Raw genomic sequence first — 71,751 nt, forward strand, 5'->3', positions numbered from 1 at the left:
GTGAGCTATATGAAAAAGTAACACAAAAGAACAAAAAACAGTACTTGGATTCAATATTATAGTATCTAAGTATACTGTACGTTATCATGGAAATAACATAAACAATTACTCACATCAGCTAGAATGAACAGGGCGTCCTCTTTTTCATGAATCAATACGACAGCAAGGCAGGGGTCAACTTCTGGCTCTTTTGCCAAGTTGGCGAGGACTGTCCTTACTTCTTTTCCCCAACGAAGCAGCTGTGACTGGAAAAATGTCATTACCCTCTTCCCCTTGCTTTCCATGGACTCCCTGAGTCTTGCATCCAGCTCGATCCCTGTCAGCTGGTTGAAGTGATCAAGGAGGAATCTCTTCTGGAAGAGGAATGGCCATTCTTTAATCAGTTCTGCTACTCTTGCCCTGTCCGCTCCTCTTTGGCCCTCGTGGCTGAAAATGAGCTTGAGCTCCTCTTTTTTATGAAGAAGAGACTCCTTCGTTTCTCCCTCTGGGAGAACGATTGGCTGCCAGTTAATGCAGCCATATGAGTCTGTTTTGGCACATTTTCTGGCTGGCTCACTGTTGCCAGCAGTGGCAGCAGGAGTCACAGCAGGCCTTCTCTCTTTTCTCAATCGAGCTAGAGTGTTGTTTCTGTTGAGATTGTCGACTCTGGACTTCAGCTGCTGACAGAGCGTGTAGTGGCCACTCCCCATCTTTTCTCCCTCTTCTGTCCTGTCTTGAAGGCTATTAGGATATTTTTCTATGATGCCTTTTGCAATAAATGCACACTGGCTGAGGGTGGGGTTTAGGCAATGCTGTCTCATTTCATCCACCATCATTCTAACCATATGTCTCCTGTCCGAGATATCGGGCTTCTCCTTCTCATTCAGCATTCTCCGGAGGCTGGCTCTACACTTCTCTAGGGGTACTCTAAATCATGTGGTCCAGTTGCTGTTTCCAGCTGGAATCATGGGGGACTGCACTGTTGTTTCCAGTTCTGAGACTGGTGTCAGGGTCAGTATTTGTGAGAGGTCTTGATGGCTCATAGTCGTCATTTGTTGGCTGCCTTTATGTACAGATATAGTTTAATGTTTCTCTGCATACCAACATTTAAGATATACAATTTCTATATAAAATATTTACATTTAAAATCTAATTTTTTTTCAATTAATTTATTAATTTAGTTGGTAGCCATCTAGTAAGTGGGATAATGTATAGCAAACGGGTCACAATTCGAGGCGAACAAGATATCTCTGCATACAGATCCTGTCAGTATTATTGTGTTGTTTTTCTCATATTTATTTTTTTAATAATGAATACATTTGATTCATTCCCTTTTCCTCCTTAGTGGGGACAAGGGGTCTGCCAGCGACGTGGCCAGACAGCAGACCCACTGGATTTCTCAAGAGTGACCCTTTTGCTATAAATGATGCCTTACCTCTGTTGCTGAATTTGTGAAGAAGTTTCCTGCAATCAACAATTGACAGCAGGTCTTTTATGTCATCTTATCTGATTTACATCATGTCGTCTGCCTCCCTCAGACCCATTGCAGAGAGACTTTCTACAAGTCTCCCGTGAGTCTCGTCATCAATATGGGGGAGGGTGCCACATATGATGTCCTCCATCACTCGTGACCTAAACAGACTGGTAAGATCAGTCTGTTGTGGCTGGAGAACAGCAAGATCGAGATCAAACCTCCTATATACAGGCACCGGGTAATAGTCAGCAAGACTGTCAGCACCTACACAAACATACTGAGTCTCACAGCTATGCTGTAGACTAGAGCTGGGTTTCGATTCACATTTCAAGAATCGATTCGATTCCGATTTTTAAGTTTCAGAATCGATTTTTTTCCGATTTTCTCAGATTCCATCCGATTCTGATCTGATTTCCGATTCGATCCGATTTCGATCCGATCCGGGGGTTAATGTTATTAAAAATGAAAAATGTATTTGAACCGTTTCCTTCACTTCATGACTGTGTAGAGAAGCAACATATTAAAACTAGTATTATATCAATATTAAACAGCAAATCTTACAAGTATTGGTAGTTACTGATGGCTGGAAGACTGATGAAAAGGTTAAGGGTCAATCTACCTTCAAGAAAGATAATTCAGGACAATAAATGGAGGACATCATTGAGGTGACTATATCTGCAACAGTGGATTCCCACTGGGACACTAACCAGTGCATTATTATTACGCTTGAAAATAATTAAGAATTCACCCAAAAGCGGTTGCTACCAAAAGCATTTTTATTTTAAAACTGCTCACACTTAATAAACTGAGAAGTACTGAAACTGGAAGTATAAAATGTAAACGTTGAGCATTTTTCTTTAAAGTGCGAACATAAGAACAGAACATTTTAAACTGTAAAAGCACTGAATGGCGTCTATATGAGCATGTTCAAATCTGTTCTAAAACCACACTCAAGATTTGTTTTCAAGAATATGCAGCACCCTAAGTGTTCAGGGGAATCCCATGAATATTTTCCATGAATATATAAAATATTATTTTTTTTAATTCTTTATTATTTATTTTATTAAAGAAAATCGATCTTTGGACGTACGAATCGATAATCGGTCATTAATATGCGAATCGATTAAAAATCGGAAAATCGATTTTTTTCAACACAGCTCTACTGTAGACAGTGCACAGTCCAAAACTGGAACTGACTGATATTTTTCCGAAACAAAATACACCTTTTCCTGTTTGACTATTATTCGAGCAATCTTACCCAGCACATTGCCACTGTCATTGAGATTAAGAACAACAGTCATGCCCTTTTTGTGTGTGGTGCCTATGTATGTGGCACTTGCTGCTTCCATTGTGGTGTCTTTTGTTAACCCCCTGCACGTCACTGCTTGCTGAATCGCTGCATTGTAGATTTGACTATCAAATGCATTTGCCTGATCAATTTGGAGAACGGGAGCAAAATGTTCCCACTGTGCAGGTAGGCCTGTAGTAACTGGTGCCTTTCTGCCAGAGTGCTACCGAGACTCTTAAAGTTGCGGAGCTTTCGTGCACACTGCTTAAAATATGTGTGCTTACTTTCAAAGCGCAATGTCCAGAGGCGAATGAGAGGACCAAATTTTAAGATAAGGTCTGGATAGTGGAGAAGGTAGTGGTGTTTTGGTTTTGCAGATTTGTCTGGAAAAAGAGACACTCTAGAGTCCAGATATTCCCTGATTAGAATGTTAAGATAGGCCACCTGGTTGGCATGGATTTTGGGTGCACAAATAAGCTCCACTATCTCCCTAAGTTTAAGGCACAACAACCAGACTTGGTCTTCCAGGGGATTCTTTATTCGATCACCAATAAGAATTGGGAGAAGCCGCAATAGGCACCAGTTCTGAGCAGCACTCCCACCCAACTTTTGCCCTTTTGGCCTTACATCACATGGCCGGTTACTGGCATCACTTCCTTGTAATTTCAGATTAGATATACTTCTGTTCAACTGAGTATACGAAAAGTGTTTTCCCACAGACACCAGGTTCTCAATGTACAACGCGAGATCATTGGAAACAATCCCCTCAAAAAGATCGTGCCCTAGGCATGGTGGAAGGCCTGGTTGGCACACATGAAAATGTTTAAGTTAGTTGAAAACTGAGTCAAACTTCACACCCTCAATCATGAATTCCTGACCCCTGGACAACTCCTCAACACAGTTTTCATAGGTTTCTTTTGTCCTTACTGGGCCAAGCTTTGTGGGCTCTCTTTCAAAACTTTCTGTATCTATACTGCAGTATCGACAAAAGTTTTTGCTTCTGCTGAAATTTTCTGTGAATCCCCCAATAGAATGTGATCCCAGGTTATCACCTACGATTGCTATCACTGCCCCCTGCAAGGTCACACCACTGTTTAAAGTAATGCCAGACTCCTCAATCTCCTTAAGCTCATCTACTAGGGTAGAAAATACTTTTTCTTGGCCAAAATGGCGAATATCAACTTCCCTGCAAAGAAGCACCAACTGCACAGGGTCTATAGCGGATCTATTATGTGGCAGTATTTCACCCAGTGTCATGTAAACAGCAAGGAGCTTGTGCTTCTTCTTGCCTGATCCAAGTGGGTTTGCAACCTCAAAAGCATCCTGATATAGTATGATTGACACAGAGGATGGTGCTTGCTGTAACAGGGGGTTTTCTCTACAGTTCTTACCATCGTGCACATCCTCTAACACATGTGCGGCTCCCGCAGAGTGCATCTTTGTAGCATTGTACTGTTACCAAACTTTAGGGTTGCTCAGAAGTGCTTTTAAAGTGTCTTTAACTGGCACATACTGGCAGAAACGTTCTTTACCATTAGGATCAATTCCAAGATAAACCTGAGTTGGCTCAACGTAACTGAAATTACTCTTGAAAAATGTCTTTCTAGTTTGATCTGAGCGAAAAACACCCTCATTGTGCATCTTCAGTAGATTTTCTTTTGATAGGCCATCCAGTATTTCATTGATTCTATCTCTGGGTATCCCAAGTTTTTCTAGTTCTTGACTTATTATAGTCAGTATGTGTGCCATTCCATTTGAATTGATTTCTTGGAACTCTTCAATTAGAGCTGAGATTGTTGTGGCTGGCAAAAGCATCTTAGCTTGCATTCTAAGATAGAAGAGCGCTAAGTTTGTCAGGAATACATCTCCATCTTCTTTGTTTGAGAAACTCTCCCCAATTTCAGCAAATTCTGCATGGTCTGTGCCATAATCATTCCCATTTCCATCATCAGGATTGTCGGTATTATCACCAGACACTCCGCCGGCAGAAGCTGCTTGCTCAGCTGAATGCTTTCTGCTCATTTGTGAGAGGAAAGAAGACCTCACCCTGAAATTATTTTTGCAACTTTCAAAAGGGCATTCAATTTTCTTGCCATCTCTAATGTGCCATTTCAAATGTTCACATAAGCTGGAAAAGTTTGTTGAGGTGAAGGCACATCCCTCAATATGGCAGGTCAGATCAATACATCTTGGAGACCTGCTGACAGCTGGTTTGGGCTTTGAGTGGTTGCGATCCATGTGAATCTGAAGGGCAGTGGCAGTCCTAAAACTACAAGGACACCCAACAAGCCCACAAGAAAATCTAAAGTTAGCAAGATTCCTGTGTTCCTTGACATGCCTAATAAACACAGAGATAGTCTCTGCAGAGTAACAACATTGTTTGCAAGAGAAACCCATTTCTAAAGATCCCCAATGTATTTATTATTTATTCACATCTTTAGTGCTCACCTTAAATCTACATTGTTTCCTCACTTCCTTTTTTTATATCTCTTGTTTAAATGTTTCTAATTAATCCATGTTTTTACTTTTATTTACTCTGTGCCTATCAAGTAGTCCTGTATGAAATGAATTTAATTTCTGAATTGAATGTGTTGATTGGTGATTTGTAGAGAGGGGTTGGGGGGTATTATACTGTTTCCTTTTATGCTACTTTTGTGTGTGTGTGTGTGTGTGCTGGTCTTTATCACGTCATGGGGACATCAATCTGTAAACACAGTCACGTCATGGGGACCTCTTGCAGTGTGGGGACAAAAAAGCAGGTCCCCATAAGGATAACCCATTACAATGAATACAGGAACTTTTTCTAAAGGTGCCTGTGTGGTTTTTAGCCATGGCCCATAACACGTTGTTACCGGTAGGTGTGTGAGTGTTTGGGAGGGTGCCAAGATGCGCCCCTAAAGGTTTGCGGCTGTAAGTGCACTCACTGCGCCAAACACGGATTCCAAATATGGTTGGGTACCGCCCACTTCCAGGTAGGTACCCGCTAGCAGTAACTGTGCCTGACTGTTCGCTGGTCTGGTAAATTGCTTGGAGCTCATTAAGGATTGATACGGCGATTTAAGGAGATAATGACAGAAGAGCTTTTTCTAAGGAGCAAAGGGGAAACACACGGGAGGTACTTTGGCATGACAAACCAGTATTACCAGTATTCATCCCTCAAATGAACTCTAATTAGTTAGCCGTTAAATAGCATCCAGCTGCAGCCCTGGAGCCGGAGCCGGGGCCTGTGGTGGGGAAACGGGACCTGTTGTGTGGGACTGGGAGGTCGTTTTTTCCGGCGATTTTTGCGTCACAGTCGGCCCCTTGGTTGCCCCAGTCGAGTTTTTCAACATTCATTTTTGGTGTTTTATGCTAAAAATGGATAAACTCTTAATTCCTCGAGCTGCTACACCACGTGCCCCGGCCCGGATACCTCCGGGTCTACAGCTGGATGCTACTCCGCTAGTTGGCTGGATTACAAACGTTACCTATCAGAACTATTTCACAGTTTTTTCCAACCAGCGAGGGACATTCACATTGTCATGCAATGCATTGTGAAGGAGTTACACATAATACAAACTAAAAACGTTTGAATGTTTAACAGTGTTAAAAGAGTTATCTCTTTGCGTATCTCATTATGCAGTTTAAAGACTGCGTTGGGTTCTCGGGCGTCCCTGGTACTTCCACTTCCACATAAACCCTGAAGCCAGATTGAACTGTACATGGAGGAGAAAGTGATTGTTGCATTTTGCGACTCCCGGATCTCCTGCGGGGGGATTCCGGTGAGTTCAGCTCCGGGGGCGACGGGAGTCTGCATACGGCAACAATCACTTTCTCCTCCATGTCGCAGTTTCACCTGGACTTCAGGGCGTCAAATCCAAAGTTCCTTTTCCCCAATTCCTTCCCAACCATGGCAGAGAAGCACCACTACGAGTCTTTACTTGTTGTGGAAGTACCAGAGACGTAGGAGTACCCGACCCGTGATATTATATAGATATCTCCTCCATGCTGGGTTCATTCTGGCATGCAGGGAGTGAAAGATTTCAACTTGAGTGAAGTGCCGCGTAGTGTACTGCGAGTTGGGGTATAGAGGATCTCCACTACTAAACGAATTTAAATTAACTTATGTATTTAAATGTTCCTGTAGTTGAAAATGGCTCCACGCATCAGTCCCCTTAAAGATGCCAGGAATCATGTGATTGCAAAGACGGACAAAACTTGCATGTTGGATGTGCAGTAGGCTACATCAATGCATTGAAAGGAAAGATATTAAATGTGGGGATTTCTCAGTTAATAATTGCTATCATATACAATATTAATGACATGCAATCGGTTATGTCAAATCAGCTGCAATCTATTGTCAGTTTTTGTGTTATCAATCCTTTTTAGACAATATTTGCATTTGTAAAACATTACGGTTAACTTATTTTTAAACCAAAATGGACATGCATGCTTTCTTTTTATGGTGCAAATGTTTTTTTTACAGGTCGTGGTGTATTTGCAAAGGGTTCCATTTCTCAAGGAGATTTCGTTCTCGAATACAGGGGAGAATTCCTGTTGTTGAAGCCCAGAGAAGGAGGCTGATATACCACGAATCATGTACTGCATTCATGTTTAGGTGGAGAGGGAAAACATGGTGGTAAGTATTTATGTTGCGCCTAAACTATACTCTATACTCTATTTTAGGTGAGGCTCTGATTTTGTGGAATACATTGTCTGTTAAATATGACTGACAATGTATTCCAGAAAGTTAACTGATTGAGCCATGTGATCCTGCATTGTAACTATAACAATTATTTTTCCATGAACTTGTCATGACATTTATGTTCCCCTTTCCTCATGTTTCATCTTTTTAGTATCGATGCCGCCAGAGATGACGGTTCACTTGGGCGCCTCGTTAACGACGAACACAGGCGTCCAAACTGTAAAATGAAAAATATTGATGTCAATGGAAGCCCACATCTTTGTTTGTTTGCCCTTATGGACATAAAACAAGGAGAAGAAATTTCATACGATTATGGAGGTGAAGACTGCCCATGGAGAACAGAAGTATGTGGCGCAATTACAGTTTGTTAAACAGTGACTTCAAATTACTACTTACTAATTTAAGTTCTACTTCTGCTTTCTTGTAAATGATTTTCATTGTTAAATGTATGTCTTACAGACGACCACAGTTGGACCAAATGCACTGCTGGTAGAAGATTTGCATACTGTTGTCCTGGCAAATACCGAAGTGGGTGATGCTACTCATCCAAACATCGCTCAACAGGTACATTCTTGTTTACTTCAAATGTTATTAATCTCTCTATAGCCTTTCTTTTTCAGTTTTTATGTTTAAAGCTAGCCAAAATAGGAAACTTAAAGGTCCCATGACATGCAAATCTCACTATGAGGTTTTCTAACATAAATATGAGTTCCCCTAGCCTGCCTATGGTCCCCCAGTTGCGTTTGGTGTAAAACGAGCACTAGCTGTTCTGCTCGCCTTTGAAAAAACGGGGCTCAAGCGCGCTGAGGCTCAAGCCGCTTATGTGGTCATAAAGCATCTAAGCTCCTCCCCTTACTCTGCCTGGCCCCCCAGAGACGTTGGCCCGCCAATGAGACACGACCGTGCGAGCGCCACATGTGCGTGTGTGAATACACACACTGTAACGCAAATGTTTCTTGTCGGTTCTTTGACGTCTCTTGTATTTCCACAACGAGACAGTGGGGGCTATCTGAGCCATGGTTGAGAAGGAATTGGGGGAAAGGATCTTTGGCTTTGACTCGCTGAAGTACATGAACTGCGACATGCCGCCGTTGCCGCGAGGCCCATCGCCCGCCAGCGCTCAGCAGGCAGCGCGCGTTTCGTCGATTCAGTTGATGTGAAGTTGAAGAACCAGAGACTGGTGCAGAACCCGACAAAAGTCGTTTGTGATTCATACTATCGTCTGGAGGCGGCACACAATATGTTATATGATATAGATATCTATGTATTATATGATATTATTTAGATATAGAGCTCCAGGACTGTAACGCAAGTGTTGTACACTTCCTTGTTATTTGGATAACCGTTCTGCTGTTGGTGTGATGGCGCATAACACGTCGGACTCTCGTCTCTGGTATTTCTACAACGAGACTCGTATTGGGGGTTATCTCAGCCAAGGTTGAGAATGGATTGGGGGGAAGGAACTTTGGCTTTGACTCCCTCTTCTTTCTAGGTTAATTATCACTCTATTCTGGACACTCACGACGTCCCCACAACACACCTTTTAGTCAGTGTTTGGCTAGAAGCTTTGGGTGAAACATTGGAGACAACTGGTCCCCACAAGGAACATTAACATTGTGTTTGAAATGTCACCACAAAGCATGTTATTAAAGTGATCTCAGAAAGAGTTCGGCTGGGCAGGAACAGATATTTTGACTATGAATGTATCGTTTATTTTCTCTACGGCCTGGTGTATATCGGCATGCATCTCATCCAAGATTTGTCGGAATTTGTCGTTAATCTTAATCATGTTTTACAGTGGACATCAAATTGGCATGTTATGTTTTCAGAATGTAAAATAGTCATTGTGAAATGTTTTTTGTTTTTGTTTTTTTACAGATGACCACAGTTGGAGACGATGCCCTGCTAGATGGGGGCTCGAAACCTGTCCTTTCAAATACCGAAGGGGATGATGATGCTACTCGTCCAAAATCACTCAACAGGTACATTCATGTTTATCCCTTCAAATGTAATTATAGTCTCTCTCATAAGCTTGCTTTTTCAGTTTTGTGTTTTTAAAGCTAGCCAAAATAGGAAAGGAAGTATATTTTGGTGTGTTCTGGTTTAAATGAATACAGCCAAAAGTTTAATGTAATGCAACTATAAGATGTATTGTAGTGGGATATTTAAAATATATTTTAACCTTCAGAGGGACTTCTTTCTAGGTCAATTATCACTCTATTCTGGACACTCACGACGTCCCCACAACACACCTTTTAGTCAGTGTTTGGCTAGAAGCTTTGGGTGAAACATTGGAGACAACTGGTCCCCACGAGGAACATTAACATTGTGTTTGAAATGTCCCCACAAAGCATGTTATTAAAGAGTGATCTCAGAAAGAGCTGGGCTGGGCAGGAACAGATATTTTGACTATGAATGTATAGTTTATTTTATCTACGGCCTGGTGTATATCGGCATGCATGTCATCCAAGAGATTTGTCGGAATCTGTCGTTAATCTTATTCATGTTTTACAGTGGACATCAAATCGACACGTTATGTTTTCAGAATGTAAAATAGTCTTTGTGAAATGTTTTTTGTTTTTGTTTTTTTTACAGATGACCACAGTTGGAGACGATGCCCTGCTAGATGGGGCTTGAAACCTGTCCTTTCAAATACCGAAGGGGATGATGATGCTACTCGTCCAAAAATCACTCAACAGGTACATTCATGTTTATCACTTCAAATGTATTTGTAGTCTCTCTCATAAGCTTGCTTTTTCAGTTTTTGTGTTTTTAAAGCTAGCCAAAATGGGAAAGGAAGTATATTTTGGTTGTGTTCTGGTTTAAATAAATACAGCCAAAAAGTTTAATGTAATGCAACTATAAGATGTATGGTAGTGGGATATTTAAAATATATTTTAACCTTCAGAGGGACTTTCTTTCTAGGTCAATTATCACTCTATTCTGGACACTCACGACGTCCCCACAACACACCTTTTAGTCAGTGTTTGGCTAGAAGCTTTGGGTGAAACATTGGAGACAACTGGTCCCCACGAGGAACATTAACATTGTGTTTGAAATGTCCCCACAAAGCATGTTATTAAAGAGTGATCTCAGAAAGAGCTGGGCTGGGCAGGAACAGATATTTGACAATGAATGTATCGTTTATTTTCTCTACGGCCTGGTGTATATCGGCATGCATGTCATACAAGGATTTTTCGGAATCTGTCGTTAATCTTAATCATGTTTTACAGTGGACATCAAATTGACATGTTTTGTTTTCAGAATGTAAAATAGTCATTGTGAAATGTTTTTTGTTTTTGTTTTTTTTACAGATGACCACAGTTGGAGACGATGCCCTGCTAGATGGGGGCTCGAAACCTGTCCTTTCAAATACCGAAGGGGATGATGATGCTACTCGTCCAAAAATCACTAAACAGGTACATTCATGTTTATCACTTCAAATGTAATTATAGTCTCTCTGATAGCCTTGCTTTTTCAGTTTTTGTGTTTTTAAAGCTAGCCAAAATAGGAAAGGAAGTATATTTTGGTTGTGTTCTGGTTTAAATAAATACAGCCAAAAAGTTTGATGTAATGCAACTATAAGATGTATGGTCGTGGGATATTTAAAATATATTTTAACCTTCAGAGGGACTTTCTTTCTAGGTTAATTATCACTCTATTCTGGACACTCACGACGTCCCCACAACACCTTTTAGTCAGTGTTTGGCTAGAAGCTTTGGGTGAAACGTTGGAGACAACTGGTCCCCACAAGGAACATTAACATTGTGTTTGAAATGTCCCACAAAGCATGTTATTAAAGTGTGATCTCAGAAAGAGCTGGGCTGGGCAGGAACAGATATTGTGTTTTGATATCAATTATTGATAACTGGTATGAATGATAACTTGTATGAATTCCACAGAAAAGGTTCTTGAAAGTGAAGACGAAAGCACACAGGGGGCACACTGTTCATCTACTGTTGATGGTATGTAATGTCAATTGTAAGTGTCATTTGGGGACATATGGAATAACTATTAGGAATTTAAAGCTAAAATTATGCAAAGAATCTAACATAATCCATGGCATACTTCAATCAAACTTAAGTCCTTAAAAAAACACTTTACTGTATTGCCTGCTCAGGTAAAGTTGACCTCAAGAGTTGGTTGGCACTTGGTTATTTCTAACCATCAACAACTTTAATGATTGAATACACTTGTTTTCACTAAATACAACAAACACATCCCTGCAAAAAAGGACATAAATTGGGTTTTGTCTTCAAGCTATAGTACATGTAAAGTATGTGTCTTACTGGTAATGTTGAATTTTGATTATTTTCCATAAAACCATCAGTAGAAGAGACTCTTCCTCACATCGAGAGCCCTGAAATTCCACCAACCAAGAAGCGAAGACAACGGCCGTTGGTTGAAATGCCGGAAGAAGTCGGCGCTATGAGGCCTTCCTCCCAAGGTGAACTCTTTACACATGTCTTTTGTACGTCAGTAAAGATTGTCTGTTCCTCTTTGGAAATGGATTTTATTCAGTGTACCAATTTCAAGTTGTATCAGTTATAACAGCCCTATCAGAATATACGAAGGTTGGGGGATGAATTGTCATTAGTTTATTTTCAATGCATATGCCTATAATGGGTGGATTTATGCAATATCTGTTTGGAAATTGAAAGCTAAGATGATGCATATTAGCTTTCAATTGGCTCACGTGGCATACTTAATCAACATGCATCCTTAAAGAGCCCATGCCATTAAAATCACATTTTTCCTATTGTTTGTTAAATAACATAGGTCTGAATAAGTTTGTGAGCTGTGGTAAGTTTGAAATCTATGCAGTTTGTCTGCTGAATGCAATAGGCAATGTCTGTGTTGATAGAATAATGTTAGAAATAAAACTAACCAAAATTCCGTTTCATTATTATTATCCCCATGGCAATAGCTGTCAAACATCAGATACTCGACTAAAGTATGCTACAACTTGTCACCTTATGCCTTATGACCTCACAAATTTTAAAGGACAATTTCTAAAAACTTACCACAAAATAAAGCAAGGTCCATCATCAGAGTTGTTTGGACCATGGTTCAATGATGTGATGTGATTAAAATGGAGACTTGAAGTTCTTTTTACCGGTTTTTATTATTACTGTATTAAAATTGACAGTAGTGTAATATTTCCCAGAATGCATTTGCAAATCAAACAGTAATTTACTGTCGAACGCAAACACAGTAAGATACATTTGTTATAACAGTAATAGTACTGTGAAAACAACGAAATCGACAGTACTTTATTGCATAACGCAAATACAGTAAGAAACGACATGACATTACAGTAATATTAATGTGAAAACAACAGAAATCGTTTACAGTGTAAGCACAGTTAATTAAGGTAAGCACAGTTAAGTAAGGTAAGCACAGTTAATTAAGGTAAGCACAGTTAAGTAAGGTAGATAGATAGATAGATAGATAGATAGATAGATAGATACTTTAATAATCCCAGAGGGAAATTATTTAATTATTTATACAGGGCTGGTGTGAGTTGAGGATATGTATAAAGTGGTTGAATTCAACTTCGGATTTGTCCCAGAGGCCAAAGATGTCATCTAGATAATGGAAGTGAATGAAGGGGCGTGACGGGCATTTAAGAAACGCAGATTCCTCCCAGTCGGTTAGATAAATGTCCGTGTAGGCCGGTGAATATTTCCTCCCCATAGCGCAGCCGCATATCTGTAAAAAGAACGATTTGTCAAATAAAAACTCGTTACGGGTGAGAGTGATTTCTAAAAACTTTAAAATAAATGTATCAGGACGAGATGGATCAGGTGACAAACCCAATGCTCTTTCACAGCCTCAAGGCCCAGGACAGTGTCGATTTTAGGGTTAGGGTTAGGTTTAACCTAAGGTTCGTATGGGTTAGTATGTGAGAAATTAATGAGGTGGACATCGATTGTGGCCTGCGGGTATTTTTCTACGGTTTTACGGTGCAGTGCCTGGAGAAAGCCCGTTGTCGACTCAAACAGGTTCTCCCTATGGTTTATGCCCAGAGATAGCACCACAACCTTTGTGTGTGAATTGGGGGGATTTTTATCTAAGATCCGTGTGATGTGTTGGTATTTGGCACTGGGGTAGCTGTCAATTTGGACGTCTATGTGTGTGTGTGGGAAGAGATCCGACTCAGGTTTGAGTCACCGATGATCACTACGGGCTTGATGGAATGAATAGTCCAATCCCTAACTTTATGCCCCGTAGGATCATGTCTGGTCATTTCGAATATCGTCTTGTTCGGTCAAGGCTTGGGGTCGGTAGTTACACTCGGCCGTCTGCTCTCGGGATTGATGGTGCGGGGACTTAACGTGGCCGAATTAAGGGTGTGGTGGAGTCTAAGCTGCACAGTGCGCTGTGAAGGTGTAGATAAAGGTGGTCTGGGCTGCTGCGAGGTGGAATCTACAGGAGGGGGAGGAGGAGCAGAGTGAGTGGGGGATGGATCTAATTCTATTAAGGGGGAGGCTAAGGTGACTATGTGGCTGAGATTATGTGTGTCAATGTATAAGTGTGAAGGTGCCGGTGGTGCTGTCGCTGGGCTGGTGGTGGGCGAATGCTGTGAGGACAACGGGCTGCGCAGTGAGTGTGTGACCGTATTGAGGACCCGGAATGTAAGGAACAACAGTTGATTAAGGTAGCCGGAACGGGAGTCAACGTCTTCAATGTTATCTCTAACAAAGGTGTTAAAGGTCTTAACGCAACGTGATTGCTTACGGCTCAAAAGCTGTTTGATACATTTGTTCAGCTTGGTCTGAAGATCATATATGCCAAGTTCCATGAAGATTGGACATAATTTGATATGTCAAAGGGCTGCAGAGATATTGGCGTGTTTCCGGTTTGGCGGCTTCGGGGTCTATCGTTGGCTGTCGCGGATATTTCTGCAAGAAATAATATACTAGCTATACGGGAGGTCTGATAGTATCACCAGACATTGAAAATAAGCTTTAAATGTACTCATGTGAAGAGAGAGGAGTCAAAAGATATCGACATTAATAACAGCGCCACCCCTTTGCTTATTATGCTAATTATGCAAATTGCCCAAAGTGCAAATTTAAGCAACCAAGTTCAATTCCATCCATTTGGCCTATAAATGACATTTCTGCAACAAAACTTTAGGGTACTCAACATTTCTGGGTTCAAGAAATTACAACTAGACTAGAAGATGTGTTGGTGGTTCAGCCTTTGGACCTAAACCTGGGCCGTGTTCCAATACCCGTACTGTCCGTACTTTGAGTACGCAGTACGTTCCAATCAGATTCCGGCGAAAAAGAAAGGTAGTATACTCAAGGACCCGGATGCCGTACTCAAAACGGGCTAACGTGAAGTGTGACGAAAGGGGACACTCCCCGTACTCAACGGCGCCATCTTAGCTACGTAGCGGAAAGAGGCGGAAGCCAGGCAGGCTGAGCCAAAGTCGGCGCATTTCCCCAACATAGTCTGCATTAATAGTCATTTTTGTAGTGTTCTAAGTTTTTATAGCTTTTATAGCTGCTAGGCTTAAAGAGTTTCACGTTCAAGCGGGATGTTATTGGCGGGTGGAGAAAGCCACGGCGGCAAACGTGATCGTAATTTCCGGTTAGTGCACCACGGAGTACTCGATTTGGAACAGCACTCACATCTGAAAAATGACCGTACTCAAGTGAGTACGGATAGTGCAGATAGTGTACTTCCTTTAAGTATACTCATGGAAGTACGGTAATGGAACACGGCACTGGCCTTCCAAGAGTCCCTCACAGATGCCCCGTCAGGTGACAATTCATTAACATCTATGATCCCCCTCTGCCCCACAACATATGTATGTGGATCTCCCAAAATATTAACTAATTCATGAAGTGGTTCATGTTCCATTCAATAACAACATAACTTGTGGGTTGCAAAACCTGCTAGTGTGCCAAGCGCACGGGCATATCCGCCTTCCAGCTTCCTAGGTTTGATTCCTACTAGGGATGGGCAAAATGATTCTTTTCCGGGAACTAGTTCTTTCAGTTCAGTTCACTATAACGATTCGTTTTGTTTGATTCGTTCGTTTTGATTCGTTCGTTACGTCATTTGGTGTCTGCATTACAGAACTTTCATGGTCATAAATAAAAAATACGAACTGCAGTTTAATTTCTTTGTTTGTTCTTAAATTGACGTAGAATTGGGGATTGGGAAATGCCCTCCAATAGCAGATGGAGGGCAAGTCTATTTTCGAAAAAATGTAGGGGGATATATGAGTGGCCCCACGTCGAATGGTATGACCCAAGATATGTCAGACAGAAAGCGAGCATATTCGACGGTACCGCCTTGTCATTTGTTTACCCAGGTGCCATTGCAACACCATTGCTACCTCTCATTGGCTGAATCTTTGAGAACGTTGTAGACTCAATCAATATAAGTCGCGGGGATACGAAGCTCTGTTCGTTTGTATATTTTATTTACGTGGCCATATTTTTGGTTTATGTTAAAAGAAAAGAATCAAAGAACCAGTTCTTCTTGTTTTGGGGAACCATTTTATGTCGTTCACGTTCGGGATCGTTCGTTGTGAACGAATAGGTCGCGACCGACTCATCCCTAATTCCTACCGTCCTGCGGTCCTATGCATTACGTCTTTCCCTCGCTCCTTCAACCAACCCAACTGTCCATTTGAACTTCCTTCCAGTCCAAGTAAAAAGCAATACTTTGTGTCAACCAATCGACCCTGACGCTGACATGCCAACACACCCATAGTGTCGGACTCACAGCTTGTTATGTGTTGGAATTCTTGAAGTTGGCGTGCCAACCAGAGCCCTCTGAGCTCCTGGTCACTCCCCCATGCTGATGCCAAAGCGTATGCCTGCCACAGGTGGTGCTGCTGCAGCAGAGCCCGGGGCCCCCACCCTTGGAAGACCCTCAGGCCCCCCAGAGGAGCCCCCACAAGCCCAGCTAGAAGGACCTGGACCTGGACCTGAACCAGAGAGCGCTGTCGACTAGGGTTGGGTATCGTTTGGGTTCTATCCGATACCGGTGCCTACTCGGTACTTTTCAAACGGTTCCGGTGCTAAAACGGTTCTCGAACCGGTAGCCTACTTAAAAAAAAGAAACCGCACACACTTGCATACATGCACGAATTTTTATGAGTTTCACATTAAGCAGAAAGTCAGCGGACACTGAGTTGAATGACAACGGTGTTTGCTAGCCTACTTGATATGCAAGATTTACGGTTGGTATTAATTTACTCGACTTACACGAAGAGGCTGCTGTGAGTGCTGTGACTGATAAATATCTTTTTAAAAATAATTACAAATAATATTAATTACTGCATGCACCGTTATGAGGAACCGAAATGTGCGTTCTTATTCGATTTCGTTAGAACCGTTTACGTTTAAACCGGTTCCCAACTGGAACCGAGTTTCGGTGCTCAACCCTACTGTCGACGCCCCGGCCAGCTCCGACGCGCCAATAAAAAAGGTACCACATTGTCCCGCAAGTACAACTGTAGTCTCCTCTCTGCCGCCATTTCTATCCTGCCCGTTGAAAGCTTTTTATTTATCTCAACAAGACTTACTTTCAACCATTTGATATTGGTCGTGTTATTTTTTCTCATATTTTATTAAGGGTTAGATAGATAGATAGATAGATAGATAGATAGATATAGATGTATAGATATATATATAATGTATATTTTAATATTTAATTAATGAAATAAAATAAAGGCTTTAAACATGTGACATGCCTACGTTTTTTTGCCACGTGACAAAAAACGCGTCACGTGACTCTTACGTTCGCTAAGGTTGTTGTTAGCCCCCTCTGCTCGACATGGCTCCAAACCACGTAGGCGGCAAAGGAGCTGCCTCAATTGTTTTGTTTTTGTCGTAAACTAGGGTCCGCTGGTTAGGAAATATTCCAAGGAGTCCTTCAAAAGGGCACCTTGGAATATGTTTATTTTCCGCATTTTAGACCTAGAGATTTTATTGATACAGCTTTAACCTATTTGTGAAAGCAAAACACAAAGCTCATTGATTTAACGAGGCAGGGTTATTTGAAACAATTAATTAAGTATCACATGTGTGAGGTCATTCCTCCTCCTGAGTGTGCTTCCTATTTATGTCTGTAGTGTACCCCAGTGTCCAGTATAGGGTGACGCAATGCAGCCCGTGTAGGTGATAAACAGGACGTAGGTAGGCCGTCATGAAAAGTTATTTAGTGCGCTGGCAAAACTGCAATGTAACCCAATTTTCAGCAGATCAAAACGATATAGTTTGTTTTTATATAAAGTATATAAAAATAGTCGGCTAGCCTTTATGGGTTTTACTCAGCCCGCTCTCATGTGGCACAGGAAGTACTCCTTGGCTTTTAACTGTCCTGACGGAATAGCGACAACATGCGTGTCTACATTGACATTACATCTTCATTCTAGAAAGCCTAATTAGCTAATTGCACTGTAAGGGTTTTATTCAATTCTCTATTGATCATACAATTCAGCAGTATGCAATTTCAACAGTGTTGGAGCACTTCATTAGGCCTGAGAATAAGATTCACATAGGGTTTGAATGCAGTTGGCTCTTCTGAAGGGTTCGGTGATAACTTCCCTCTTAACAAATTTGGTACTAAACATGAGCCACTCAATACAGCACACCTGTGTACTCTCAAACATTAAATAGGCTATGTAAAACTATCACCACACTTTTGCTGAGACATTACAGATTGCAACAAGATCACAAGCTCAACACAACATTTTGAACAGTTTGTTTTTATAGATTTTATTATGCGATGAGGCCAGTTAAACATTTTTACAACATATCGTGTCAAATTATCCCTCCTTCCGCTCAATCTGCTCCTGCAGAGATCCTGGAATGCTGTACATAAAAGCATAAGTTATTGTCATTGTGTGCATCCAGTCTTGCCTTCTGACAGCATTGACATTTTTACATCAGACAAATATTTTTTTATAACTACCTACAAGGTAATATTACAGAATGCCAGAGTAAACAGTCAAGGAAAGGCTGCCAAATTTGTTTAAACTTCTTTGCTTTCCCTGAAATCTCATATCGGATATGTCAAAACTGGGTTACATACTTCGTAATAATGACTTTTGTCCCTACATCTGGAGGATTTATTGTTCAAGATATTTATTTGACTTATTCATATTAATTTACCTCAGTTGCTGACCCAGGAGCAGCAACGTAAGAGAGGGGCTCCCAGGTGTTCTTCCACTTTATACCACTGTTTCAAAAGAGAGGGGGATAAGACACACATAATACAGTCAGGATCTGCCCAATCACGTACTGTGTTGACAAAATGAATGGGCTGTGAAAATCTGCCCCTATAAAAACAGAGCATCATATCTAATACCACATGTCTCAGATGGAATAATTTATTTAATCCCAATCATTTTAAATTTGTCCTTGGTCTTATCTAATAATCGTTTTGTTCTTTCACAGCCAACAAATAAATGACAAATAAACTACAAATAAAACTAAAAATACGCCACTGAAAGTAAACTGCTCTGCAATGAAATTTGAATCCAACCGTAGGTATTCATTCTTGAAGTTATAAACCTATACAAGGTAGAAAGACATCAGCCTATTCGATCTAAATGGTAGCTTGTCCAACACCATTCATTATGGGTTCCCAAAGTTGACTCACAAATCATACCTGTTAACACACATGTAAGTAGAACATTATTGGACAATAATCCTACCATGTCTTGCAGGGAAGCCACTGAAGAAGAACCTGTAAAAAACAAGAAAATGTATCGGTGATTTTTTTACCATTTGAATGACATTTTCTTTCCAACACTTTCCACACATTTTAAACACGTTCCCCATAAAATACTTTTAGTCAAATCTAAGACTTAAATCGACATTATATGACACCTTTCTTTAGAATATGAGAAGCCATTTGCTGAAACTTACCTGGTCTTGTGTCCTTTTAATAACTTTGGAATAAAGATAGGACCCAGAAGCGGCTCTGTCAGCACAATCTTCACACCTTCCACCTATGTCGAATTGTGACACTGTTTGTTAGTGAAATGGCTACATCCTTGATCTGCTGGAGAGAACAGTTATATTAATTTATATACAGGGAATTGCATTATCACTGTAATAGTCACTTGTCACTTGACAAACAGGCCACAGGCGGTCAGAATGGGCCCGCCCCTTTCCCCCACTCTGACACTCAGCACAGAGGCCCCACAGGGTTGCATGCTGAGCCCTTTGCTCTACTCTCTGTACATGACTGCGCTCCATCTCACACTACCAACACCATAGTGAATTTCGCATATGATACAACACTGCTTTGGGTTCCTGCATAGGAAGAGCCACAAGAGAAAACTAAATGTGACCACCAGTTCTTCTTTTATATTGCATTGTGCATTTAATGTACTGATGTAATGTGATCATAGGTTTGTGACAACATATATTGCCTGTAATGCATAATGCTTAGACATGCGTAGTTCTGATGTTACCTCTTGCTCAGAGGGTCTAGCGCTGCAGTGCACTCTGGATATGAATAGGATTGGGTATCGTTTGGGTTTTATCAATACCGGTGCCTTCTCTGTACCTTTTAAACGGTTCCGGTGCTAAAACGGTTCTCGAACCGGTACTTTAAAAAAAAAAAACCCACACACTTGCATGCATGCACGACTTGTTATGAGTTTCACATTGAGCAGAAAGTCAGGGGAAACTGAGTTGAAGTTTAGGACATAGCACACGTTGTCACACACGCTGTTGAATGGCAACGGTGTTTGCTAGCCTACTTTATATGCAAGATTTACGGTTGGCATTAAATCACTCTACTTACACAAAGAGGAAGGCTGCTGTGAGTGCTGTGACTGATAAACATATATTTTTCTTTTTTTTAAATAATAAAAATTACTTGCTGAAAGCAGGCAGCTATACTGCTCGCGTTTGGCGCAACATTACTGCCAAAGTCATATAACGCAGGTGCGTAAGGCAGCCACAGGAGACGCCAACATTGTTTTCAACTGCTCGTACCGCACCGTATTAAGTCATACGTTTTGAAAAGTATTTGAAGCGAATAAGCGACTGTTTTTGATTTGTTTATATGGTTTTGAACATATAGTTTTTGATGCATGCATCGGCTTTGAGTTAGTTTGTTTGTTACTTTGAAATCACATAAGCTCGCAACACGCACAAACACACTCACACACACGTTCATCATTCACGCACGCACCCACTACAACCTGCCGATCTTCAATCAAAACAACATCAAGTAAGTGATGCCGCAGCACGTTGACAAGTCTATCCCGAGGCACCCATAGGCTATGGTTTATATGTTTGAAAGCCGTGACTCTTTTACCAGTTGGCCTGAAATACCACGCCTCGCAGTCATGGACTTATAAAGAAAGTCGCATTCGTAGTCGCACCATGTGTGTTTAGAAGCGTAATATAGAAAAGGGTCCCGTCAGTGTCGTGAGGCCCAGCGTTCCGAACATTGTGGAATCAAATACACGGTATATAAAGAAAATCATATCATAATGAAAATACTAACCGTTATTCGGTGTGAACCAGTAAAGTGCCCAGCACTAACGCAGGTTGACGCCGCAACACCATGGAGGCGGGGCAGGGGGCGTTAAAAAAGTCAGGCACCGTTATGAGGCAACGAAATGTGTGTTCTTATTCGATCTCGGTGCTACCGCTTACGTCTGAGTTTCGGTGCTCAACCCTAGATATGAAGTCAATTTGGGAGTTTTCTTTTCATAAAATTGCAAATTGTATGCCGATACAAATAAGCTATATGCCACCAAAACATGTAGATTATTTAGACATGATCTAAAGATCATTGACTGATCCTGAAGACATACCTGTCTGATGTTTTCTTTTTCTCCTACTTTTCACCATCTTTTCATCCTTGTTTTCCTTTCTCCCTTCCTGCTCCTCTCCATCCCTACCACATCACTGCTTTGGGTTCCTGTATGCGGTTAGAGCCACAAGAGATAACCTAATTTGACCAGTTATTTCTTAATGTAGCCAAGTCCAAAGAGGATGCACCATGCTGTACCTAAACACTCCCCATAGCTAGGTAGCAGAATTCAATTATAGTTCAAGTGTCACAAGGTATGTTAAATCAATCATAACAAAGAATACAGATAATAATAATAAACAATCAAGACATGTTCATTTAGGATTTTGACACATTTTTCCTATGTACTCAATCAAATATTGTGTAAGAATACATATCAAATATTAGTTATTAGTTTGAGTTACAAACCTGCTCCTTCTTCAGGAACCATTCCCTGCTCCCTCTCCATCCCTACTCCATCACCACTTTGGGTTCCTGTATAGGAAGAGCCACAAGAGAAAACTAAATGTGACCATTTATTTATTAACATGGCATTATAATTAAAAAAAACTTAAGTTCTGCAATTATAGTTTAAGTGCTAAAGACACAAAGTACCTTGGTCATCCTGTCCCACTACATCGTAATTCCCGTCCTCATACGGGATGTCAGGCACCACAAACTCTGTTGGGGCAGAAGAGAAAATAGAACTGAAATTACAGAGAAACAGACGATTTCTTACGCAATAAGTCCAAAAGCGATGCGCCAAGCTGTGCCTAAAAACACCCCATAGCTGTAATAAAATCAATGCATGCCACGATCTTGCCTCCTACAAATTAGAGAGCAGTCAGGAATCTATTTCAATAAAAGAGAGGCTTTCAATGTAATTTGTGACCCATATCTAGTGTATGATTCAATCACAGTTCAAGTATCACAATGTATGATAAATCAATCATAACAAGGAATACAGATAAACATACAAATTAAGACATGTTAATTAAGAATTTTTAATCAGACTTTTCTAATGTACTTAATCAAATATTGTGAAGAATACATATCAATATTAGTTATTAGTTTGAGTTACAACCTGCTCCTTCTTCAGGAACCATTCCCTGCTCCCCTCCATCCTACTCCATCACCACTTTGGGTTCCTGTATAGGAAGAGCCACAAGGGAAAACTGAATGTGACCATTTATTTACTCACTTTTTGAATTGCTATCTTTAAATGTAAAATGTAAATACTTGACACCACTCAATTGAGGTAAACAACAATCACTGGTCAAATTTGCCAGGTCACCTAAACTGTCCCAATAAAACAAATAAGGGGATAAATGTAAACATCTTACCATTTTCAGTTGGCTGGGGAAACCTTTTAAAGTGCACTGTTGGAAAAATAAATTAACAATTCAAGACTATTTTGGTTGTCTCTAGGTGTGGATACAACATAAGCTCCAGTAGAAGTTTTTTGAACAAATAAAGACATTATTGTGTAATCATCAATACAGTTAGTGAAATACTCACATTTTAGGATTTTGGCATAGACAGACTGCAAGTCCTCTTGTAAGGATGGATCCAGCTGCATCTGCATGCTGCCGAACACTTGGGCTGTGTAGCTTCTTTTGTTTTTCTTCCCTAAAAGCAGCAGAGGAAAGTAGCCCAGTGCAGCAAGCCGGTCCAACTGAAATAATCATTAGCAAATGACAGTGATGAAGTCGGAATATCACAATAGAAAAGTATGGAGATCCATTTTTTTAACATATTGAAACATTATTTTGGGTTGATCTGTGGGCTGTACGGAAAAAAACTGTTGTGCTCAGTCTTATTACTTATTACACACAGAGGGGAGACCAATAGAAAAACCTTAATAAATGTCTGGAATGCTTGATCCCTACTTTGAGTACATCAAGGGGCCCTGTTATAGGTGGGCATTTTTTTCTTGCATGGTTTGGGTTCACTTGCCCCCTTACAGGTAAGAGTCAATGCAAATCAATACAAACTTATAATTCAATCAGAGAGGTACATTGGAGTTGGATATTTGGCCTCATGTCAACACCAAATCGGTGAAAACAGACTTAATATTACTGAAAACAGAGCTTTTAAAGTAGGCTAAGCCCTCCTCTGAGGCGATCTTTTAAAACTCAGTTTTAGGTCTAACAAATTGGCTGGAGATTCAAGCCAATTTGTTAGACCTATGTCGTGTTCACAACAAATAGTCTGCTTCCTTGGTGGGCACCAAGGAATATGTGTTAATTATTTCATTAAATGCATGTGTTATTACGTTATTTAGCGCACATTGTCCGAGCATACACCCTGCAACAGTCTGCTGCTATTGTAACGTGGGCTGACAGGAGGAAAGTAGCACTACACTTAATAGATTATGGCTGTTCAGCTTAGACTGCATGGTATTCCATTTGTATGAAACCTTTTACTAATACTAGGAGGGAACACACAGGCTAAATACTCTCTCTTTAGAATTTCAAGATGGAACATCGATTGTATGCTACTTACCATTTTTAAGCTGGAGTCCATAACATGACTGCTGTTGCAGTGTTTTTTAACCCGAGCCTTATATGCTTTTCCGTGTTCAACAAATAGTTTTCTCTCTCTGACAAGCCGATCTTTATAGGGCTGTTTCGCCTTGCATATTGGGCAGGTCTTGCAGGCCACATACATGGTTTTGCTGCAAGCCACACATGGCTTGATGTTTCGGGCCTTCCCGCTCATTTCTGCAAGAATAGGATGAAGCTATAGTTCTTGATCAAACGAAAGCATTAGACTGTCAAATTTAATGGTTCAGCATGGTGCTATTCAGGTATTAGCAGAGTTATTTCTTTCTTTAAGCCTATTGTATGTTGTTTAAAGGTTTTAAAACTTTTCTTTCAAGTTAAAGGATCATTAGGCCTATAAGTTTATATTTATGTTCGCATTATTCATTTCATTATTTTAAATCACAATAAAACTGTATGCCTAACTCATAAATTCTGCTCTTGTATGATCTGATACCATCTAAGTAATACATTATATAAATGTCTTACCGTTCAAGGTTTAAGTTCGGGAATTATGTCGTTCTTTCAGCATAAAAATAAGTGAACACGCGCTCCTTCAACACCCGCCCCAGCCTCTGCTTCTGATTGGCTCTGACCCATGTAATCTGACATTCGACCAATCACAGCACAGTAGTGCAAGTGCAGTATGGCGTATGTGTTTTTAAACGTTTCTATCATAATTTATTTATTTAAATAAATGAATAAACTTTAAATGTATCCATGAAATATAGTTGTTTCTGTCACACAAACTAATTAAATGCTGACTCATCTATCTAACATTTTATTATTACGCAGTGCATTACGGAACGCACAGCTTTTATTGGCCGGTAATAGGGCATTTGTAAGCTGGTCAACAACGTTTCGTATCGATGCATTGAAAAAGCATATGTCTAAATAACCCAACATGACATGACAAGTGTGTAGAGAAAGTGGCCCCTCTCCCACCTGCATTTCAGCGACAGGCAGTAACAATAAGGTTCTCTAAGGAATCGGAAATGATCAAATTTAATGTTGCATAGCCTACATTGCCAAAGAGGAGTTGCCATTCACCAAATTTAAATCCGAAATGATTCTCATGAAGAAAAATGGATTAAACGTCAACCCGACGTATTGCAATGAGATGGCATCTGCACAATTCATTGCGGTAATAGGCGACCCCTTAAAGCAAAAGACAGCTGCGGACGTCGGAAACGCCACATAGCCTACATGTCCTTCACGATTCACGGCGAGACAGACGTATCATTCTCCAAAGAGTGTGTGATCGTCTACAGCCACATTTCTGCGCATAGGGAGACCGGTCAACATTTTAATTGTTAAATACTTTAAGCACGAAAAAAGTTTTATTTTGCTTAATGGTTAATTCGAAATGTTCAATATCAGCTCAGTGAATCACTTTAAACACCTTATTGTTCTTTTTATTTATAATTGTGGTTCAAATAAAGACACCCATTTCTCTTAACCTTATTCTTGTTTAAAAATCATTCACATTATATGAAAGTTATGAACGGAGATATAAAGGTGAACTCATGGCGTCTGGCCCTGTGAAATATTGATAAATGTTAGCCCACCCACCCAAAAGCACCACCAGCGGTCACTGGTCATAATATTTAAATATAATTAACCTACACACAAAGAGTGTGTACGGTATGTTTTCTATTTTGTTCCAATGGGCCTGCGTTCACGTCACTTGACTGCCATGGTTGCAATGGTTGCTTACGACCGCCCCCTCTAATCCTTGCATGGCTCTAAAAACCATAGACATTTTATATGCTAAAAACCACGCGGCAAAGGAGCTGCCGTCAATTGGGTTTTTTGTCGTAAACTAGGGTCCGATGTTTAAAAAATTGACAGATATTCCAAGGTATCCTTAAAAGGCACGTTGGATGTTTTTATTTTCTGCAGTTTAGTCTTCGCCTATCACCTATTTCTGAAAGCAAAACAACAAGCTCATTGATTTAATGAGGCAGGGTTATTTGAAACAATTAATTAAATATGTGTGAGAGGTCAGTCCTCCTTCTGAGTTTGCTTATGTCTAGTGTACACCCCTACTGTCCACAAGCACCCCCGCCCCCCCCATATGGATTTAGAGAATTGTTGCCACGTCCCAGTGGGGGTGGTATCATATATATGAAAGAGGGCATTCAATTATACTACAATGATCAATTAGGAGGCCGAAGCCCTAAAGGAAGTGATGCAATAGCCAATAGGTTTGAGTAAGCTATACCTTAGGGTCTCTTATATATCAAAGGGAGTCTCAAAGGACGTATACGCATCAACCTGTGGCTCCAGCCCTACAGGAAATGACTCAGCAAGTGTTCCATCTCGTTGCACCTCACCCAGCGGCTCGCTTGCAAGATTTTGGCCTGAAGTTCTTCCCAGACCTACACCCTAGCCATCCAACATGCATATCTGAGAATCAGGCCTCTCTTTAATAATGACAAAAAGTTATGAGAGAAACACACATTAACTTTTGGTTATCTCATAAGCGGCGTGGTGCCGGCTCCTTTTGACCTTTTGACCCCCGACTTCAAAAACGTGGCCACAGGCCAGCTGTGTCTACACACCTTTAGCCACAAATGTACACCTCCATCCCACAAAAAATGGGGACTAGAAACTAACCTCTGTCTTATGTACATTTACTGTACTGTTGGAGGTCACGCCCCTTTGCCGACCTTTTCGAGATAGCTAGGGATGCTAAAATTTTTACACACATTTCCCGGGGCCCCGTGTACGACATATCCGAGATTTGGAGTTTTAGAGAAAAAAAGTTTTCCCAAATGGAGTGTCATTTGGACAAAGCCCCTCAGAAGTGTAGCCTGCAAGACCTAATGGTTCAGAATGTGGTGGAAAAACAGTTTTTGAGATAGGAAGGTCCTACCGCCCTGAAATTTTAATACCTTATTCTAGGGCCTAACTGGGACCTCCGCACCGAAACTTGGCCCGGTCGGACCCCGAGGGGAGGAAGGGGGGGCCCTTCCTGCCCGAGACTTGGCCCGGTCAGACCCCGAGGGCAGGCCCCCCCTTCCTGCCCTCGGGGTCCGACCGGGCCAAGTTACGGTGCGGGGGTCCCAGTTAGGCCCTAGAATATGGTATTCAAATTTCAGGGCGGTAGGACCTTCCTATCTCAAAAACTTTTTTTCCACCACATTCTGAACCATTAGGTCTCGCAGGCAACACTTCTGAAGGGGCTTTGTCCAAATGACAGTCCATTTGGGAAAACTTTTTTTCTCTATGGGCTAGAACTACAAATCTTGCATATGTCGTTCTCGGGGCCCGGGAAATGTGTGTCAACATTTTAGCATCCCTAGCTATCTCGAAAAGGCTGGAAAAGGGGTGTGACCTCCAACAGTACAGTCAATGTACATAAGACAGAGGTTAGTTTCTAGGCCCCATTTTTTGCGGGATGGAGGTGTACATTTGTGGCTTAATGTGTGTAGACCCGCTGGCCTGTGGCCACGTCTTTGAAGTCTGGGGTCAAAAGGTCAAAAGGAGCCGGCACCACGCCGCTTATGAGATAACAAAAGTGAATCTGTATTTCTCTCATTACATTTTGTCATTATTGAAGAGAGGCCTGATTCTCAGATATGCATATTGGACTGTTAGGGTATAGGTCTGGGAAGAACTTCAGGCCAAAATCTTGCAAGCGAGCCGCTGGGTGCAGGTGCAACGAGATGGAGCACTTGCTGAGCCTGGACTTTCATAATCTTCGCTCTGTGAATGTAAAGGATGTTTGGTCGGATGTTACGACAAAGAATCATAATGTGAATGGGAATATTCTATAAATCTCTTGATATCATCTTTCGTCTCAACACTTCTGCTGCAGCCACTTAAAGTCTCACTCCGAGAACCTTAAAATATGAATCAATCCATTAGAAGTATGAAAATATGTTCCCGGTGGTGCAACAAAGCAAACAAGGTGTCCTTTGACATCTACGTTTCGAGACGATTGCAACAGTGCCACACATGATCATATTTGAATATGTTTCGGGGTAGTAATTAGCTGTCGATTTTGGAGGCCTTTATCAATAATGACCAGCTATAGATTTGCTTCCCGATGGAGATTTTTGACAAATTACATGTTAATTAGCATCTACACGTTAAGCTGAGTCCAATGAGATCAAGCTCGGCCTCTTGCTACACCGAGATCATGTCCTAGACCTAGGTGTACCATGTAAAATACATGTTACCATTAGCTAGAGTGTCGTTCTTGGTGTCATTGGACTCAGCTCAACGTGTAGATGCTAAATAACATGTCATTTGTGACAAATCTTTATCGGGAAGCAAATCAATAGCTGCTCAGTATTGATTAAGGCCTCCAATTTCGACAGCTAATTACTACCATTAAACATGTTCGAATATGCTCATGTGTGGCACCGTTGCAATCGCCTGGAAGCGTAGATGTTGAAGGACATCTTGTTCGTCCTCTTACCCCCCCGGAAAGATATTTACATGCTTCTGATTGACTAATGAATTGATTCAGCTATTCCCCCAGAAGTCTGGGGTCAAAAGGTCAAAAGGAGACAGCACCACGCCGGGGTGGAACCAGATCTCGGGCAACATGTTTAGGGAAAATATATTTTCCTAAACATGTTGCCCGAGATCTGGTTTCCACCCCGGCGTGGTGCTGTCTCCTTTTGACCTTTTGACCCCAGACTTCTGGGGGAATAGCTGAATCAATTCATTAGTCAATCAGAAGCATGTAAATATCTTTCCGGTGGGGTAAGAGGACGAACAAGATGTCCTTCAACATCTACGCTTCCAGGCGATTGCAACGGTGCCACACATGAGCATATTCGAACATGTTTAATGGTAGTAATTAGCTGTCGAAATTGGAGGCCTTAATCAATACTGAGCAGCTATTGATTTGCTTCCCGATAAAGATTTGTCACAAATGACATGTTATTTAGCATCTACACGTTGAGCTGAGTCCAATGACACCAAGAACGACACTCTAGCTAATGGTAACATGTATTTTACATGGTACACCTAGGTCTAGGACATGATCTCGGTGTAGCAAGAGGCCGAGCTTGATCTCATTGGACTCAGCTTAACGTGTAGATGCTAATTAACATGTAATTTGTCAAAAATCTCCATCGGGAAGCAAATCTATAGCTGGTCATTATTGATAAAGGCCTCCAAAATCGACAGCTAATTACTACCCCGAAACATATTCAAATATGATCATGTGTGGCACTGTTGCAATCGTCTCGAAACGTAGATGTCAAAGGACACCTTGTTTGCTTTGTTGCACCACCGGGAACATATTTTCATACTTCTAATGGATTGATTCATATTTTAAGGTTCTCGGAGTGAGACTTTAAGTGGCTGCAGCAGAAGTGTTGAGACGAAAGATGATATCAAGAGATTTATAGAATATTCCCATTCACATTATGATTCTTTGTCGTAACATCCGACCAAACATCCTTTACATTCACAGAGCGAAGATTATGAAAGTCCAGGCTCAGCAAGTGCTCCATCTCGTTGCACCTGCACCCAGCGGCTCGCTTGCAAGATTTTGGCCTGAAGTTCTTCCCAGACCTATACCCTAACAGTCCAATATGCATATCTGAGAATCAGGCCTCTCTTCAATAATGACAAAATGTAATGAGAGAAATACAGATTCACTTTTTGTTATCTCATAAGCGGCGTGGTGCCGGCTCCTTTTGACCTTTTGACCCCAGACTTCAAAGACGTGGCCACAGGCCAGCGGTGTCTACACACATTAAGCCACAAATGTACACCTCCATCCCGCAAAAAATGGGGCCTAGAAACTAACCTCTGTCTTATGTACATTGACTGTACTGTTGGAGGTCACGCCCCTTTTCCAGCCTTTTCGAGATAGCTAGGGATGCTAAAATGTTGACACACATTTCCCGGGGCCCCGAGAACGACATATGCAAGATTTGTAGTTCTAGCCCATAGAGAAAAAAAGTTTTCCCAAATGGAGTGTCATTTGGACAAAGCCCTTCAGAAGTGTTGCCTGCGAGACCTAATGGTTCAGAATGTGGTGGAAAAAAAGTTTTTGAGATAGGAAGGTCCTACCGCCCTGAAATTTGAATACCATATTCTAGGGCCTAACTGGGACCCCCCACCGTAACTTGGCCCGGTCGGACCCCGAGGGCAGGAAGGGGGGGCCTGCCCTCGGGGTCTGACCGGGCCAAGTCTCGGGCAGGAAGGGCCCCCCCTTCCTCCCCTCGGGGTCCGACCGGGCCAAGTTTCGGTGCGGAGGTCCCAGTTAGGCCCTAGAATAAGGTATTAAAATTTCAGGGCGGTAGGACCTTCCTATCTCAAAAACTGTTTTTCCACCACATTCTGAACCATTAGGTCTTGCAGGCTACACTTCTGAGGGGCTTTGTCCAAATGACACTCCATTTGGGAAAACTTTTTTTCTCTAAACTCCAAATCTCGGATATGTCGTACACGGGGCCCCGGGAAATGTGTGTAAAATTTTAGCATCCCTAGCTATCTCGAAAAGGTCGGCAAAGGGGCGTGACCTCCAACAGTACAGTAAATGTACATAAGACAGAGGTTAGTTTCTAGTCCCCATTTTTTGTGGGATGGAGGTGTACATTTGTGGCTAAAGGTGTGTAGACACAGCTGGCCTGTGGCCACGTTTTTGAAGTCGGGGGTCAAAAGGTCAAAAGGAGCCGGCACCACGCCGCTTATGAGATAACAAAAAGTTAATGTGTGTTTCTCTCATAACTTTTTGTCATTATTAAAGAGAGGCCTGATTCTCAGATATGCATGTTGGATGGCTAGGGTGTTGGTCTGGGAAGAACTTCAGGCCAAAATCTTGCAAGCGAGCCGCTGGGTGAGGTGCAACGAGATGGAACACTTGCTGAGTCATTTCCTGTAGGGCTGGAGCCACAGGTTGATGCGTATACGTCCTTTGAGACTCCCTTTGATATATAAGAGACCCTAAGGTATAGCTTACTCAATCACCTATTGGCTATTGCATCACTTCCTTTAGGGCTTCGGCCTCCTAATTGATCATTGTAGTATAATTGAATGCCCTCTTTCATATATATGATACCACCCCCACTGGGACGTGGCAACAATTCTCTAAATCCATATGGGGAGGGGCGGGGGTGCTTGTGGACAGTAGGGGTACACTAGACATAAGCAAACTCAGAAGGAGGACTGACCTCTCACACATATTTAATTAATTGTTTCAAATAACCCTGCCTCATTAAATCAATGAGCTTGTTGTTTTGCTTTCAGAAATAGGTGATAGGCGAAGACTAAACTGCAGAAAATAAAAACATCCAACGTGCCTTTTAAGGATACCTTGGAATATCTGTCAATTTTTTAAACATCGGACCCTAGTTTACGACAAAAACAACCCAATTGACGGCAGCTCCTTTGCCGCGTGGTTTTTAGCATATAAAATGTCTATGGTTTTTAGAGCCATGCAAGGATTAGAGGGGGCGGTCGTAAGCAACCATTGCAACCATGGCAGTCAAGTGACGTGAACGCAGGCCCATTGGAACAAAATAGAAAACATACCGTACACACTCTTTGTGTGTAGGTTAATTATATTTAAATATTATGACCAGTGACCGCTGGTGGTGCTTTTGGGTGGGTGGGCTAACATTTATCAATATTTCACAGGGCCAGACGCCATGAGTTCACCTTTATATCTCCGTTCATAACTTTCATATAATGTGAATGATTTTTAAACAAGAATAAGGTTAAGAGAAATGGGTGTCTTTATTTGAACCACAATTATAAATAAAAAGAACAATAAGGTGTTTAAAGTGATTCACTGAGCTGATATTGAACATTTCGAATTAACCATTAAGCAAAATAAAACTTTTTTCGTGCTTAAAGTATTTAACAATTAAAATGTTGACCGGTCTCCCTATGCGCAGAAATGTGGCTGTAGACGATCACACACTCTTTGGAGAATGATACGTCTGTCTCGCCGTGAATCGTGAAGGACATGTAGGCTATGTGGCGTTTCCGACGTCCGCAGCTGTCTTTTGCTTTAAGGGGTCGCCTATTACCGCAATGAATTGTGCAGATGCCATCTCATTGCAATACGTCGGGTTGACGTTTAATCCATTTTTCTTCATGAGAATCATTTCGGATTTAAATTTGGTGAATGGCAACTCCTCTTTGGCAATGTAGGCTATGCAACATTAAATTTGATCATTTCCGATTCCTTAGAGAACCTTATTGTTACTGCCTGTCGCTGAAATGCAGGTGGGAGAGGGGCCACTTTCTCTACACACTTGTCATGTCATGTTGGGTTATTTAGACATATGCTTTTTCAATGCATCGATACGAAACGTTGTTGACCAGCTTACAAATGCCCTATTACCGGCCAATAAAAGCTGTGCGTTCCGTAATGCACTGCGTAATAATAAAATGTTAGATAGATGAGTCAGCATTTAATTAGTTTGTGTGACAGAAACAACTATATTTCATGGATACATTTAAAGTTTATTCATTTATTTAAATAAATAAATTATGATAGAAACGTTTAAAAACACATACGCCATACTGCACTTGCACTACTGTGCTGTGATTGGTCGAATGTCAGATTACATGGGTCAGAGCCAATCAGAAGCAGAGGCTGGGGCGGGTGTTGAAGGAGCGCGTGTTCACTTATTTTTATGCTGAAAGAACGACATAATTCCCGAACTTAAACCTTGAACGGTAAGACATTTATATAATGTGTTACTTAGATGGTATCAGATCATACAAGAGCAGAATTTATGAGTTAGGCATACAGTTTTATTGTGATTTAAAATAATGAAATGAATAATGCGAACATAAATATAAACTTATAGGCCTAATGATCCTTTAACTTGAAAGAAAAGTTTTAAAACCTTTAAACAACATACAATAGGCTTAAAGAAAGAAATAACTCTGCTAATACCTGAATAGCACCATGCTGAACCATTAAATTTGACAGTCTAATGCTTTCGTTTGATCAAGAACTATAGCTTCATCCTATTCTTGCAGAAATGAGCGGGAAGGCCCGAAACATCAAGCCATGTGTGGCTTGCAGCAAAACCATGTATGTGGCCTGCAAGACCTGCCCAATATGCAAGGCGAAACAGCCCTATAAAGATCGGCTTGTCAGAGAGAGAAAACTATTTGTTGAACACGGAAAAGCATATAAGGCTCGGGTTAAAAAACACTGCAACAGCAGTCATGTTATGGACTCCAGCTTAAAAATGGTAAGTAGCATACAATCGATGTTCCATCTTGAAATTCTAAAGAGAGAGTATTTAGCCTGTGTGTTCCCTCCTAGTATTAGTAAAAGGTTTCATACAAATGGAATACCATGCAGTCTAAGCTGAACAGCCATAATCTATTAAGTGTAGTGCTACTTTCCTCCTGTCAGCCCACGTTACAATAGCAGCAGACTGTTGCAGGGTGTATGCTCGGACAATGTGCGCTAAATAACGTAATAACACATGCATTTAATGAAATAATTAACACATATTCCTTGGTGCCCACCAAGGAAGCAGACTATTTGTTGTGAACACGACATAGGTCTAACAAATTGGCTTGAATCTCCAGCCAATTTGTTAGACCTAAAACTGAGTTTTAAAAGATCGCCTCAGAGGAGGGCTTAGCCTACTTTAAAAGCTCTGTTTTCAGTAATATTAAGTCTGTTTTCACCGATTTGGTGTTGACATGAGGCCAAATATCCAACTCCAATGTACCTCTCTGATTGAATTATAAGTTTGTATTGATTTGCATTGACTCTTACCTGTAAGGGGGCAAGTGAACCCAAACCATGCAAGAAAAAAATGCCCACCTATAACAGGGCCCCTTGATGTACTCAAAGTAGGGATCAAGCATTCCAGACATTTATTAAGGTTTTTCTATTGGTCTCCCCTCTGTGTGTAATAAGTAATAAGACTGAGCACAACAGTTTTTTTCCGTACAGCCCACAGATCAACCCAAAATAATGTTTCAATATGTTAAAAAAATGGATCTCCATACTTTTCTATTGTGATATTCCGACTTCATCACTGTCATTTGCTAATGATTATTTCAGTTGGACCGGCTTGCTGCACTGGGCTACTTTCCTCTGCTGCTTTTAGGGAAGAAAAACAAAAGAAGCTACACAGCCCAAGTGTTCGGCAGCATGCAGATGCAGCTGGATCCATCCTTACAAGAGGACTTGCAGTCTGTCTATGCCAAAATCCTAAAATGTGAGTATTTCACTAACTGTATTGATGATTACACAATAATGTCTTTATTTGTTCAAAAAACTTCTACTGGAGCTTATGTTGTATCCACACCTAGAGACAACCAAAATAGTCTTGAATTGTTAATTTATTTTTCCAACAGTGCACTTTAAAAGGTTTCCCCAGCCAACTGAAAATGGTAAGATGTTTACATTTATCCCCTTAATTTGTTTTATTGGACAGTTTAGGTGACCTGGCAAATTTGACCTAGTGATTGTTGTTTACCTCAATTGAGTGGTGTCAAGTATTTACATTTTACATTTAAAGATAGCAATTCAAAAAGTGAGTAAATAAATGGTCACATTCAGTTTTCCCTTGTGGCTCTTCCTATACAGGAACCCAAAGTGGTGATGGAGTAGGGATGGAGGGGGAGCAGGGAATGGTTCCTGAAGAAGGAGCAGGTTTGTAACTCAAACTAATAACTAATATTTGATATGTATTCTTTCACAATATTTGATTAAGTACATTAGAAAAGTCTGATTAAAAATTCTTAATTAACATGTCTTAATTGTTTATGTTTATCTGTATTCCTTGTTATGATTGATTTATCATACATTGTGATACTTGAACTGTGATTGAATCATACACTAGATATCTGGGTCACAAATTACATTGAAAGCCTCTCTTTTATTGAAATAGATTCCTGACTGCTCTCTAATTTGTAGGAGGCAAGATCGTGGCATGCATTGATTTTATTACAGCTATGGGGTGTTTTTAGGCACAGCTTGGCGCATCGCTTTTGGACTTATTGCGTAAGAAATCGTCTGTTTCTCTGTAATTTCAGTTCTATTTTCTCTTCTGCCCCAACAGACATAGAGTTTGTGGTGCCTGACATCCCGTATGAGGACGGGAATTACGATGTAGTGGGACAGGATGACCAAGGTACTTTGTGTCTTTAGCACTTAAACTATAATTGCAGAACTTAACTTTTTTTTAATTATAATGCCATGTTAATAATAAATGGTCACATTTAGTTTTCTCTTGTGGCTCTTCCTATACAGGAACCCAAAGTGGTGATGGAGTAGGGATGGAGAGGGAGCAGGGAATGGTTCCTGAAGAAGGAGCAGGTTTGTAACTCAAACTAATAACTAATATTTGATATGTATTCTTACACAATATTTGATTGAGTACATAGGAAAAATGTGTCAAAATCCTAAATGAACATGTCTTGATTGTTTATTATTATTATCTGTATTCTTTGTTATGATTGATTTAACATACCTTGTGACACTTGAACTATAATTGAATTCTGCTACCTAGCTATGGGGGAGTGTTTAGGTACAGCATGGTGCATCCTCTTTGGACTTGGCTACATTAAGAAATAACTGGTCAAATTAGGTTATCTCTTGTGGCTCTAACCGCATACAGGAACCCAAAGCAGTGATGTGGTAGGGATGGAGAGGGAGCAGGAAGGGAGAAAGGAAAACAAGGATGAAAAGATGGTGAAAAGTAGGAGAAAAAGAAAACATCAGACAGGTATGTCTTCAGGATCAGTCAATGATCTTAAGATCATATCTAAATAATCTACATGTTTTGGTGTCATATGTCTTATTTGTATAGGCATACAATTTGCAATTTTATGAAAAGACAACTCCCAAATTGACTTCATATCCAGAGTGCACTGCAGCGCTAGACCCTCTGAGCAAGATGTAACATCCGAACTACGCATGTCTAAGCATTTTGCATTGCATTCAGTAAATGTTGTCACAAACATATGATCACATTACATCAGTACATTTGTAATGCACAATGTTATATTAAAGAAGAACTGGTGGTCACATTTAGTTTTCTCTTGTGGCTCTTCCTATACAGGAACCCAAAGTGGTGATGGAGTAGGGATGGAGAGGGAGCAGGGAATGGTTCCTGAAGAAGGAGCAGGTTTGTAACTCAAACTAATAACTAATATTTGATATGTATTCTTACACAATATTTGATTGAGTACACAGGAAAAATGTGTCAAAATCCTAAATGAACATGTCTTGATTGTTTATTATATTATCTGTATTCTTTGTTATGATTGATTTAACATACCTTGTGACACTTGAACTATAATTGAATTCTGCTACCTAGCTCTGGGGGAGTGTTGAGTGTACAGCCATGGTGCATCCTCTTTGGACTTGGCCTACATTTAAGAATAACTGGTCAAATAGGTTACTCTTGTGCTCTAACCGCATACAGGAACTCCAAAGCAGTGATGTGGTAGGGATGGGAGGGGAGCAGGAAGGGAGAAGGAAACAAGGATGAAAGATGGTGAAAAGTAGGAGGAAAAAGAAACATCAGACAGGTATGTCTTCAGGATCAGTCCAATGATCTTAAGACATATCTAAATAATCTACATTGTTTGGTGTCATATGTCTTATTTGTATAGGCATACAATGTGCAATTTTATGAAAAGACAACTCCCAATTGACTTCATATCCAGAGTGCACTGCAGCGCTAGGACCCTCTGAGCAAGATGTAACATCCGAACTACGGCATGTCTAGCATTTTGCATTGCATTCAGTAAAATGTTGGGTTGTCCAACAAACATATGATGCACATTACATCAGTACATTGTAATGCACAATGTTATATTAAAGAAGAACTGGTGGTCACATTTAGTTTTCTCTTGTGGCTCTTCCTATACAGGAACCCAAAGGGGTGAATGGAGTAGGGGGATGGGTAGGGAGGAGAGGGAGCACGGGAATGGTTCCTGAAGAAGGAGCAGGTTTGAACCTCAAACTAATAACTAATATTTGATTATGATTCTTACACAATATTTGATTGAGTACATAGGAAAAATGTGTCAAAATCCTAAATGAACATGTCTTGATTGTTTATTATTATTATCTGTATTCGTTGTTATGATTGATTTAACTACCTTGTGACACTTGAACTATAAAATTGAGTCTGCTACCTAGCTATGGGGGAGTGTTTAGGGTACAGCATGGTGCATCCTCTTTGACTTGGCTACATTAAGAAAATAACGGGTCAAATTAGGTTATCTCTTGTGCTCTAACCGCATACAGGAACCCAAAGCAGTGATGTGGTAGGTATGGAGAGGGAGCAGGAAGGGAGAAAGGAAAACAAGGATGAAAAGATGGTGGAAAGAGTAGGAGAAAAAGAAACATCAGACAGGTATGTCTTCAGGAATCAGTCAATGATCTTTAGATCATGTCTAAATAGTCTACATGTTTTGGTGGCATATAGCTTATTTGGTATCGGCATACAATTTTGCAATTTTATGAAAAGCAAACCTCCCAAATTTGACTTCATATCTAGGGTTGAGCACCGAAACTCGACGTAAGCGGTAGCACCGAGATCGAATAAGAACACAAATTTCGTTGCCTCAATAACGGTGCCTGACTTTTTTTAAACGCCCCCTGCCCCGCCTCCATGGTGTGCGGCGTCAACCTGCGTTAGTTGCTGGGCGCTTTACTGGTTCACAACCGAATAACGGTTAGTATTTTCATTATGATATGATTTTCATTTATATACCGTGTATGTGATTCCACAATGTTCGGAACGCTGCGCCTCACGACACTGACGGACCCTTTTCTATATTGCGCTTCTAAACACACGTGGTGCGACTACGAATGCGACTTTCTTTATAAGTCCATGACTGCAGCGTGGTATTTCAGGCACACGGTAAAAGAAGTCACGGCTTTCAAACATATAAACCATAGCCTATGGGTGCCTCGGGATAGACTTGTCAACGTGCTGCGGCAATCACTTACTTGATGTTGTTTTGATTGAAGATCGGCAGGTTGTAGTGGGTGCGTGCGTGAATGAATGAACGGGTGTGTGAGTGTGTTGTGCGTGTTGCGAGCTTATGTGATTTCAAAGTAACAAACAAACTAACTCAAGCCGGATGCATGCATCAAAAACTATATGTTCAAAACCATATAAACAAATCAAAAACAGTCGCTTATTCGCTTCAAGATACTTTCCTCTCTTTTCAAAACGTTATGACTTAATATGGTGCAGTAACGCGAGCAGTTGAAAACAATGTTGGCGTCTCCTGTGCCTGCCTTACGCACCTGCGTTATATGACTTTGGCAGTAATGTTGCGCCATGCACGCAAGTGTAAACGCGAGCAGTATAGCTGCCTGCTTTCAGCAAGTAATTTTTATCATTTGTAAAAGTACCGGTTCGAGAACCGTTTTAGCACCGGAACCGTTTAAAAGGTACCGAGAAGGCACCGGTATTGATAAAACCCAAACGATACCCAATCCTATTCATATCCAGAGTGCACTGCAGCGCTAGACCCTCTGAGCAAGAGGTAACATCAGAACTACGCATGTCTAAGCATTATGCATTACAGGCAATATATGTTGTCACAAACCTTGATCACATACATCAGTACATTAAATGCACAATGCAATATAAAAGAAGAACTGGTGGTCACATTTAGATTTCTCTTGTGGCTCTTCCTATGCAGGAACCCAAAGCAGTGTTGTATCATATGCGAAATTCACTATGGTGTTGGTAGTGTGAGATGGAGCGCAGTCATGTACAGAGAGTAGAGCAAAGGGCTCAGCATGCTACCCTGTGGGGCCTCTGTGCGAGATTGTGAGAGTGGGGGAAAGGGGCGGGCCCATTCTGACCGCCTGTGGCCTGTTTGTCAAGTGACAAGTGACTATTACAGTGATAATGCAATTCCCTGTATATAAATGAATATAACTGTTCTCTCCAGCAGATCAAGGATGTAGCCATTTCACTAACAAACAGTGTCACAATTCAACATAGGTGGAAGGTGTGAAGATTGTGCTGACAGAGCCGCTTCTGGGTCCTATCTTTATTCGAAAATTATTAAAAGGACAAAAGACCAGGTAAATTTCAGCAAACGGCTTCTCATATTCTAATGAAAGGTGTAATATAATGTCGATTTAAGTCTTAGATTTGACTAAAAGTATTTTATGGGGAACGTGTTTAAAATGTGTGGAAAGTTTTGGAAAGAAAATGTCATTCAAATGGTAAAAAAATCACCTATACATTTTCTTGTTTTACAGGTTCTTCTTCAGTGGCTTCCTTGCAAGAAATGGTAAGTTTATTGTCCAATAATGTTCTACTTACATGTGTGTTAACAGGTATGATTTGTTGATTTGTGAGTCAACTTTGGGAACCCATAATGAATGGTGTTGGACAAGCTACCATTTAGATCGAATAGGCTGATGTCTTTCTACCTTGTATAGGTTTATAACTTCAAGAATGAATGCCTACGGTTGGATTCAAATTTCATATTGCAGAGCAGTTTACTTTCAGTGGCGTATTTTTTGTTTTATTTGTAGTTTATTTGTCATTTATTTGTTGGCTGTGAAAGAACAAGACGATTATTAGATAAAACCAAGGACAAATTTAAAATAATTGGGATTAAATAAATTATTCCATCTGAGACATATGGTATTAGATATGATGCTCTGTTTTTATAAGGGCAGATTTTCACAGCCCGTTCGTTTTGTCAACGCAGTACGTGATTGGGCAGATCCTGACTGTATTATGTGTGTCTTATCCCCCTCTTTTGAAACAGTGGTATAAAGTGGAAGAACACCTGGGAGCCCCTCTCCTACGTTGCTGCTCGTGGGTCAGCTACTGAGGTAAATTAATATGAATAAGTCAAATAAATATCTTGAACAATAAATCCTCCAGATGTAGGGACAAAAGTCATTATTACGAAGTATGTAACCCAGTTTTGACATATTCAATATGAGATTTCAGGCAAAGCAAAGAAGTTTAAACAAATTTGGCAGCCTTTCTTTGACTGTTTACTCTAGCATTCTGTAATATTACCTTGTAGGTAGTTATAAAAAAATATTTGTCTGATGTAAAAATGTCAATGCTGTCAGAAGGCAAGACTGGATGCACACAATGACAATAACTTATGCTTTTATGTACAGCATTCCAGGATCCCTGCAGGAGGAGATTGAGGGGAAGGGAAATTTAACTGGCCTCATCACATAATAAAATCTATAAAAACAAACTGTTCAAAATGTTGTGTTGAGCTTGTGATCTTGTTGCAATCTGTAATGTCTCAGCAAAGTGTGGTGATAGTTTTACATAGCCTATTTAATGTTTGAGAGTACACAGGTGTGCTGTATTGAGTGGCTTATGTGTTCTATATATATCTATGGGGCTAACAACAACCTTAGCGAACGTAGAGTCCACGTGACGCGTTTTTTGTCACGTGGCAAAAAAACGTAGGCATGTCGCATGTTTAAAGCCTTATTTTATTAATTAAAAATTAAAATATACATTATCTATATCGATAATTATTGTAGTTATAAGATAATAAGTTGACCATAGCTTTTATTCTATTATCGTTATAACAAGATCTGTATCTGACCATTGACCATCAAACTCGGTAATTCTATGAATGAAATTCATAGACGCAAGGCCATGGACCGTACGCCACCCTATCGCCATTCTCCCATCTTGAATTTAATCGACCATTCTTGTTACCTCGAGGAAGTCTGGTGGTCTCCGTATAATAAATAAATAAATGTATTTATTTATTTACTAAACGGCTCTTCTCAATGCCGTGGAACGCTCCGTGCACTTGCATGGGCCTTCCCGACTTCCGGCGGTGAATTATCTTTTCCTTTCCGGGCTTAAAGTTGTTTTAAAGTTGTTAAATTAAATATCGTTACACGGTTACGTAATATAGCATAATCAGCTAAGAAAAAGGTTGTATAGCCATAATTTAAACGGCATGCGAGCTGCTGTTTTCAGCGTTCATAGCAACCATGTTTTTCTGTCGAGAGCTAAAATATTCTTCGTCATAACTATCAAACCCAAATACTAAAATATCCTATTGTCCGCCTCCGCCATTCACGGAAAAATATCCTATTACCTCTCGTTTTGGATAAATTCCAATGGGTCGTAATCTGTGGCGGAACAAACCACCTACGTGGTCGTATTTTCCGAGAGGACAGGCTGATACTGGACATTGATTGGTTTGTAGGCGGGCGTGAGTCTGACGTCACCGTTCACCGGTAGAGTATAGCCTTCATGAATGAATGAAGAAAGATGTGAACATAATTTCCTGCAGCTCAGTTCAGGCAGCCGCCCAGACAACGCAACACTTCCCGCTTTGACCACAGCTATAGCCCTAGATAAAGAAATCAACAAAGCAACGCCCGCTCCTACAGTTGCCCCGTCAGCAGCTAATTTCTCCTCTTGTGACATGTTGATATAACGTTGGACTATTAACATTACAATCAAACGTACGCTTCCCCGAGAGATAGGCCTATGCCTATATACTGACAATAATGTGTTATCGAAATTTAACGTAGCCTATTAAGGATACCATTCAATTAAATGTAGCTTAATCCAAGAGGTATCTTAAATAAATAACAACAAAAATGTTGAGAACGAACCTATTTGCAATATGTTCAATAAGACGTAATCAGGGACAAAATAACGTTAAATGAAACGTTTCCCGAAAGGGAAATATGCCTTGATGACAATAATGTGCTATACGTTGACATTTAACATATTTGGGATACGTTTCAACCAACATAATCCTAGAGGTAAATTAATGGCAAAAAATAGGTTGACAACGAACGTATTTGCGATATGTTCAATAACACGTATCCACAGCCAAGATGCGTTTTTCAGACAAAATACGTTAAATTAAACGTTCCCTGAAAGGGAGATATGCCTTAATGACAATAATGTGCTATACGTTGACATTTAACCTATCTGGGATACGTTTCAACCAAACATAATCCTAGAGGTTAATGGCAAAACAATAGGCTGACAACGAACGTAGGCATATTGGCGATATGTTCAATAAAACGTATTCACGGCCAAGATACCTTTTTCAGACAAAATACGTTAAATGAAACGTTCCGTGAAAGGAAGATATGACAATAATGTGCTATACGTTGACATTTAACCTATCTGGGATACGTTTCAAACCAAACATAATCCTAGAGGTTAATAAATGGCAAAAAAATAGGCTGAGGACGAACGTATTTGCAATACGTTCAATAAAACGTAATCGCGGACAAAATACGTTTTATGACAAACGTAATTGAGATCGCCGAATAGTTTTCTTGGAACGTAATTTTGACGAGACAGGGTTGGGGTGAGGGTTGACTCAGGCTGATAGCTTTCGTCGGTTTCACCAGCTTCAAGGCTACTCACACTGGTATTGAGGCCTGATGACTGTAAAACAAGGTTTATTTTCAATGTTGAATTCAACAAATAACAGTAGTTTTATAATTCAATTAGAGACATTATGCTGTACAAACTTACAGACTGTGCTTGGCCAGAGGGAGGATGCTTGACTGGTGTTGACATCATTGGTGCTGACTGGTGTTCCTCATCTTATGACGACGAGAACAAAGCTGCAGCAGACGTTGTTTGAGTCTGAAATGCGATACGTTCAATAAAGATTTTAATATCATCAAACTAATTAGATTAGGCGTTTTCAAACTGCCAAGCTGGTTCGGTCGCGGCTTGGCACGTCCTGCAATTTCAATGTCTCGCCTGCGTATTATTATTTTTTTGTTCAAGACTATTATGTTCTTCAAGGAAAGAGGGGTCGAATCCAAAGGAATAGCTTTAAAGATACTTTATTTGTATAAAGTATTTTCGGTATGGTAAACTGATGCTCTGAAGTTAAGAGAGATTGAAGATGTGCCTTAGCACGTGCGAGAGTGTTCTCCTAGCTGGTCCAAGACATTAACCCACCGATGCCCTAGCGCTGCCTGAAGAATTCTACCTGTCTCCACGATGTGGAGGCTTTCTTATGGACTCGGAGGACTTGGAGAAAACCGGTGGGACGTAATCCTCGGTTTTCCTCGCTTGGTCTGTGGTGCTGCCCTCTGTGGATAAAGTATCTATTGCAGCCTTCAGTAAGGCTCCCCTTGTGGCTATGTATGGTATTTACGGCTAATATGTTTGGTCTTCATTGGGTCTATGTGTGGGTAGCTTAGATTCTTAAAATACGTAACAGTCCCTCCTTGGTCATCTCAGATGACCATACAATAATATTTTAAATCATAAACACCATTTACCACACCGAAAACATAGTCAAATTAGGATCAACACCATCTACCGTTGTGGAAAACTCTTGAATAGAGGGAAAAACCACAACGGGCTCATAATACTGAAATGGTATCCACCTTGTGGGTCTCATTGGGAATACAGGTCATTATTTAACAATACAACAATGAACATAAATCTTGTTATCATACAATTACATGGCCAAATATCACACAAACAAAACTATTCATAGAAATCCTGAGCTAATATTTTTGGTTATGTGCTACAAGGCCATACAATTTTCATCATGTGTAAAAGTAAAGTAAAAATTGGTAGACATAATACAATTTTAAAATTTCAAAATAATTGATAAGCTATCATGGATTTGGGGGGTTCAGGTGATCTTCGTGTATTGGTGCGCCGGTTCATGTGGGTGGTTTGGGCATGTTATTAATGCAGTCATTGTTTTTTCTGTCGCCGTCTGGCCTGTAATTCATGAACCCAAGACTCGTCCCTCCTTGTCAAGGGCTCAACTCAGAGAGGTTACTCCTACATCATGGGAGCCTTCAAACAGGTTCTCCGTCGTCGTCGTGTCAGTAACAGGTGGCCTGTAAAACAATCGCCTCAAGGAAGATCAACTGTACCATTATTAATGCAGCGATTCAGAAATAACGAGTTGTACTCACAACCAAACAATACTATATAATAACAAGCACAACTCGTCTTGGTGGTTCAATAATTAATTATTCAAGTAAATCCAGGATATTGATTATCTTAGACACAGGTGCTACAAATGGTGGCATTTATTCTATATATTGTAATTGGATAGGTTCAGGTTCCTCAGGTGGTATCTCATTCAAGTTCAACGGATTATATCTGATTCCTACGTAAGCATGAATGTCACCTGGCACTTTTGTGGCACCCAATGCTGTGGTGATCAGCCGATTCAGTAGCCCTCGTGCGCAAGGAATACAACAGCAGCCGACAACAATTAACACGGCTACTGCCATTATTCCCGCGATGAGTACTGACTGGATCATACCTCTCCACCTACCAAACAGGTTCTCCATCCATCCAGCTATTGGGTCACCAATACCGGAGTTCTCGGCCAACTCCAACTTGAGAGATTGCAGTCCTGCCAATGCCCTGGCCACGGACCCATCTGGTGCTGTGTTATTGGGGATAAATGTACAACATGTTGTCCCTATCATCCCGCACACCCCTCCTCGTTCTGCTAATAACATATCTAAAGCTAGCCTATTCTGATAGGTCATCCGGGAGGTGGCATCCAATTGTTCGGACAGTCCTTTGACTGCCTCTTCTGTAAAATTAACAAACCGTTGTTGATTATAGTATATGTAATTTATCCAGTCAACATTTTATTAATAGTAGACCACCAAAATAGAACTGATTCAAATCCTGCCGCTATCTGATTCCGGGCTTTATGTTCGTTGGGGACCCCTCGGGGTACTCCTATTGCGTCTATGTATATGTTTTTATCAAAACTACCCGGGACTGGTGCATACTCTCGTTTCCGACGGGTCAAGTCCGGGAGACCACCGTTGCTGGATAATGTGAGATCCATCACCGTCTTGCTATCGGGTAAAATGTAGATGGGCATTATTAACTGTATGATTGCGCATGTTCCTGAGAATTCAAAGGGGAGAACTTCCCTGAGGATCAGACCTCCACAGAACCACCATATATCACTACGGGCACGGGTCATATTGGACAACAATTTTATCTCTCTAGTGGTGTTACAAGAGTCAAGAGGAAATGATCCCACCTTTCTCCCTGTTCCCCTTCCTGTGATACAATGATAGTCCGGAGTTAAATTAACTTCAAATCTTGGGGGTAAAGATCTAATCGGGGTCTGAGGATACATGTTATTTAGTCTGGATTTTATTGCAATTGTGCACCCTGGGATGTGGCCGTCCACGAATAATTCCAATAGACAAACAAAACCTTGCGGTGAATTATGCGGGGTGATTCTAGCGGGGGCTGTGGTCAAGGAGGGGCGGCCGGCGGCACAGATAATGCAGTTGGTCTTGCCCTGGGCTCGGGCCGTGTAGTTCATCCATTTTAACCACATGTTCTGATCAAGCTCACCCGTCTTTACCTCCCAATATTCTTCGTGCGTCCCTCCATTTGGGTGCACTACCGGGGGTGGTGAGAGATGTGGCGCTTCTAAGGAATCATACGTCCTTCTGGATGGAAATTTATTGGGACCGCATGCAATTCCTGATAGATGGATAACTACCTTTAGGTCCTCCCCATAAGTATCCGCCCTTAACGTTAGAAAAACCAGGCCTTTGTCTGTCTTATGAGATCTGTTTTCGGGAATGAGTAAATCTGCCCTTACTTTTATGAATATTGACTCTCCCTTGACTGCTAGACCATTATTGCTCCAGACTTCCTTATAGCCATATAATCTTCTGGTAAGGGAGATTCCCTTTTGGATTTCCTTGTAGTTGGACCACAGGGGATAATAGCCCTCCTTGTACCCAGGATGGGTAAGCCACGATGCCTGAGACCACTCTTCGCAGGAATAACCTCTCATGTAGCTACCGTCTCGTCTGGTACTTACACCACATGTACTTTTCCGCCTGGTAGACCCGGTCCATCCTGGTCCCACAGGGCAGCATATCACAAAAATTCAGCTCAAAGATACTTTCTATCCCTCGACAGTACCTTAACCAGACCTGACCTGTTGTTGCTGGTTTTGACGGTGGGTACCTGGCGATGTTGTCTCCCGCTCCTTCTTGGAACAGGACTACCAGAAGGAATCCTACCAGGTACTTTACCAAGGGCACGCTGTGGCCCATCGTCTTGGGATGAGGAGTGTTTGTCCTTGGCTTGGAGTGCAGCTAGGTCGGTCAGGGTCTCAGTCCACGATCTGCCAGGAGTATCTGCTTTGCGGCACCGGCTCAGGTGGTGCCACTGGGCTCCGCGTCGGTCCTCTACAGAAACAGAAAAGGGTGTGGCCAAGAGTACCTTGTATGGCCCCTTCCACCGGTCTTCTAGGTCTTTCGATGGTGTTTTTTTTTCACCCAGATCCACTCGCCAGGTGTCACCGACGTTGGTGAAGGATCCTCTGGATCGGACGGCTTCTGGTCTGTCTTGCTACACAACTTTCAATCCTTGATTTAATATTCACACTACATCCCTCCTTGCGCATTGCTTCAGCCATGCGCATTCAAATTAACCAATCCTAACCATTTCTTATTTTGGTATTTTGGACCTCGTCAGGTCTGTTGAACTATGCATTTCTACCGCTTGTCCTCAGGATCCTCTATTGGGGGGGACTCCTCTATTGGAGGTTATCCCAGAACTCTTCTAATAAGAATCCCCAGGCCTGGATAACCCCGGATTTCTGTGGACGAGCGGTATGCACGCTATGGACAACTTTAAAGGCTAACCGTTCATGATGTGGAGTCTAGCTATTTTAAGATCACTGTGTAACTGCCGTACAGGGATCTGGTTGATGCAAGACCTCTGGGTTGGTGCCCTTTTGTAGGCTTCTAGTTTCTGGAATCCGGCTTTCCTAATTGTCGAATACAAGATAATGCATTCATATTGTGGTACGATATTATATCTATTGCAATCGCTCCAACGGAGGCAATAGTTGACCTTTGAACATTTCACGCAGTGTTTATTCGTATGTAGTAGCTGATTATAGCAGAATTTAAGCCATGTAGATTTAATATTCGCAAAAAACGTATTGTAATTGTGTCTACCGCAGTTGAGCTAACTCCCTCCTTGGGCACCGTTTAAAACCATGTGCACCATTTATTAATTCAACATATTATTCTAGCAGTTGAACCCCGTGTCTATTTGAACCAGCCTGGTTCTCTACCTGTCTTGCTACACAAAACGCATGTTGAATAGACAGAAGGGCTCAGCAACCTGAAAAAAATAATTACTGTCAGTGTTTGGCATTCGTTCTTATACTGCCATTTCCTGGAGAGAGAAAGAATTAAGATCAATGCAGAGAAGTAAAAAGATGAGTGTTTGGCAACTATAATGCTTGTGTTGCCACCTCCTAAAGAGAAAAGAGAATTAATATTTTATGCACAGAAGTAAAATGATGATGATGGGCAACTGATCGTTGTGTTGCCACTTCCTGATTAGAAAAGAGAATATTTGTAGTAATGTTAACGATTAAAATTATGAATGTCGGGCATCCATTACTGCTCGGGTTGCCAAGGCCTGACGAGAAAAGAGAACAAATTTATTACAAATGCAAGAGATCGGCTACTTGGAAAGTTGGGGGGGCGTCTAGTTGGGACTAATAATAGTTATATACTTGTGGTACATTTGGAGATGTTGAGATGTAATTGGGAATAATCTCGTGTTAACGAGTAGGCGGCACTACCAAGAACTACAAATATGGCTGCGGTGCATACTACATACGTATCAGCCGACTACAGAAACTTCTGAGTTCTATCTGTCCGGCTGAACACTGTGGTACCTTATGGCATAAGGCTACCACTTAACCGCATTTTGCGCTCTCAGTACACTTTCTCCGCGCTGTGTGTACATGTATATATAAAAGTTATCGTTGTTAAAAATAGCGACACAGAGAGAGATGTGTCGTGGGAGAGGCTGGGGGGGTGGTCTTTATGATGAGGGTTTAGAGGGAGGAAGATTGGTGGTGGGGGATGGGGTTCATTAAGACAGTGGAGGAGGAGATTGGAACTCTCGTTAATGTTCTTTTGTGGCTCGATCTTCACAGAGACCGATAGTGGAGGACCTTACCTCGCACCCATAACCATGAACAATCGTTAACTACAAGTACTCAAAACGACGCCAGTGGGGCATTAAAGACAAAGCTATTCTGTGGGGGGGGGGGGTCTTTATGAGGGGGGGTGGGAGATAGGGACTAAAGGATGGGGAAGGAATTTAAAGGGTGAGGGAGGGCCTACCTTTAGACAGGCAGGCAGACAGAGAGAAAGAGCGAGGAATTGGGAGTTACAAGATTGTACAACGTTAATTACTCTTCAATATTCCGTATTGAATCTGTGGAACAATCTTCCTGGTTGCCCAAAAGCAATATGTCTGTACAAACAAAGTGGAGAGAGAGTGAGTGAGTCAGTATCAAAGTGAGTGAGTGAGTGAGTGAGTGAGAGAGAGAGAGAGGGGAAGAGGAAGAGGGAGCGGGGGAGAGAGAGCGAGAGAGACAGTGAGTGAGAGAGAGAGAGGGGGAGGTTAGGTGGGGGTGGGGGTCGCGGCACAGGGGCTGCGAAGTACTAAGAGTGTTTGGGTTTTTCGGAATTCACAACTTATTTATCGATAAAGAAACTTTTCTTGATTTCTATCTGAACGACAAAAGGCTGTGATAACCTATTACTATATCCAACACTTAAATGACCAAGCACACACTATTCGCACGTCGTGCTGTGAGTGTACCCGTCAATAAACAGTATTCAATGGGATGGGGACAGGGATCTGCAACAGGACCTGCGGAGAGGGTGGAGATAAGGTGGAGAAGTGAAAAAATAAAGGGGGGTGGGGGGCTTTTACTCCAGGACCTGCGGAGAGAGATGAAAGGGGTGTGAAGGGGGTTTACAATAGGATGTGGGGACAAGGACAGAAGGGTGGGGAGGGGGGGGTGAGTTTACGATAGGATATGGGATATTGGGACAAAGGGATGGGGAGAGGGGGGTGAGTTTACGATAGGATATGGGATATTGGGATAAAAGGATGGGGAGGGGAGGGTGGTCTGACGACCGGATCTTTAGAGACAGGGACAGAAGGGTTTGGGGTTATCAAAGGGGTTTTCTAGGGTATGGGAGAAAAAGTACAACAACTATTCGAGTTGTTCCAGTCCTACCGGACTGCGCAACCAGGCCACAAGATAGCACCGGCACCGAGAGATAGAGATCTGCTTTTGCCTAGGTCAGAGGTTATGCAGTCTTAACAAAAGACTGACCATTCATCTCCTACCGACTTGCAAGAGAGAGAGAGAGAGAGAGAGAGAGAGAGAGAGAGAGAGAGAGAGAGAGGAGGGGGGGGGGAAGAGGGAGAGAGAGGGGAGGGGGAGGGGGGGGGGGGGGGGAGAGGGGGAGAGAGAGAGAGAGATAGGATGTAACACTTAAGTTGAGCCCCCCGTTGCTTTAGAGAAATGGCGTCTATTTCAAAAAAGGAGTTCGACTATAACGACTGATGGTATGAACAAAGGAAACGCACGTTTCCAAGACGCGTGGTCCCCTTAAATCGTACACCACGTGGTACATCCAAAGGGCTGTAGAGACAAACTAGTTTTGACCCAGGTAGCTCTAGTCAAAAGCATGTATTGGATCTCTATAAGAAGTAAGAGATTCCTGCAAGTTTGTCCCCACGGCGGGTTAGCGAGGCGCTTGATAGCAGATGGGTTATTACTGCGTAAGTCCACCTCTACGGCTGCGTTCTATACTAACCAAAATTGCACATTAGATGTTACATGAACCGGGCTGTGAGGAATCAATTCGATTTGAATTCCTTGGCTAACTACGGCCAAGCTTCCGGTTTAATATGCAACTAAGCTAGATTAACGTTAAAAACCTGACCTTTCCTCACCCCGCCGTAAGAGTTCAGAAGTTTATGGTCGGTAATAAATATACCTTATGGTGGCCCGGCTTAACTTCGGCGCTTTCACCAAATAAATAACACTTAACCACAGGTAATACGTCTCCCACGTTGGTACGAACATTTAGATCTAATCAGGATTGGACACAGTCTATCTACAAACCCATATAAAACACACTCCTAGCCCTTATACTTCGTGAGCTCGTTATTTAATTTCAATCTGTTAGCTTATTCTAGGCCGTTTGTAACCGGCTGTATGAATTTAAACCAGTCCGAGATTACACGTCCCCGCAGCCTGACGGATGCAGTACAAGCTATTCACCTAATGTTACTAATCTAACTATACAGAGTTTAGTCATTGACAACAGGTTCTGTTTACCTTTGTTTTGGCGCCTGTAAGTAGCTTGTACTGCTTCCGAACGGCCCCGCGATCGCCAGTCTCGGTCCGGACTTTCCAGGAACGTCAGGGTCAACCAATTATTATGTTCTTCAAGGAAAGAGGGGTCGAATCCAAAGGAATAGCTTTAAAGATACTTTATTTGTATAAAGTATTTTCGGTATGGTAAACTGATGCTCTGAAGTTAAGAGAGATTGAAGATGTGCCTTAGCACGTGCGAGAGTGTTCTCCTAGCTGGTCCAAGACATTAACCCACCGATGCCCTAGCGCTGCCTGAAGAATTCTACCTGTCTCCACGATGTGGAGGCTTTCTTATGGACTCGGAGGACCGGAAGACTTGGAGAAAACCGGTGGGACGTAATCCTCGGTTTTCCTCGCTTGGTCTGTGGTGCTGCCCTCTGTGGATAAAGTATCTATTGCAGCCTTCAGTAAGGCTCCCCTTGTGGCTATGTATGGTATTTACGGCTAATATGTTTGGTCTTCATTGGGTCTATGTGTGGGTAGCTTAGATTCTTAAAATACGTAACAAGACCCTCGCATGCAAGAATGAGTTCACATCTGAATGTAGGCTAAAACGCGATTAACTATTGCAAATATGCCAACATATTCTTTATTTTGCTAATCACAAGTTCCTCGCTGTGACTGGACATGTGGGAGGAGCCAGGGGCATCCACACCCAGAATCTCTGAGGTGGCGCCACGCTGAGTGCTACGGTCTCCAAAGGCATCGCAGTCTTCTGCAGAAAAGGAAAAAGTAATTGTTTTGCTACATTATTTGCATAAAATGAATAAAGGAGCTTCTTTGGTTGCTGATGACAGTGTGCAGAGGGTGGCTGGTGTCATCCAGGATGGCCAGAAGCTTCTTGAGTCTGAAATGCGATACGTTCAATAAAGATTTTAATATCATCAAACTAATTAGATTAGTTTGATGATATCGTTTTGATACATTATTTGCATAAAGGGAGGCATTGTGTATTTGTACAAGTGAAAGAACTCTTTAAATGACTGCAACATTGACACAGAGGGTTTAAAATGTGTACTCGTAACAAAGATTAAGGGCCAGGTTAAGGACACTCAACGAACACTAGCGCAAAGTGATCTGATCACAACATGACATGCGAGGCAAGCACAATAATTATATTTTGACACTAAAAAGCAACAACGTGTCCTTCCCTCTAAGCTGATCAGGTAACATTCATACATTATGAATTCAGTGATGTTTGAGAATGATAAACCAGCTCATGTGGCATCTGTCTTGAAACCCTTCTGGGCTCTTGACTGATTCCATCTATGAAATGCAACTCCCAAGTTTGACTCGTGTTTTAGCAGGGCGCTGGTCATGATGCTTTTCCAAAGAGGACCAGGCTTTTTAGCGCAGGTAGAATCTAGCATCAGCCTAGAATCTATGCTGCCCAGTTCAGCTGGCCTTCAGCAGTTGCTCAGAGTGTGTTCTGACTATGGACAGCTCTTTGATATCAAGTTTAATCCCAAAAAGAGTGTAGTCATGATCATGAAAACTAAGGAAGATAGGGATGCAACATTCCCTTCTTTTCTTTTGGCTGACAAGGTGCTCAATGTTGTGGATAAGGTCAGATATCTGGGTCACATCATTAGGGACGACCTCAGTGACGATGATGATGTTCAGAGACAATACTGTAAATGATATGCACAAGTTAACATGTTGTCACGAAAATTTCATATGTGTACTGATGATGTTAAGATTGCCCTTTTTAAAGCTTATTGTACTCCACTATTTAAATAATTTCCCTCTGGGATTATTAAAGTATTTATCTATCTATCTATCTATCTATCTATCTATATACTGCCCACTTGTGGTGCAGATACAGTAAAAGTAAATATAAAAAAATGAGAGTGGCGTATAATGATGCTCTAATGGTACGAACACACCAAACGCGTAACCAGCGTAAGATTTATGCGCGTAACGCAGCTAAAATGTTGCTTGACCATTTTGTGTCAAAAATGGTCCTACGCAGCTACGGGCCTACGCTCCTACGCGCCTAGATGAGTCCATGTCCATGCAAGTGAACGGAGCGTTCCCTCTTCGTCATAACTATCAAACCAAACATCCTTCACATTCACCGAGCGAACATTACGAAAGTAAAATGCACATTTCTCGCTAAAAATGTTTCCATAAACGCATTTAATGGCGTAACTATGTTACTATTTCCACCCAGAATAAAGAAAGTTGTCGGCCGTGGCTGCGCTGGAGTCCGAGGTAGGAAACCCAAACGCCGCCGTGTTTGGGTGATAGAGTTTAGATCGGGTTAGATTAAATAATCTCGGATATAAATAACAATAATCGGGTTAAATAACTTCACATGGGGTGTCTGGTGTGTTTCCAACATTCGTAGTGTTGATCAGCAGATATATAGTCCGCCAAGACGTTGAGGTTGCTTAGTAACCAGAGACTCTGTCCATGCAAGTGAACGGAGCGTTCCCTCTTCGTCATAACTATCAAACCAAACATCCTTCACATTCACAGAGCGAACATTATGAAAGTAAAATGCACATTTCTCGCTAAAAATGTTTCCATAAAAGCATTTAATGGCGTAACTATGTTACTATTTCCACACAGAATAAAGAAAGATGTCGGCAGTATGCTTCTGTCCAAGCTCACTACTCTCTGCCAGTGACGTCGGGTCAAGCTCAACGCTGATTGGGCAACGCGGCTAATCGTCATGCGTCATGAGCGTAAAAAGTTCAATTTTTTGAACTCCTCGCGTACGCGCGTATATGTACGCGCGTATATGTACACGCGTATATATACGCAGCTCATACGCCGCTAACGCGGGTAAAATGTTGCTTTAGCGCATGTAACGCGTGTACGCAGCTAATACGCGCGTAAACCAATGGTTCCCTATGGAAAATTACCGATTTTATACGCGTCGTACGCGGGGTACGCGTTTGGTGTGTTCGTACCTTAAGAAAGCCTCACTAACGTCCACTCTATATACAGCTTCGAAAGGTTTTCAAACTGGACAGCCACGTTTTCAAATAGGGCCACCCATTTGAGTCTACAGCCTAGTTATATTATTGATTAAGCCAAAATCAATGTGTTGGTTAGGTTAGGTAGGTAATACACAGTGGATACGCGTGAATAAATATTATACGCCTTAAGGTACGAACACACCAAACGCGTATCCCGCGTAATTTTTACGCGCGTAACGCAGCTAAAATGTTGCTTGACCATTTTGTGTCAAAAATGGTCCTACGCATACGCGCCTACGCTCCTAACGCGCCTAAATGAGCCCGCCCAAAACTTTTTTCCCCCCGCTATTTTTCTTTTGCTGAAACATGGCTGACATCGCCACCATCGCTGCGCTTTTTTTGCTGTGGAAGTCCGAGGAGCGTCGCAAACGCAAACGCCGTCGTGTTTGGGTGCACGACATCCTCCGGAGACGGCCACAGCTGGGTGAGTTTCACCACTTGCTCCAAGAACTCCGCCTGGATGACGGCCGGTTTCAGCGGTACTTTCGACTGAGTCGGGCCCAGTTCGATGACCTGCTAGCCCGGGTTGGTGCCAAGATCTCACGTCAGGACACCAACTACAGGCGCTCCATATCAGCTGCGGAGCGCCTGTCTGTCTGTCTCCGGTAAGTTGCGGTTTCATAGCCTAATTACTCTATAACAATCAGCACATTCTGTAGTCAAAAACTATATACATAACGGGGAGAAATTGTTCGGGCGCGTGTTCTGATAGTGCATACATCTATTTCCAATGTTTATATTTGAGTAGTGATCCATTTATTCAAGCATCGTGCACTATGCTCAACTAAGCACGGGGGAGCATAGGCCATTGTGACATCACAGTCAATATTCATTGGGTTAAATTCAACACAAGTCAAACGAAAGCGTGCTGACAACATGGTGATAAAGCAGTTTGCTTTGCACATCTGTTTCCCCTCTTGCACCTACCTGCTATGCATTTCCTGTCAATGCTCCACCCAGTGTTTCAACAGTGTTTTTATATATTATCTATGGTTTCAACCTAAACGCAAATCTTCATATACATGCATGTCACCAGAGCTTTATATAAACAAAATAAATAAATGCATCAAGGCTCCAACATATTCATTCTTGACCTCCTTGTCATGCTTTTGAAAGTAAAATAGGCTGATGCAAATCCACTGTAAACACTAGTCAAGACATATACCTGTGCAGTGATATCAGTGAGATAATTGGCCTACATATTTGGTATGCAACTAAAGTTCTCAATAAGGCTAAAATAAATGATTCATGTGTTGCAGATTCCTGGCTACTGGCGATTCGTTCCGGACGATAGCCACCAGCTTCCGGGTCGGGGCCTCCACCGTGGCTTCCATCGTGTCCGATGGGGTGACGGCTATATGGGACTGCCTGGTGGAGGAGTACATGGTTGTGCCCACTACCGAGGACTGGAGGGTGATTGCGCAGCAGTTCGAGGAGCAGTGGAACTTCCCTCTCTGTTGCGGTGCCATCGATGGGATTCTGAAGGCCCCTGCGAACTCCGGTTCGCAGTTCTTCAACTACAAGGGAATATTTTCCATTGTTCTCTTGGCAGTTGTCGACGCAGACAAGTGCTTCCGCATCATCGATGTGGGGGGCTATGGGAGAACCAGTGATGGAGGAATTCTGGCCAACTCGGTGTTTGGTCAGGCCCTCCGAGCTGGCGATCTCAAGCTCCCTGCTGACAGAGTACTGTCAGCGGCTGCGCAGAGAGGACCCCTGCCTCATGTGTTTGTAGCGGACGAGGCCTTTCCGCTACGGACCGACCTCATGAGGCCATTCCCCGGACGCATCCTCCCCCGAGAGCGGCGCGTCTTTAACTACCGACTGTCCCGGGCTCGGTTGGTGGTTGAGAACGCCTTCGGCATCCTCTCCTCCCGTCCTGTGCTGGCGGAAAGATGCGTCAAGGCCACCTGTGTGCTCCACAACCTCCTCCGCAGAACAGCACCAACAGCAGCAGTGAGAGATTGCCTCCCTGTTGGTGTGGTGTTGCCTCTGCCAGGGCTGGGGAGAGTGGCTGCCAACAACGCCGGGAGAGAGGCCATCCGGATCCGCGAGAGAGGCCATCCGGATCCGCGAGACCTTCACCTCCTACTTCTCTGCAGAAGGGACCCTCTCGTGGCATGACACCATCATATAGTGCAGTGCACAACAACCCCAAAACAGCTCTTTTAAGAGCCACCCACACAAAACAAAAGGGATTCCTTCATTATTATTAAATTGTTATTAAAATTGTTCAATTAAGTAGTGTTATTAAAAATGTATATTTGTGTCCTTGCATGCTAGATCTTAAAATCATATATTGAGAGAAGAGTTGTGAGAAATATTTTATTTCAAAAATAATTATAAAAACATAAATAATAAAAATAACATAAGAACAATATAATATAAACATAACAGAACAATAACAATAACAAATGAACAGTTAACAGTGACATCAGCCTAGTTCTTTCCCTGGAGAGATAATCACCACCACTAGCTAATAAGCTTAAACAGGTTCCAAATTAAGGGTGAAATTAGAATTGTCAAATATGACCTTACGAATTTGGAATTTAACGTACTCCAGTACTTCAGGTGGCATCTCTCCAGGGAAGGAACTAGGCCTATGACAAGGTGCTCATTCCCAGAGAGCGGGGTAGGGGTAGGCACAGCAATTTGCCTCTGCAGGGCCTGGAGGATGGCTGTCTGTATATTTGTGTTCCCCTCTGGTACCCTGGCTCTCTTCCTCTTCGTCCCTGTATGGAATGTAAAACACCATCATTTGTAAGTTAGTGCAATACTTCACAAGTGAAAAGCCTGTTGAACATGCATGCGTGTTTGGTCCGAAGTGTTGTAACTTTAACTTATAGTAGTAATTAGGGCTGTCAAATTAACGAGTTAATTTCGATTAATTAATCAGGGGAGGATCAAGAAGTTACGAGAGAGAGAGAAGGGAGAGAAACGAACGGTAGGCAATACAGCTGTTTATAAACGGGCAAAAAAGTGTAGTATAGGTATGCGATTAATTTAGATGAATTAATCACAGAGCCTGTAATTAATTTGATAATTTTTTTTAAATTGCTTGACGGCAATAGTAGTAATCCATAAACCGTCTTCTTATCAGTTAAAGCTTAAACGGTTAGCCATAAACATAGTTGAACCCCTGAAATTAATGCTATACATCTTTGTCCTGTACATACCGCCCTGTGGTCTTGGGGCAGGGCCAGCCTCAGGGACAGGTACACAGGAAGGGCCAGCGGCAGGGACAGGGGCAGGAGCAGGAGCAGGAGCAGCATCAGCGTCCTCTGGGTCTGACTCACTGCTGGGCTGGTCTATGTTATTGAGAAAGAAGACTTGTTTTTTTTTGCTTGGATGATATATGCATGATCTATATTACAGCACATTAAAGATAGACAGAATCGTGCCGCACTGTAAATCGTTCCTGTGGCCATAATACAGAAGCTGTACGTGTCTTCACTTGTCAACAAACCTGTATTGTGCGATGCTGCTGCCTCCTCAAGCTCCTCATCTTCTCCTGCCCCTGACAGTGAAGTCTCTGGAGCCCCGTCCTCCTCTACCTCCTCTGCCCCCAGAGGTAAGTTGCTGCTGTTCTCCCTCGGGGTGACAAAGGGGTCGAGGAAGGACAGGACCCCAGCGAATTTCCATCTCTTCACCGTCCCTGCCGCTGACCCGCTCTTTTTTCCCTATTTTTCACTCTTTTTGTGTCTCATGTATGTGTCCCTGAGCGACTTCCACTTCCTGCGACATACGTCCACTGACAAGAACATATATACATATTAAGTTGTGTAACCTGACAAGCGGGACAGTCTGTTGTAGTAGTATCACTTAATATTACTGCTAACTGGTGCTACCGCTAACCGGCGCTAACTTTTTTCATAGTAGAACACATCCGATAGCTGAAGCCAAGCAAAATACACACACACATTATTCACTGATCTTACCAGGAACGCCAGTATCCTCGGCGACGTCGACCCACGCCCTCTCTTTTTTGTTCCTGTCCCTGTACGACACCATCGTGGTGTCATACAGGACAGGACGGCTGCACACAGCGACTGAGGTTTTGGTCCTCCATTTCTGTTCTGTCCTCTCCGTCTCTCTGCCAGTGACGTCGGGTCAAGCTCAACGCTGATTGGGCAACGCGGCTAATCGTCATGCGTAGGAGCGTAAAAAGTTCCATTTTTTGAACTCGGCGCGTAGGTGTGTTACGCCCCGTGCCCACTACATGCGTCCGTTGACTGATGTGGGAAGGCGTGGCTGACTGATGGGGGAGTAGTCTTTGCAGATGCATCCGTCAGCCAATCAAATCGGGTTCTTCCCGCTACTTCCTGCTTGTTGCGATGCAAGATGACCGAGAAGGGTCCAGCTGCAGGCTTGGGCGTTCCCGTCATGACACAAAAACGCCCATCGGGCGTTCCCGTCATGACACAAAAACGCCCATCAGGCGTTCCTGTTGCGTTTCATCGATCAATCAAGAAGAGGTGAGTGAGTTTCGCAAGGTATGCTACCCTTCCTTTTTTGGCGGTTTTACCTCGTAGTAACTTTCCAGAAAAACGAAAGGGTTATGATGAGAGATTGTCAGTAAATATGATATTGTTTATTTGACAAGATTGGCTGTGAAGCATTCTCATTTAAATCACTGATTTAGCTGTGGTATTGTTGTATCCGAATTCGAATCCGATATAAATACTCGTGACAAGCATGGTTCGGTATCAGCGAATGCTATGCTATCTCGTCCATAAACGTTGCATATACTATTCAGAAATCAGCATCGTTTAAGACGGTTTGTAGGTAGGGTAAAGTTTGCAGCGATTATTTTACTGTGAGGTTAACATTACCAAAGTACATTGTTAAGTTGGATGTTAAGGTGTCAGCTGGCATGGTAAGAGGCATGAAATCGCGGCCACTCTGCTTCATTGTGGTGACACACGCATCGGATTAAACTGTGCATGTAAACGTACTAGTACGTCTAAACTAATAACTAGTATGTTTACATGCATGGCATATCAGAGAATTCTGTCATTTCGGTCGCGGGGCAACGAATGAATAAAGATCGTTAGCACTCTGAAAAACAGATGACAGATGTGCCCGAAGTTACTACTTTATTACCTCCTTGGGTGAAATCGAAGCGTAGTGTGTACTGAATGCTTGTTGATGATGATGCATATGAATTGCAACTTACACGTCTTCCAAACCTTTTCAGTACCCTGGCACATGCTTTGTCCAATGGACCATGGAAGGGACTTTACTTGGCTGACGAGGTAAAACGTGTGGCTGGCGCATGATTCATTGCATCTAGTAGTAGCATTCACTGGTAGACAGGCAGGCCTCTAGATTGTTTATTATGATTTAATGAAGTGTTCCTATGTGACGCTGATGGGCCCTGGTTGCTGCTAAATGCTTGTTGAAAGTGCATTGTGCACTTTTTGTATGTAGCTACAAAATGAGGGTGGATATCACTTTATAGTTTATAGGCATTATATACTAATAAGAATCATTGACAAATCACATTCCCCTTTTACCACCACAGGACGCACCTCACCAGTATCAGAGCAACAGCTGTGGGGTGTTTATGCTGATGGTGAGATGCATTATTTTCAGAAATGATGACTGATGACTAGTTTGCAAAACAACTAACTCATTTGTATGTTAATTTCAGTACGCAATGTATTCTACCCTCAAAAGCAATATGATTTCAGTGAGGTGAGTTCTTTCAAATCTCAATCAGATGTGTAGCATGAAATATAAGGCTTTTAATAATTTAGTCATCCTTACTGGAGGCTACAATTAACATGCATCATAGGTCATACACATTACTTTGTCTTCAGGTACTGCACTTACGGGAGGAGATGGCTACATCTTAATTTACACTGCCATAGTACACTGCTAAACAGTACTGTAACATGGATTTGTATCAGGCTATGAAGTCATTTAATGCATAACTTTACTTTTCAGGGGGACATGCTCTCTATCAGGAGGTGGTGGTGTGGACAGCTGTTGGAGACCTTTATGCTTGAAAGGTTTATATACTGTGTCCATGTTGCTATTTACTTATTTTTTGTGCTCACGAAGATCGTAGCCAATACACTTGTCTCTCTGTCTCTAGCCCTGCAGAACTAGCTGGCTCCTTCTCACCCTCTCCATCTCCCCATCTCAGTCACACCTTCCAATCACTAAGCAGTGAAAGGTATTGCATACTATGTCCATACTTTTCTATTTACGTATATTCTCTCTTGCTCTTTCTCAGACTTTTGATCGATCAGTGATTGCCTTTTTGTTTAATGGTGTGGGTAGTGTTGGTCTGGGCTTGTGTGATTGAATTGAAGGTTGATTATAATCCCTGTTTCTCTCCCTCTCTCTCGCTCTCCTTCACTCTTTTTCGGCTCTCTCGCTCTCTCTAGCCCTGCAGGACTAGCTGGCACACCAAGCTCACCCTCTCCATCTCCCCATCTCAGTCACACGCTCCAATCTGGCACAACAGAGGACAGGCCATTCTTACCACCCGAAGTCCTTCAGCAATTTGTACAAGAGACGCTGAGACTGGACATGGCGATGCTTGGCGTGTTCAACAGGGTTTCAAACACATTCCGAGAACTAATCAAGCCTCTCCATCCTTCCATATATATAAATGACAGTTTGGCAGGGGACATTAAGCTTAATAAAGACAATCTCATATACATAACGGTTAGAAAGATTTACAACAATGCAGGCTGTGGCAGTGGCCTTGCGCTATGCCTCAAAGGCTTCTCAAAAAGAAGAATTGGCCAAGCGCACCTCTGGTACTGAGGCACGTTGCATATGGCAGGTTTGTCATAAAAGATGTCTGCCTAGCATAATGTTCTTCTATTACTCCTTTTTCGTTTTATTTGGGACGTCATTTTTTGCAATCCCTTTCATTTGTAAATGTACATACTACTGTAGTAAATGTATCTGCCCAGAAATGCTGGTATTTTATTACTCCTTTCTTTTTTGTTTTTGTGACAAATGCTATACGATGTATAACATGCATTTGTGCCTACGATGTATGTTGTAAGGTTAATTGTTACAGAGCAATTACTGTATTTTGTCTTTATTGAAAACATTCAGTGGGAAAAGTAAGTGAACACTTGGAGTCAAATGGTCTACTGTTTGAGCCTTCATAGTGTCTGGTGGTAACTGGATTTGAACTGCATAATGTCCCAAGTGTTATTTTAATCTATTCATTATTTAATTTGGGCATATTCTTAAACAACTATATCAAACATCTCACTTATATCTAATACCCTACCTATACTAACCCAGAAGATAATGAACATGAGATCATGGAGCCTCCCTGTAATGATCGTGTTGCATCAAGTTTGATGCAAAGTTTGGGCCGAGATCCGACGCATAAATGTAAGCTAACATTCTGTAGGCCTACGTGGCTAACGTACCCGTATTACAAGATCGAAGAAGAAGGGGGCGCTAACGTCAGTTCTATGCTGCCCATACTACTAGATCGACGAAGAAGAACTGGGCGTTCCAGCCTGCGTAAACGAGAACGCCGGGGGGGCGTTTTAGTCTGCGTGAACGAGAACGCCCACGACACGGGAACGCCCATTTGTGTCTGCAGTCGGATGATATTGAGATGACCCGCTTTCCATGAAGTATCGTCAGAGCCCGAGTCGCGTCACAGTGCTTAAATTTGCATACGCGATTGTTACGTCCCCCGCTAGGGGAAGGGGTGGCAACATAAATCCAGATGTCTTTGGTTAACTGGAAGTTGTTTATTTGTTTATTTAGCCCAGTGCATGGGATAAGTTCCCGTGTAGCAATTAACAAGAACCTCGATCAACCAACAAATAACCATTCGAAGACCCAATATGGCAAGCTTCATATCCAAGGCCAGCTGCCGTGGATGTTGAGCTCGCCCGTGCTTTATCCTCCCGGATCCTCGGCCCTCCGATGCAGCAGCCAATCACGTCCGGGGACCGGCACATCAAAATTAACATAATGGTCAACAAATCACACGCGGGGAAAAACACATGATCATTAGCATGAGCATCGACAAACTGAGGATTTTACTCATGAGGGCGGGGTGTCAATCAGCAATCCAATCAGATCGCTGTACGGTTGCTGATTGACACCGCGCCCTCATGGGTAAAATCCTCAGTTTGTCGATGCTCATGCTAATGATCATGTGTTTTTCCCCGCGTGTGATTTGTTGACCATTATGTTAATTTTGATGTGCCTGTCCCCGGACGTGATTGGCTGCTGCATCGGAGGGCCGAGGATCAGGGAGGATAAATCACGGGCGAGCTCAACATCCACGGCAGCTGGCCTTGGATATGAAGCCTGCCATATTGGGTCTTCGAATGGTTATTTGTTGGTTGATCGAGGTTCTTGTTAATTGCTACACGGGAACTTATCCCATGCTCTGGGCTAAATAAACAAATAAACAACTTCCAGTTAACCAAAGACATCTGGTTTTATGTTGCCACCCCTTCCCCTAGCGGGGGACGTAACAATCGCGTATGCAAATTTAAGCACTGTGACGCGACTCGGCCTCTGACGATACCGCATGGAAAGCGGGTCATCTTGCATCGCAACAAGCAGGAAGTAGCGGGAAGAACCCGGCGAAGCGATTTGATTGGCTGACGCATGCATCTGCAAAGACTACTCCCCCATCAGTCAGCCACGCCTTCCCACATCAGTCAACGGACGCATGTAGTGGGCACGGGGCGTCACGCCTCGTGCCCACTGCACCGTCAGTCAACGGACGTGGGAAGGCGTGGCTGACGGATGGGGGAGTAGTCTTTGCAGATGCATCCGTCAGCCAATCAAATCGGTTCGCCGGGTTCTTCCCGCTTCTTCCTGCTTGTTGCGAGGCAAGATGACCCGCTTTCCCGCTTTCCAGTATCGTCAGAGCCCGAGTCGCGTCACAGTGCTTACATTTGCATACGCGATCTGATTGGATGACGGAACCGTCGCTGCCGAAAAAGTTGAACATTTTTCAACTTTCTGACGGTGGCGAACGCTCCAACTGAACGGACGGATCCACAATGCATTGCGCGTCCGTCCCCATTCAAAGTCAATGGGCAACGGACAACTGACGGAGGTAGTGGGCACGGGGCGTTAGGTGCGTATATATACGCAGCTCATACGCGGCTAACGCTGTGTGTGTGTGTGTGTGTGTGTGTGTGTGTGTGTGTGTGTGTGTGTGTGTGTGTGTGTGTGTGTGTGTGTGTGTGTGTGTGTGTGTGTGTGTGTGTGTGTGTGTGCGTGCGTGCGTGCGTGCGTGCGTGCGTGCGTGCGTGCGTGCGTGCGTGCGTGTGTGTGTGTGTGTTGTCATGTAGGCTATAGATATAGATTGATTGTCTTGGCTTGCTTGCATCCATGAAATATTGTAACGTCAAGTAGAAACACTTCCTTCAACAACTTGCTCTACACACACACACACACACACACACACACACACACACACACACACACACACACACACACACACACACACACACCTCTCTCCGACCACATGTCACAAGATCGGTCATACTGCATGCTCTCATTTGCAAATGCACTGATTGTGTGCCCGTCTCCGATATGCTATACCTGGCATTTATTCAGTTCATGTTCATGTTATGTAATGTTATGGCCTAGCTGGCTACTGCATATCGAGAATAATCTGGGGATGAGGACATCCCCGAATATTGTCGGGTATTTGGCACACTGCCATCTCAATATATAGCCTAACATATACAAATATTTCACTGTACTAGACACAAATGTATTTTCCACTAGCTAATCGTGGTCATTACATTGTAGTGAAACTAGTAAAGACAACACAGCTTTATGTTACAGCGAAACATGGAGGCACTGCAGCTCTGATTGGTTAGACAGCCTTCAAACTTAGTGGACAAGCAAAGAAGAGGGAGGGGCTCGTTCTGCATACCTAATAGCCGGAGTGAATAACTAATAGCCGGAGTGAATTACTAATAGCCGGAGTGAATGACTAATTGCCGCGGCTATTGGTCATTCAAAACCGTACGGATTCCGTACGGAATTCTTGCCAAACCGTACGGAATCCGTACGGTTTCCGTACGGTTTTGCACTTTTACCGCGCCATTCTAGGGCCGGATTGTGGCCTTCTTGGCTTTCCATACACGCGGAGGGGTTCATCAGCGGTGGGGGGTAGTGGGGGTCCCGAGGAGTCCGTGTTCGACGTCCCCATTGGACCAGGGTCCACTCACCGTTGGTTAGGGGGTCGTTGGGATGCATGGTTCTCTTCGAGCAGTGCAGGAACTCGAACGATAACGGAATGAAGCTAAGCTAAACTGTAAGGTAATAAGACAAGTGCGATCCAGCCAATATCCGTATTTATTTTTAGGAAATTAGGCTGCTGTATGCTAGTACGACGTTTCGTCAAATAATTGACTTCATCAGGTACAAATTTAGTAGCAATAGAAACAGACCCTATGACAGAGAATCCACGCAAGCCGAGGTAACAGAGCACAAATGTGACAGCACAAAAACAAATACTTTTATAGACACACAACAGAGGGAGGGGAAAGTTGACATCTGGGCCCTGTACCACGAAGCTCGCTTAGAGGGTTAGCGAGGTATGTTGAGCTCCAAGCCTGGGCTAGTTGTACCACGAAAGTCGATCTCTTTTAGCGTCGCTGTATCACCATGGTGACTTATGCTCGCAACCAAACCTGGTCGGGAGCAGTTTTTCGGCTTAGTCTAGCCGGAGATCGGCTACTTAAATCGGCGTGCGCAGCTTCCTAGCCCCTCCTCTGACAATGGCGTCACCATTTCTGGGTGTTCCCGTGGACCTCTGCGCACTTCTCGTACGGGCGTCTCTCTGGAGACAGAGGGTTTTACGGGACAGAACCGATCCCCTGGCATTGTCTGACGATATTTAGATTTCAGACTTTATTGTCATTGTGCAAACAACGAAATTGGGGTTCTTCATGAGAGATACAGATTCTCATAAGAGGGTGTTCGTTATTTGATCGTCCTTTTGGACCTTATGTAGACAATGGTTACTGTTGCGCATTGTGTCTCCGTGACAGAGTGCTAGAGTGGAGGTAACGCATCAGTCTTGAATATCTGCGCGGGGGGTTCGACTCCCAAGTGACGAGAATTTATGTGAAGCTTAAAAAGTCCCAATTATCTTGCATATGGAATGCTTATTCACTAAAGCTTATGGAATTATATTTTTGTGCTTATATGGGTTCAAGTCTTATTTCGAACTTGAACCCATATTTTAAAGGCCGTGCTGGCACCACATCTATGGGGGTAAAATGCATGATGATAGACCGGCGAATTTGAACCCCGGTCGCTGGCGTTCGGGTCTTATACTAATCTACTACTAAGCACTTTGAGATTCTTGAATATAAAGTGCATTATAAATACAATTTATTATTATTATTATTATTATTACTACGCTACAGCCGCTTACATAGGGTGTATTTAAAGTGAATTCCCTAAATGATAGAATAAGGCAGGATGGACGTTGCTTATGCATTTTTAAATCATCATCATTCTATTTGGATTAATGGCGAACAATTCTGCATTTGGCATAGTTATTTTACAGACAATATGCAGAATATTTTCACTTATACGCATATAGACTGCTTGATCTATCGTAAAGGTGAGAAAAATGACGCAAAAAACGCCCCTTTCACGTGAACGCGCACTGAACCTAAAGCGGAAAACCTGGTTCAACTAATTGAATCTAAAGTGAGCTTCGTGGTACCATTTAACTCTGATTGCGAGTTGCGGCTCTGTCGAGCCAGGTTTTCCCAAGAAAGCCTGGGTATGTTCAGCGAGCTTCGTGGTATAGGGCACTGGGGTAGAGGCATCCAATGGGGGGCCGGTGCATCACAACAATTTTGAAATTTGGGGTGGAGAGCCAATGGGGGGGTCAGGTGGAGAGCCAATGGGGGGTCAGGAGGATAAACAGATTTGAGATTTGAATTGGCCAATAGGGAGGTTGAATTTTCAAATGTAATTGTGCAATAATGCAACAATGTAGCATAATTCTGTCACCAGCAGGTGGAGTGAGGAGGACCATGGTGCCTGCACCTTCCGGAGCCGCCAGCAGTGGTCGCTGATTGTCCCTAAACCGGGTGGTGTTGGACTGACAGCTCGCGACAGAATTTAATAAAAACATAATCAAATGACCCCGTTGCATTAAATTATTGCAGCGGAGGACAAAAAACAAATAACAGAAAATAATAAAAACATAAAAGATCGAACGTGCCCCGAATAATAAAATGTGTAATGATGATGTGACCGTAAATACGGTTCAAACATTAGAAGCATCCTTATTTGCATTATATATACATTTTAAATTACATATATACAATAAGGAAGAGGAAGCAGCAGGTGAGTAGGGGATGGGAGATGAATGAGAGGGGACTGGGGGACACGTGATGGTGGAGAACGATAAAAAACAAATAAAATAAATTAAATTGAGGGCCTAGATAAAGGGGGAAGTCGCAGGAAGGGTCAATGGGGAGCCGGGAGGGTAAATGAATAAATTGGTGAAAGTAGGGGGGCCGATCGTAAGGTCGAATTAAACCGCAATAAAAACATAGCGTGTAAACAATGTTGTTTTTGTACGTTGTACTACCATCAAACATCCAGGAGATGGAGCATGGAGAACCGTGGTGTTATAATTAATTTGGGTCACCAACAGGGGGTGCTAAGTGACTCCAAACCATATTAATGTTGGAGATCCAAGATGGCGGCCTCCGTGGGCAGAAACGTAAACAAAACATTAAATAAGAGCGGTATTAGGGGTCACAAAAATCCAAATGTGTGACGATAAATAGTAAAAGTAGAACACGAGACGAACCAGCAGAGAACAAAACACAAAAAGCTACAAATTGAGCCGAAAAATTGAGCCGAGTGTTTTCGTTCCCCGTGGTCAGCAGGTGTCGCCAAATAGACCAAAACCATGCGTTCCTATTAAAACAGTGGGTCAAATCAATGTACTGTCGAGGTTTGAAGAGTACATTAAAGCACTTTTAAGGAATGATGTGGTAACGTGATCGCTTGAATAAATAAGAATGGCAGGGAAGGAGGGGGGCACAGGACATCAATAGAATAATTACACAGGGTGCATTTGGAAACCATATTAAAAGTAATATTGTTTGTAAATAGGAATGTATGAAAAATAAAAAATAGGGGGACGAAGGGGGGCTGGGGCAGGGGGGCAGAATAAACACAAACACATGGTAAGAAAAATAAGAAAGGGGGATCCTTTGTGGGGGGCCGGGGGCTGGGGTGGAGGTCATGTGAGGGGGCCTTTGGGGGGTAGGGAAGGGAGGGTTGGGGTTAAGGTCAGGGGTGGGAGAGGTTAGGTTTAGGGCCAGGGGGCGGGGTCAGGGTAAGGGCTAGGTAAGGGAGGGGGTTGGGGTTAGGGTCAGGGGTGGGAAGGGTTAGGTTTAGGACCGGGAGAGGGTCGGGGTTAGGGTTAGGGTCAGGTGAGGGAGAGGGTTAGGACAGTCAGCAATTAACGACGCCACGGTGGCGTCGCTGGCACGGGCCATCATCAGGCGCCTCCCCAGGGGTCCCCGACCCACCCCAACGTTCAAACCAAGGGCTTGCATGGTCCCCAGCCTGTCAATCCAAATCCTCTCCGACCTGCGCCGTTGGGCGGCAGACCAGAAGGGGTTGGCTTCTAACACCGACGCGGAAAGGGCCAGCCATCCGTGTTGTATAAAATGCACAACCAAGGGTAGGTGAGCGTCTCTTTTATGTTTGATATTATGTCGGTGCTGGTGGAAGCGGACACGTACTGTGTTTCCTGTTTCTCCTACGTATTGGAGTTCACAAGTGAGACAGCGGATCGGGTAGACACAGTTCTTCGTATTGATGCCTGCGTGCCGTTCAGTGGGGAGAACATTCCCATTGTTTTGGTTCCGGGCCAACGGAATAAAATTATAAAAATACGAGAGTCTAGTGACTCTGGGCTCCGACAAGGGGCGCAGTTTGGCCCTCACCAGGAGGTCTCTAATGTTTTTGTTTCTCCTGTAGGTGGCGATGATGCCATAACCCGGAAGGTCAGTGGTCGTGTCGAGGAGATGTTGGAAGTTCGACCTGACCAGTCGGGTCAGGCGAGCGGACGAGGTGGAGTAGGTTGTGATAAAGGGGATGCGTTGCCCCTCGAGAGGAGGACGTGTGAGTTTAAAGGTTTTAAGGGAGAGACGGCGGGCCGATCGCGAATATCCCCTAAGGGCGAGGGCGTCAAACTGAATTTTAACTGCTTCCCAGAAGTCTGCAGTTCTGGAGCATATGCGCTCAAAGCGCAGGAGTTGCGGTTTAAGGAGCCCCGCGAACGTGTGGCTAGGGTGGAAGCTGCTCGCATGTAAGAGCGCGTGTGTGTCTGTGGGCTTAAAGAAAACTTTCACGTCTAACATGAGGGACGTCATGAACTGTGGGCCTTTGAACGTGGTGGTATCGAGAAAATCAACAGAGGAAAAATGTTTGCATGATTTGAGAGTAATGGACGGATCGTGCGTGTTTAGGATGTTTAGAAATTGATCGAATTCCGATTCAGAGTGTTGCTAAACGCCCCATATGTCATCTAGAATAGATAACGGGTTGCAGAGGGCAGACGGCGAGCGCAGAGGCTTCCCACTGCGCCATAAAGAGGTTTGCATACGAGGGGGCGAACTTCTTCCCCATAGCCGTGCCTTTGATTTGGAGAAAGAACTGATTGTCAAAGAGGAAATCATTTCTCGTGAGGTTTATCTCCAGCAAGCGAAGAAGTTAGTCGTCAGGGCGCGTGACGTCAGGACGCAGGTTAAAAGCATCACGCACGGCGCGCATGCCCCCAGCAATGTCTATATTAGTGTACAGACTGCCAACGTCCATAGTGAATAAGAAAGCGTGCCCAGGGATCCGAAGAGCACGGACCTTGGTGACGAAATCATAAGTGTCTTTTACGTAGCTTGCGTGTGAGATAGAAAGAGGGTAAAGATAGTGATCCAGGTACTCTATAACCGAGCGGTTCCCTCGAGGCGTGTCTCGGGACGCGGGAGCGCTCAGTTTAAATACCGGACCCATTGGTTAAAGAGGAGCGCTGCCGTGTCCCGAGACCAGTGGATGTTATCACGTTCGGTGACGAACGCCTGTCTGGGCAGCGTTGGGATGGACTCGTATCGAGTGGCGATGAAAGCATTTAACTTGGAGAGAAGCTCCTGCTCTCTGAACGGGAGCGCACGGGAATAGTTGACTTCAGGAATCAGGAGCGCAGCGCAAGGGAACGCGATACGTGCCCATTTAACAGCGGTTTGGAGATTACGCACAAACGATTTCTCTAACTTGTTATTCCTTTCGTTTAAGCCGAAAGCCAGGACCAGTTTGCGGACCTTGGGGTTGATGGTGGTCTTGGCCATCACCGCGGAGGCATGACGGAACGACGCGCCAGGATAACCATCGATCTGGAGACCAGGTATGCTAAATTCAGCGAAGCGTGTGACGTTCGAGTCACCGAGAATGAGAAGCGGTTCCCTAGACTGTAAGTGCCACTCTTGGCATTTCTTAGCCGTGCTTGGGTGTCGGGTGGGTCGAGCGAGGGTCACAGTCGGGGTGGAGAAGGAAGAGGCGGGGCTGGCGGGGTCCCGTGCGTCAGCCGGTGCGTCGTTTCTCTCCGGGTCGGCCCGGGCTAACCCATGCGAGGGTGTCGAGCCGGAGGGCGGTGGAGGAGGAGGAGGGGGAGGAAGAGGAGAAGAGGAAGGTCCGGGAGCGGGCATGGCTGCGACTCGTCGGCGGAGGCGGCTGGACGCGAGCCTGGTCCTTTGAGCCAACGGTGTGGTGCTCTGGAGAAGTCCCGGGGCTGCAGGCCGTGGAGGAGAGGGGGTAAGGGGAACGGGAGAGGAAGAGGAGGCGGGGGGGATGGGGGGGCACAGGGGCGGAGAAGAAGGAGAGGAGGAGAAGGCCAGCTAAAAGGTAGGCGACGGCAGCCTGGCCGGGGAGCGCCGTTCAGCAGGTCCTACCCCCACGTCAAGGGCCTCCGGACCGGGTCCAGGGGACCGGAGGCCGGGGGCAGGAGGCGGTGGTCCAGCAGGTAGGGTGAAGCGTGGCAGCGCGGCTCCAGGGGCGGGTTGCGGGAACAGCTGGACCAGAGGGACCGGAACGTCCAGATCCTCTCTGAGGCGAGAGCGCAGCGCGCTCACCGTCTCCGGGCGCAGGCGTTGGCCGAAGTGGCGTTGAGCCGAGGCCAGGGCCACGGTGAAGCTCGGGCGCCAGATGGGGTCTGGAAGGAGGAGGAGAGCACCCACCTTCTCGTCCACCGCAGCCTTGTAGTGGTCCCGGAGCAGCAGCATGCTGGTGTACCGCCAGTTGCGCGCGTCACCGTCAATCAGCTGCGCCGTGGCAGCGTTGGGGACAGCAGGGCGAATGGAGACCCTCAGGGACTCAGCTAGCCTGGCGACGACGGGAAGGGGCTCCGGGCCCTCGGCGTTGGCGAGGTGGTGAGAGGCCTTCAGGGCCGCCAGGATTCCGGGTCGTCAGAGCTGAGCAGCCGGGGCACGTGGCGCCCGCCTGGGTGGAGGCGGACGCGCAGACCCAGTGCGCGCCGCGGTGGTGACCGGAGGTCGGGGCCGGTCGCGGGGTCGTGGGTCAGGCGTGGAGGTGGAGGTCTCACCTGCGGTCGTGCCCTGCGGGGTCCGGCGGGGGGGCTCGGAGCTCGGGCGGGATGGCGAGGAGCCCGACGCGTCTCAGGAGCGCGGCGATGGAGAGGCTCCTGCGCCTCACGGCGAGGAGGCGAGTAGGCCGGTCTGCGAGGAGGTGCGTAGGCCGGTCGGCGTGGAGGCGAGTAGGCCGGTCCGTGGGCCTCGGACCAACCCTCGTGGTGGTGACGGGTAGGCCCGTAGGGAGACCAGTCCCTGACGGGCCTCGCGTGTTGCTCCCAACGTCTGGGAGACGGGTGTCGTGGGGCCCAGAGATGTTCGTGTCCGTGGTCGAAGTGATGGAAGCGGGCCTCTTGAGCAGGTGCAGCCCACGCGGAGAAATCCATCAGCGGTGGGGGGTAGTGGGGGTCCCGAGGAGTCCGCCTGCGACGTCCCCGTTGGACCAGGGTCCACTCACCGTCATCTTGAAGGTGGTTCGGTTTCATGTTTCTTTTCGAATAGTTCGAATTCGAATTAAAACGGAAAGTATCGAAGCTATACTGAAATAAACTAAACTGAACTGTAAGGTAATGAGACAAGTCCGATCCAGCCAATATCCGATTTATTTGGAAATTAGGCTGCTGTGGGCATAGTACTACGTTTCGTCAATACAATGACTTCATCGGGTACAAATAGATAGCATAGAAACAGACCGTATAATGGAGAATCCAGACAAGCCGTGGTTACAGAGCACAAATGAGAGACAACGAAAACAAATACTTTTATACAGACATGTAGGAGGGAGGGGGGACTTGAGGTCTGGGGCAGAGACATCCAATAGGGGGCCAGGGCATCAAAACAATTTCAAATTTAAACATGAAAAGCCAATGGGGGGGGTCAGGTGAAGAGCCAATGAGAGGTCAGGAGGGTAAACAACTTTAAAGTTTGAATTTGGGCCAATCAGGGGGTCGAATTTCAAAAGTAATGCTGAAGGAATGCAACATTATATCACTTTTGCTGTGTTTCTCCAGGTCACCAGCAGATGGAGCCCGGAGGATCGTGGTGTCTGCACCAACCGGAGCCGCCAACAGGGGCTGCTAAGTCGCCTTAAACCGGGTGGTGTTAAGGAAGCAGAGATGACGGCCGTAATAGAAATAATTAAAAACACAATAAAATAATACCGTTGCATCGAATTATTGCAGTGTGGGGGTCAAGGTGATACAATCCAAGGGTAAAAAAATATACAAAAACATAAAAGGCAAACTGTACATTAATGCGACCGTGATGCGGGTTCATACATTAAAAACATCGATTTTTACATGTATATATGCATTTGAAAAAATGTATATAAACATAAAAATCTACATCTACACCAGCCTGTGACAGCGATGCCTCATTGCCTGATGCGCTGAACGTGTTCTACGGCCGGTTTGAAGCAAAAAATGATGGAGTGGTGGCGGAGAAGAACATTCCCTCTCCCGACGAACAAGTGCTACGTCTGACCACGGCTGAGGTGAAAAAGTCACTGCGCAGAGTGAATCCGCGTAAGGCTGCTGGCCCAGACAACATTCCCGGGAGTGTGCTCAAAGGATGTGCAGACCAGCTGGCAGATGTTCTCACGGACATCTTCAACATCTCCCTGAGCAGTGCCAACGTCCCATCGTGCTTCAAAACTACCACCATTGTCCCGGTGCCAAAAAAGTCACCTGTGTCCTGCCTCAACGACTACCGCCCCATAGCACTCACTTCTACCATCATGAAGTGCTTTGAGAGGCTGATCCTGAGGCACATAAAGAGCCTCCTGCCTCCCACCCTAGACCCCCTGCAGTTTGCGTATCGAGCAAACCGCTCTACCGATGACGCCATCTCAACCACCCTCCACCTAGCACTCACCCACCTGGAAAAAAAGGACACATATGTTAGAATGCTGTTCATGGACTTCAGTTCAGCATTCAACACAATCGTCCCCCAGCACCTGATCACGAAGCTGGACTTGCTGGGCCTGAACATCTCCCTCTGCAACTGGATCTTGGACTTTCTGACGGGGAGACCCCAGACAGTCCGGATCGGGAAAAACACCTCCAACACCACCACTCTGAGCACAGGGGCCCCTCAAGGCTGTGTGCTCAGTCCACTGCTGTTCACACTACTGACGCACGACTGCACGGCGCTACACGGCTCGAATCACATCATCAAGTTCGCCGACGATACGACCGTGGTGGGTCTGATAGAAAAGAACGACGAGTCAGCTTACAGAGAGGA

The 71,751-nt window shown here is 43.3% G+C and overlaps 2 protein-coding genes and 3 long non-coding RNA genes across 10 annotated transcripts; 4 read left to right on the plus strand and 1 right to left on the minus strand.

Moving 5' to 3' along the window:
- Positions 1-6,808: 6,808 nt before the first annotated feature.
- On the plus strand, positions 6,809-9,384 carry LOC130378545 (uncharacterized). Of its 2 annotated transcripts, XR_008894754.1 has the most exons (4): positions 6,809-7,359; positions 7,577-7,769; positions 7,885-7,989; positions 9,304-9,384. It is a non-coding gene; the product is annotated as an uncharacterized LOC130378545 (long non-coding RNA). The 2 variants fall into 2 exon arrangements; XR_008894753.1 differs by lacking the exon at positions 6,809-7,359 and having other exon boundaries at positions 7,489-7,769.
- Positions 9,385-10,055: 671 nt separating this feature from the next.
- Positions 10,056-12,408, plus strand: LOC130378546 (uncharacterized). Of its 2 annotated transcripts, none has more exons than XR_008894755.1 (4): positions 10,056-10,124; positions 10,740-10,844; positions 11,328-11,390; positions 11,756-12,408. It is a non-coding gene; the product is annotated as an uncharacterized LOC130378546 (long non-coding RNA). The 2 variants fall into 2 exon arrangements; XR_008894756.1 differs by having other exon boundaries at positions 11,759-12,408.
- A 5,003-nt stretch (positions 12,409-17,411) lies between these two features.
- LOC130378543 (uncharacterized) lies at positions 17,412-20,005 on the minus strand. Of its 2 annotated transcripts, XR_008894752.1 has the most exons (4): positions 19,329-20,005; positions 19,115-19,146; positions 18,570-18,636; positions 17,412-18,269 (listed from the first exon to the last, which is right to left on the minus strand). It is a non-coding gene; the product is annotated as an uncharacterized LOC130378543 (long non-coding RNA). The 2 variants fall into 2 exon arrangements; XR_008894751.1 differs by having other exon boundaries at positions 19,115-20,005.
- Positions 20,006-33,799: 13,794 nt separating this feature from the next.
- On the plus strand, positions 33,800-40,081 carry LOC130378539 (uncharacterized). Its single transcript, XM_056585266.1, has 10 exons — positions 33,800-33,934; positions 34,074-34,109; positions 34,306-34,371; positions 34,781-34,852; positions 34,972-35,037; positions 35,339-35,446; positions 38,699-38,781; positions 38,962-38,993; positions 39,480-39,546; positions 39,847-40,081. The coding sequence occupies exons 1-10, from the start codon at positions 33,868-33,870 to the stop codon at positions 39,874-39,876; spliced, it is 627 nt and encodes a 208-aa protein (XP_056441241.1). The 5' UTR covers positions 33,800-33,867; the 3' UTR covers positions 39,877-40,081.
- A 17,183-nt stretch (positions 40,082-57,264) lies between these two features.
- Positions 57,265-60,291, plus strand: LOC130378548 (uncharacterized). Of its 3 annotated transcripts, XR_008894759.1 has the most exons (7): positions 57,265-57,405; positions 58,110-58,167; positions 58,437-58,487; positions 58,566-58,609; positions 58,862-58,926; positions 59,013-59,093; positions 59,308-60,291. XR_008894759.1 is itself a non-coding variant. In XM_056585282.1 (6 exons), the coding sequence occupies exons 1-6, from the start codon at positions 57,296-57,298 to the stop codon at positions 59,690-59,692; spliced, it is 732 nt and encodes a 243-aa protein (XP_056441257.1). In that variant the 5' UTR covers positions 57,265-57,295; the 3' UTR covers positions 59,693-60,291. The 3 variants fall into 3 exon arrangements, 1 of the variants encoding a protein (XP_056441257.1); XM_056585282.1 differs by lacking the exon at positions 58,566-58,609 and having other exon boundaries at positions 57,265-57,387; XR_008894758.1 differs by lacking the exon at positions 57,265-57,405 and having other exon boundaries at positions 57,907-58,167.
- Positions 60,292-71,751: the final 11,460 nt, after the last annotated feature.

The sequence above is a fragment of the Gadus chalcogrammus genome, unplaced genomic scaffold, assembly GCF_026213295.1.
Source record: "Gadus chalcogrammus isolate NIFS_2021 unplaced genomic scaffold, NIFS_Gcha_1.0 GACHA086, whole genome shotgun sequence".
Lineage (NCBI taxonomy): Eukaryota > Metazoa > Chordata > Actinopteri > Gadiformes > Gadidae > Gadus > Gadus chalcogrammus.

Coding starts and splice junctions, on each gene's coding strand:
- LOC130378539 (XM_056585266.1), top strand. CDS start 33,868: ATGCAGATGCAGCTGGATCCATCCTTACAAGAGGACTTGCAGTCTGTC. Junction 34,110..34,305: donor TCCCCAGCCAACTGAAAATG/GTAAGATGTTTA, acceptor CTTCCTATACAG/GAACCCAAAGTGGTGATGGA. Junction 34,372..34,780: donor GGTTCCTGAAGAAGGAGCAG/GTTTGTAACTCA, acceptor CTGCCCCAACAG/ACATAGAGTTTGTGGTGCCT.
- LOC130378548 (XM_056585282.1), top strand. CDS start 57,296: ATGACACAAAAACGCCCATCGGGCGTTCCCGTCATGACACAAAAACGC. Junction 57,388..58,109: donor CATCGATCAATCAAGAAGAG/GTGAGTGAGTTT, acceptor AAACCTTTTCAG/TACCCTGGCACATGCTTTGT. Junction 58,927..59,012: donor GAGACCTTTATGCTTGAAAG/GTTTATATACTG, acceptor CTCTGTCTCTAG/CCCTGCAGAACTAGCTGGCT.